We start from the raw sequence: 57,393 nt of genomic DNA on the forward strand, positions 1-57,393 counted from the left end.
ACCGTTAATTTGAATTAGAATTGACACTTGTGAAAATTAATGTATCTAAATATACTTTAAATAATATTAATTGCTATTTTCATTTGTGTAACTTTATTATATCTAAAGAATTTAGATTTTTTTAAAATAAAAATAGATAAAATGATAAAATAAAAAGTTAATTACTATTAATTTTATAATTTTTATAAAATATATATTTTATTATTTTAATTTAAAAATTATTAACTTCTTATTTTATTATTTTATTAATTTTTTTATTCTAAAAAAATCTTAATTCATATCTAAAAAATCAAATAAAAAATTTATAAAAATTAAAAACATAATATTAAATTTATATAAAATCTTGGAAATACCTTCGTATGCAGTCGGGAGACCCAACTAGAATGAATTTTTTTTATACGAAAATATTATTATTATTTTTGTTAGAAATAGAGAAGTATTTAGTGTAATAGCAAATAACTGGACATGTTAAGTAGGGCAGAGACAACACGTGGAGATGTACTGACTCAACATTTGGAGAGCGTGTTTCCAACAAGCGTACACATGTCGCAAAATGATTCATGGGTGTTACAATACGCAACCTGTGTGTTGGGTGTTCGACCTATATAAGGCGAAGTTCATTACTATTTTGTTGCGAAGAAAAAAGTTGTTTGAGTATGTTTATGGTGTGATGGAAGGTACCTCAAATTTGGTGGTGTATTAAAATGGTGGAATTATAAAAAATGCTCATGAGGGAGTGAGATTTGCACGTGAGAATCTGCTATAAAGATGCGTGGAACATGCTGCCCCCAACTGTAAGTGTGGATCCGCTGAAAATTGCGAAGCTGTGATAGATACTATTCGCATGGGTATAGGCTATCGACTTATCCGCAAAGAGGGTTGAACTCAGCAAACAGAAGATGTGATACCTGACGTATCTCTACATAGAGTCCAAAGTGTCCAATGGCTCTCTGTCTCTAATATGACGAACCCATGCCAACTTTATATAAGATTTGGAAGAATTATTCACAACGGATTTACACCGAAAATCGCAATGCTCTGGTTGACCAAGAAGTTATGACTACTATTTGTCGAGCTGCTCACATTCTCTCTATCAACCAGTAAGCCAAATATATGTGCCACGTCTTCCAATATGTCAGTAACCTCATCCAACGACAATACGAAGGTGTGAGTGCTTGGTCTCCACCTATCTTTTCACGAGAGCAGTTAGTAAGAAGGAATGTCCTCTAATCTCTCCAATTCTCGAGACGTGGTAGAATCCCATTGTTCATAAAGCGTCATCTACCTTCGAATTTCACGTCTCCGGTGGAACAAGTTTACAAACCATAAAATTTCTGTTAGGCTGCTACAACAAAAATATATTTATTAATTAAATATATTTATTAGTTTAAATAAATACAAATTAAAATAAAAAATATTATATTATACTATTTATTTACTAGTTTAAATACACAAAAATTAAAATAAAAAATTATTCATTAATATGTATATTATTTATTACTTTTAATAAAGATAAAAAATATAATAATATTATTATCCTCAAATAATTATTATAACAAAACCAAAGAAAATTATTTTTTATATTTATATTATTTATTTATTTTCGTAAAGATCAAATATTTATTAATATTTTTATTATTCAGAGTTAAGTAAATACAAATTAAAATTAAAATATATTATGACAACAAAAAATTAAAATATAAGAACAAAGATTCGAAAAAATATAGTTATTAATATTTAAATTATTTATTAATTTTAAAGGAAATAATAATATTATAACCAAAAATTCAAAAAAAATCATATATTTATATTTATATATATTTTTTATTTTATTAATTAAAAATATAAAATAAAAATAATATTATAATAGAAAAATAAAAATATTATCCAAAATAAATTTATTGTTTAATATTTAAATTATTTATTAAATTTAATAATTATAAATTCAAATAACATAATAATTTTAAATCCAAGTAAAAATAATAATACTAAAATAAATATTATACTAACATTAAAAATAATATTAATTAAAATTAATAAATTTTGAATACAATAAATTAACAAAAATAATCAACTTACATATATAGGATGGTCTAAATAATTGATAATACAAATATTCTCCACGTATAAGTCATTATTCCAAATAAGTCTATACAAATTACCTGTCACTATCTAACCAACTTTTCAATTAGTGCGCAAATATATAATTGCCTTTTTTGAAAGGATTTCGTTTCCGTTTTTGAATTTTTTTTAAACATTTTTTATCTACGTTCTCTTCCATCTCTGCGTTTCTCTTTGTTCGTTCTCTACGTTTTTGAAATCAAGCTCTAAAATTAGTTTTGAACAGTTATCTCGTTGTTAAAGACAATGAATAATTCAAGTTAAGATTGTCAATTGAACTAGAACAAAGTTGATTATTGTTTTAAATTCAATCAAGTGGTTGAGGTGTGGTTCGATTCTAGTTAATGTTTTTGTTAGTAGTTTATGATTCTGTATGCGAATAATGTTGTTTTTGTTTGTGAAAATTGTTATTCATTGTTGATGGTTTGAATTAAATGTAACGTAAGAGTTCTGCATTAAAGAAAATATTTTTCTATATTTACAGCAAATTTCGATGTAACACGAAGATATTTAAGTGTATTGTTTAAAAATTTTCGGTGTATGTGTGCTGATAAGTTCTAAATAATTTAAAATTCTTCTTCTCTCTCCTCCTCATCTTCTGCTGCGTCTTCTTCTTCTTTTTTTTCATTATCATCATCATCTTTTTTTTCTTATTTTATCTTCTCAAGTTTTTTCATGTTTTACTCTCTTAACAAGAATAAAAACAAAAAAATCAAATAAAAAAAGAAGAAATACATAATGCTACAAAATTACTTAGAAAATGATGAACTTATATTCATTCAACTAAAAGAAAGAAAAAAAAAAGAAAAGAAGAAGAAGAAAAAAATGCAGTATTAGAGAAAATATTTTTTTTTATATTTTCAACAAATTTCGGTATAATACAAAGATATTTAAGTGTATTGTTTAAGAATTTTCGGTGTATATGTGCTGATAAGTTCTACATACTTCAAAACTCTTCCTCTTCCTTCTCGTGATCTTCTTCTCCTTCTTCTTCTTATTTCATTTTCTCATAATTCTTTTCGAATTCAACTTCGCAACTTCCTTCACTTTTTGTGACAATTTTGAGAGATTTTTATTCTTGTTTGAATTTTTAGTGTTGCAGTTTTGATTGAGGGAGAAGAACCATTTGCGTTATTCAAGAGTTAGGGAAGCGCATATTTACACGCAATCTAAATTGAAAATTATTTTTGTTGAATTTGGACCAACTTGTATGAATTTGTATACCAAAAAGACTTGTATGTGTAGTAACCCTCACTCATTCTTCACTCTCTACATGCAAGAAAGAAGGGGAGAGGAGAAGGGAAGAGTTGAGCTTAATTTAAAGAGATTGTAATTCTGTATCGTGTATTCCCAAAACAAGGAGTTGTTCTCTGCATGTAAACACTATCAACATGTCTTTCATGTTGCAAAAGTTGCTGAAATTTCTACGATAAATATCTGACTAAAACTCCAAAAATTTTTTACAAAAGCTAAGGTAAAACACGCCTCTGCGTGTTGCTCCGACGATGACACCTGTTCTACGCTATGACAAATTTTTGACGATGCTGCAGTAATACGTCCTCTACATGTTATGTCTGTCTTTTTCTATTCTACAAAATATCCCAATTATTAATATTGGACAAATATACCACTTTTTTTCATATGAAAAATAATTTTCCACCCAACTGGAATTTTTTTATTTAAATTAAAAAAATATAATATTTACCGATTTAAATAAACGTATAAGTATTTACCAAAATACGTTTCTAGTCACATCTCGGATATAGTGGGAGAACTAAAAAACGAACATATCTCGGGTGCACTGATCCCGTTCTGTGATACGAGGTCTGAGAGTCATATCCCAAGTACACCCGAGATATGAATAAGAGCACATCTCGGATACACTGCATCCGAAATATGCTTATATTTTGATATAGACCAGTGCATCCGAGATACGTGTGAGGATACAGGACGGAGGCACTGCATCCGAGATATAGTCAAGATGCGATATACTTATGATATAAATAAAATAGCATAACAAATAAAAAAAAATTACGTAACTAATTAAATTTGTGTTAACGTAACTTTTTAAATTCTTCCAAGAGAATTTATTAAATATTTTAATATAAGAATTCTTTTAAATACCGTTATATATAAAATTTAAGAGCATATCAGTACTTTTATATCCTATTTATTTCTATTAGAAATTTAAAAATAAATTAATAAGCACATATAGATTAATATATTTGTTTCTATTATTATATTATCTTTGTTTTCATTGAAATTTTTGTTAAAAAAATTTTATTTTTAAATTTAACATGAAATAGTATTTATCTTATTATAAGTATAAAAAATAAAAATAAATAAATAAAAAAATTTAACATTAATAAATATTAATATATAATATATTTTTTAAAACTAACCAAGCTTAATTAATTAGCTAAAATTTAATTGTCTAAACATAAGTGAAATTATTAGGTTTTTTCAAAAATTGGTTAAGATAAAAAAAATATTATCTACCTATTAATATTCTTTAAATGGATAATATATCAAATTAATTTTAAAAACATATATAAAATATAATATTTAATTATTTTTAAAATAAAGAAAAGAAACTTTTTCAATTAATTTTTATTATTTTAAATTCATATACTTTTCAATTTTTATATATCTCGGATGCAGTACTCCCATCCTGCATCTTTGCAGGTATTTCGGATGCATTGATCCAATCAGAATATAAACATATTTCGAATGCAGTGTATCCGAAATGCGCTTATGTTCATATCTTGGATGCACCGAAATATGACTTTCAGATTCCGTATCACAAAATGGGATCCGTGCACTCAAGATGTGACTATTTTTTAGTTTCCTCAACTATATTCGAGATGTGACTAAAAACATATTTTAGTAAATATTTACATATTTATTTAAATTAATAAATATTATATTTTTTAATTTAAATAAAAAAAATCCACCCAACTGTGTCGTTTTTTTTTTTTTTTTTTTTCTGGCAGGGTATATTAATTAATTATTCTGATATCAAATGGATCCACCTTTTTCATGTGGACGCCATTCACCGATGAGTAATAACAACGTATTCTCCAATCACCAGACCATAAATTCTCATGAATCACACCCCATTGTATAATCCTACACCCCTTCAATCCCAACCAATCACACACTTCAGCTCAAACCACGAAACATAGCAATAACCAATAGTGACACAACACTCTCAAATCCGCACCAAACCTCCTAAACACGCGACACACAGGATCACCAAAAACACTATTAAACGCACGCGTTTCACAGTACCCCGAACTCGGAGAAGAAAGTTGCCGGCGAAACTTGGAGCTGAGCTCGGTTGACTCGGCCTCCCAACTCAGCCATGGCTTCGGTTCACAGCGCCATCCCAACCCGCAGTTTCCTCTCACCGGTTTCCAAATCGAAATCGAAATCATTGGCCGCCACCAAGCTGCAGAGCTTCCCGGCGTCGAGATTCTCCGGGAATCCAATTTTCTCGGGAAACGAAAGGAGGATTTTGGCGGCGGTGAATTCGTCGGTGGAGGAAGTAGACGTGATATCGGTGCAGAGCGGCGACATTACGGACCAGCAGGAGGGCGGAGCAGCTGCGGCGAGCAGGGCGGAGGTGGAAGGCGGAGGCAGCGACGGCGAGTTGGCGACTCAGGTGAGTGGATTCGGAACGGGGGAGGGTTTGTTATCGTTGGAAGGGTTTTCTTCTGCTTCGACTTCTTCTTCAATTGGGAATGAGACTGAAGAGAGCATGGAGAAGCTTATGGATAGAACCATCAATGCAACTATTGTTCTCGCCGCCGGAACCTTCGCTATCACCAAGCTCCTCACCATTGATCATGATTACTGGCATGTAAGTAAACGCTGAAGCTGAAAGTTCAGTGTTTTTTGTTTGTTAATGCTTAGTATAGTATGTGCGTTTTGTTAAGTTGAAAATTTGGAAGAATAATAGAATTAGATTGTCTTTTTTATTTTGTAATGAAAACTTATGAGAATATAACAAGTGTAGTCCAAGTTCATCAAATGATCGAGTTAACTAGTTGATTCAAGTTTACTAAGTCCTACAAGTTTAGGTGAAATAACTTGAAGCAGTTGTTCTCTTTCAATTGAAATCGAAGGTTTTACTTTGGGATGAGTTTGGTTTCTTCTTGTGGAAATTTTGGAATTAAAATGACTTGTTGGATGTGAAGAACAACAAAGAAATGATTTTTTTTCTACCTGGACTCATGTTTTTGGATGCCATTTAGGGATGGACGCTTTTTGAGATACTACGGTATGCACCTCAGCATAATTGGTCTGCTTATGAGGAAGTTCTTAAGACGAATCCAGTTTTTGCAAAGATGGTGATCAGTGGTGTTGTTTATTCCATTGGGGACTGGATTGCACAGGTGAGTCTCTGTATAATTCATGTAAACGTGAGCCTTAATTTGGCCAAAGGGGCAACCCTCTTGGTAATGTTGGTTTAATCATTTGGCAATGATTGTAGTGCTTTGAAGGAAAACCTATTTTTGAGTTTGACCGAGCTAGGATGTTCAGATCAGGGCTTGTTGGGTTTACTCTGCATGGCTCTCTTTCTCATTACTATTATCAGTTTTGTGAGGTAAACCATGATGCCGTATCTTGTAATTTGTGATTTGATGGTTCAATTGCTAACTTTCATGGTAATGATACACTGATAAATGGCTATTCTCATTTTTATCCAAACCAGGAGCTATTTCCTTACAAAGAATGGTGGGTGGTTCCTGCCAAAGTTGCATTTGATCAAACAGCGTGGTCTGCAGTTTGGAACAGCATTTATTATACCGTAGTTGCATTATTGCGTCTTGACTCTCCTATCAGCATTTTTAACGAATTGAAGGCAACCTTTTTCCCCATGCTGACTGTAAGAGAAACTTCTCCTCTTTCCTCTTTCATATGTTGCATTGAAAACATTTCTTATGTTCATTTTGGTGAACTAATTTTTTATTCTAACCGGTTCCTGCTATGATTATTAACTTTAGAATTAGAAATATAAGAAACTTGATTTTTCAATGTTTGTTCTAATTCATTCTTAAATTTATTTTCTTACAAAGGCTGGGTGGAAGCTGTGGCCATTTGCTCATCTCATCACTTATGGTGTAATTCCAGTTGAGCAAAGACTTCTTTGGGTGGATTGTGTAGAGCTCATTTGGGTGACCATACTTTCAACGTATGTCGACATCTATTTAATTTGAATAGCTGATTATTATTTATTAAAATTTGAACATCAATTTTTCCTGCCATGCATTTTTGAATTTTCATTCATGAATGTTGTTAGGACAAAATTTGATGAAACTAAGATGGATGATGTCGTTCCTTTTTTGGTTTTGCTAAGTGCTAACTAGTTGGGGGCACTCCTTTAGGATGCAAAAGTGGAAGATTTTTAAAGTTTTCATAAATTTAATGCTATTGGAAACTTGTTTTTTTTTCCATAAAAATCTTCCACTTGTGCATCCTCAAAGAGAGCTCTAGAGTGCTCTTTAAAAAGACGACTTCTTTCCCATTTTATTTTAGGGGAATATTTTTTATATAGAAGTTTCCGTATGCTACAATTGATATAATAAAAAGCATTATGGTGGAAGTGAACTAGTGGTACCTGCCACATCATTTTCCCAAATATTCATACCTCTGGCCTTGTTTTAAAGTTCGCTTCACTGGTCCAACAGTTAGGTCTGAAAGTTTAATCCCAGAAAATTCACCTTTATTCTGTCACTGCTTGTTCATGAGAAACTGTGTTGGTAGTTTATCTGAGGCTGATTAACCATAGCTATCCAAAATGGAAAAGTCTAGGGGACCAGCAACTTTATTAAATTCTAGCTAGTATGTAACCAGCAAAGAAAAGTGAACCATTGGATGAAATCTGTCACCAATCTCATACCATTAAAATCATCATTGATGGCTATTTGATGGCTACAAATGCCCCCTAGCACTCCTTAAAACATTTTCAGCTTCTCCTGCATTCTTATTCATGTAAAAGTCTTTGCAATTGTTCTAACATTAATGTTTGCGTTCAATAGTTATTCAAATGAAAAATCAGAAGCAAGGAACTCAGAGTCCGAGGTACCTGCAGAAGTGAAATCAATCGAGGTACGTGATAAATTGATACTTCTTATGTGCCCATAATTAATTAAATTTGCTAAAATATAAGAGATATGGTTTTATTGGTACATAGTCTACCTTCATCCGATTATCTGGAATTTCTTTTTATTAACCTTTTTCTTATATTTACCAGGACTAATTTAGAATGCATGTGATCTGAAAACATTGGGAGAAAATGACTTTGCTCAATCAGATTTGAGAGTTGAGTAGAGTTCAGGGCCTGGGACCTTGTAATATGGAAATGAATTTATAACGCAGAATGTGGGAAATGCTCATTATGTATGTATATATATCTTGTATCTCTTGGAAAATTCGTCTTTGTTAGGCAACACAATAATTCTGTAAGCATTATATTTTCAGTGTAACTGACTAACTGTGGATAAAATTTATGAATAGAGAAGTGAACAGTCTTGTATGTGATAAGTTGACTGAGAAGCATCGAGCAGCCGTACATCTAAAACATAGTGTGTCTGAAAAATAAAATAAAGGAAAATGACAAATAGTTCATTGACTTTTTTTCTTGCGGATATTTTCGTTTTTAAAAATTGAAAAATACATTTACGTTCCTAACTCCTCCAAAACTTGGATAAATTTACCCTTGTTGAAGTGATGAGCTTCTGTTGTGCTGACCTGGCCGTTACAGAAGCACACGTGGCATGGGTTTAATTGTTTGTTTTCTTAGGGTTTCAATATATCTTTGAATGATATGGGGTTATAGGTATTACATAGAAGGATTAGAGTGTGTATGGAGGGCTCTTGGTGAAATTGCGTCGTTTTGGAATGGGAGGATGCATATGTTCTACGTTAGACTTTTCCCTTAGGATTAACGGAAGATTTTGAAAAGCTTAGGGACTAAATGTATTTTCTAATCTTTGAAAAAGAAAATGTCTGCGAAAAAATGTAAGAATTGTTGTAAAACAATTAAATAAATAAGAAAGATGTAAATATAAAATAAAATATGTAAATAGAAGACTCTAGCATTAATATAATTAGTTCAATAATAATTTGTATATATATATATATGTAAAGATAGAAAGAAGTATTAAAAGTAAAGAGAGAGAGAATTGCATTTGTTTTATTACTGTAAAGAGAGAGAGAAATAGAAATAGACTTTATAATATATGAAAGAAGAGAAAGGTAGGAATATTTGTTATTGCTGTGTTCAGATGGATGCAATGCATCCCCTATTTATACACATAAAATATCACCCTTTTTCAACCTTTATTAAGTACATTCTCTCTTGAGAATGTGAGCTTCACATGGAGAAATGGGCATCCACGTCCCATGCTTATTACAACACTCCCCCTTGGATGACAATTTTAGGATTATTGCCTCGTTAAAACCTTACTAAAGAAAAACCCAGTGGAAAAAAACCTTAGTGAAGGAAAAAGAGTACAATATCCTTTAATGATGGAGCTGCCTCATTAAAAACCTTGTCAAGAAAAACCCAATGGGAAAAAAAACTTGATCAAGGAAAAAAGAGTACAATCTCCCCCTCTTGCCGACATCATTTAATGTCTCGAAATCGGCGCATCCCAATCTCATGTACCAATCTTTCAAAGGAGGATTTTGGGAGTGACTTTGTAAATAAATCTGCCAGATTGTCACTTGAGCGGATCTGTTGCACATCAATTGTCCCTTGATTTTGAAGATCATGAATGAAGAAGAATTTGGGAGAAATATGCTTTGTTCTATCGTCTTTGATGTATCCGCTTTTAAGTTGAGCAATACATGCTGCATTATCTTCAACAGGATAGTTGAAGCTATCTTATGATCAATAAGTCCACATGATGACAGAATATATTGGATCAGACTCCTCAGCCAAAAACACTCGCGACTAGCTTCATGAATCGCCAGTATTTTGGCATGATTAGAGGATGTTGCAGCAATCGTCTGTTTCATGGACCTCCATGATATAGCTGTTCCACCATATGTAAACATGTATCCTGTTTGAGATCTTCCTTTATGTGGATCAGACAAGTATCTGGCATCTGCATAGCCAACTAGTTGTGACTTGGATCCATAGAGATAAAACAATCTCATATCAACCGTCCCATGAAAATATCGAAAGATTTATTTGATTCCACTCCAATGTCTTCTGGTTGGAGAGGAACTATATCTTGCTAGTAAATTCACAGCAAATAATATGTCAGGTTGCGTATTATTAGCAAGATACATTAGTGCTCCAATGACACTAAGATATGGTACTTCAGGACCAAGGATATCTTCATTCTCTTCTTTAGGACGGAATTGATCCTTTTCCACATCCAAAGATCTTACGATCATTGGGGTACTTAATGGATGTGACTTATTCATATAAAATCTCTTCAAGATCTTTTCTGTGTATGTTGTTTGATGAATAAAGATCCCACTTTTTATATGCTCGATCTGCAGGCCGAGACAAAATTTAGTTCTTCCAAGATCTTTCATCTCAAACTCTTCTTTTAGAGTTTTTATAATTGTTGGAATCTCTTCAGGAGTCCCAATGATATTTAAATCATCAACGTACACAGCAATTATAATGAATCCAGAAGCAGTTTTCTTTATGAAAACACAGGGGCAGATATCATCATCCATTTTTGGCCAGATACTCAGTAAGACGATTATACCACATTCGTCCAGATTGCTTTAGACCGTATAGAGATCTTTGCAATTTAACTGAGTATAATCCCTGTGAATATTCATTGGATGGTTTAGATATCTTTAGTCCTTCAGGGACTTTCATATAGATATCCCGATCTAATGAGCCGTATAAATAGGCTGTTACCACATCCATTAAATGCATATGCAGTTTATGATATGCAGATAAACTGACCAAATAACGCAATGTTATCGCATCCACTACAGGGGAATACGTTTCTTCAAAATCTATACCGGGCCTTTGTGAAAAACCTTGTGCCACAAGTTGGGCTTTATAGCGCACAACTTCATTTTTCTCATTTCGTTTTCTCACAAATACCCACCGGTATCCTACAGGTTTTACATCTTCTGGTGTACGGACTACAGGTCCGAAGACTTCACGTTTTGCAAGTGAGTCTAATTCAGCCTTCATGGCTTCTTTCTATTTTGGCCAATCATTCCTTTGTCGACATTCTTCGACTGATCTTGGCTCAAGATCCTTACTTTCATGCATGATATTCAATGCCACATTATATGCAAATATTTCATTGACAATTGTCTTATTTCGGTCCCATTTCTCTCCTGTAAAGACATAATTTATCGAGATCTCGTCATTTTCACAATTTTCAGGTACCTGAACGTCTTCTGGCATTATATCAGAATTTTGGACAACTGCAGGTATTTTTACTATGTCTTTTTCCACAGGAATATTTACCTCTTTTCTCTTTCAAAGATTTTTATCTTTGGAACTGACAGGCCTGCCGCGCTTCTGGCGTGTATTTGCTTCAGTGGCAATTTGTCCAACTGGACATCAATTCGAATTGGGGCATTTTTCGCCCTACCACGCTTCTGGCGTGAATTTGCTTCAGTGGCTACTTGTCCTACTGGGACATCAATTCGAATTGGAGCATTTTCCGCTGGTATATACGACTTGGTAATCCTCTTTGTATCGAAAAATGCATCAGGCAATTCATTTGCTATTCTTTGTAAATGTATAATCTTTTGAACTTCTAGTTCACATTGCCCTGATCGAGGATCTAAATGCATCAATGATGATGCATTCCAATTAAGTTCCTTTTCAGGAAGTTTATTCTCTCCCCCTAATGTTGGAAATTTTGATTCATCAAAATGACAATCCGCAAACCGGGCTTTAAACACATCACCAGTTTGTATCTCAAGATACCTCACTATAGAGGGAAAATCATATCCAACATATATCCCCAATTTTCTTTGGGGTCCCATTTTGGTGCGATTAGGTGGTGCAATGGGAACATATATTGCACACCCAAATATTCTTAAATGGGAAACATTTGGCTGCTGGCCAAAAGTTAATTGCATAGGAGAGAATTGATGATAACTCGTTGGCCTCAAACGAATAAGTGCTGCGGCATGTAAAACTGCATGCCCCTAAACCGAGGTTGGGAGATTTGTTCTCATAAGCAAGGGTCTAGCAATTAATTGGAGGCGCTTAATAAGTGATTCTGCTAACCCATTTTGTGTGTAAACATAAGCTACTGGATGTTCAACACTTATTCCATTAGCCATACAATAAGCATCAAAAGCTTGGGAAGTAAATTCACCAGCATTATCAAGACGAATTGCTTTGATTGGATTTTTTGGAAATTGTGCTTTTAATCGAATAATTTGAGCCAGTAATCTCGCAAACGCCAGGTTGCGAGAAGATAATAAGCACACATGTGACCATCTCGAAGATGCGTCTATTAGGACCATAAAATATCTAAAAGATCCACATGGTGGATGAATAGGTCCACATATATCACCTTGAATCCTTTCTAGGAATTCAGGGGACTCAAATCCAATCTTTACTGGTGATGGCCTTAAAATTAACTTTCCCTGAGAACACGCAGCACAACAAAATTCACTAGTTTTAAGAATCTTCTGGTTCTTTAGTGAATGTCCATGAGTTTTCAATAATTTTTCTCATCATGGTTGTTCCCGGATGACCCAATCGGTCGTGCCAAGTTATGAACTCATTTGGGCTAGTAAACTTCTGGTTTACAATGGCATGTGATTCAATTGCACTAATCTTGGTATAATACAACCCAGATGAAAGTGAGGGTAACTTTTCTAATATAACTTTTTATTTAAATCATGAGTTTTAATACATAAATACTCATGATTTTCCTCATTCATTGTTTCAATATGATATCCATTTCGGCGAATATCTTTGAAACTCAACAAGTTTCTCAGAGACTTGGTAGATAATAGTGCATTATTTATTATAAATTTTGTTCCTCCAGGAAACAAAATTATAGCTCTTCCGGAGCCTTCTATCACATTGCCTGAGCCAATAATAGTATTAACATATTCCTCTTTTGGCACAAGATGGGTAAAATATATATCACTTTTGAGAATAGAGTGCGAACTTGCACTATCCGCAAGGCAAATATCTTCAGAATATGTCCTTGCCATTTTTTTTCAAAAACAAATGATAATAATAAAATGAGTAGAAGTACATGCACAGTAAAATTATTCACCTGAATACTTAACAAACACATACATATATCAAACTATTCCATCATTGATCAAATGACCAATATTTCCTTCAGGGTCCTCAAAGAAATCAGATACATCATAATGAGTGGTGGAGTTCTCAGCATCATTTGAGACAAAATTTGTTTCCTTTCCTTTGTCGTCCTTTTTCAAAGATGCCTGGTAAAGATCGACTAGGTGCCTTGGGGTACGACAGGTACGTGACCAATGGCCCTTTCCACCACAACGGAAATACTTATCCTCTGTTGATTTATTCTGCCCGATATTCCTTTCTCTATCCCACTTCTGATGAGATCCTCTCTTTTGAACATAATTCTTTTTCCTTTCATAATTTTTCTTATTATTAAAACCTTGCCATTTACTTCTTTTGGGATAATTTGCCACATTTACTTCAGGAAATGGGGCAGCGCCAGCTGGGCGCGCTTCATGATTTTTCAATAACAACTCATTGTTGTGTTCAGCAACAAGAAGGCAAGAAATTAACTCAGAATATTTTTTAAACCCTTTCTCTCGATACTGCTGCTGCAGGAGCACATTCGAGGCATGGAAGGTTGAGAAAATTTTCTCTAACATATCGGGCTTGAGGAAGTATCACATGATTGTACCTTTCTTCAAGGTCTTTTTACAGATCTGCAGGATCTTTTAATGTGGGATATTAATTTTTCAATCATACGTCAAGATGACGACGAAGGAAAATCATGGCCTTGACTTTTATCCTTCTGGGATGTATTATTTTCAGCCTCAATGGTATCTTCAAGATCCATTGAATCAAGATGGATTTCAACATCTATATCCATGATAAATAATTATTTCCAAATATATCAAGAACATTATATTCAAGATGAAAGAGTTTCGACATAATAAAAATTTGTTACCTGGAGTCTTCCTAAAAATTTGATCAGAGTCTCGTGCTGATAACGTGTTGTAAAACAATTAAATAAATAAGGAAGATGTAAATATAAAATAAAATATGTAAATAGAAGACTCTAGCATTAATATAATTAGCTCAATAATAATTTGTATATATATATTAATATTATATGTTGTAATATGTATATATATGTAAAAATAGAAAGAAGTATTAAAAGTAAAGAGAGAGAATTGCATTTGTTTTATTACTGTAAAGAGAGAGAGAAATGGAAATAGACTTTATAATATATGAAAGAAGAGAAAGGTAGGAATATTTGTTATTGCTGTGTTCATATGGATGCAATGCATCTCCTATTTATACACATAAAATATCACCCTTTTTCAACCTTTATTAAATACATTTTCTCTTGAGAATGTGAGCTTCACATAGAGAAATAGGCATCCACGTCCCATACTTATCACAACAAGAATCTATTTGTTTTTTTTTTTTTAAATAAAATAGAATAATCTACGTATACGAACACAAACAGTCCAACAAAAGAGGCTGATAAGGAGGGAGAAGTTGGGCTGAGTAATCAGGGAAGAGAGAGAGAAGGAGCATTACAGGGGAATATACCCACCACCTTATAACTTCCGTCATTTCGTGTACTGTTTCGTTGAATTCTTTGATTATTCATTTATTGATGCATTTTTATTCTCTTACTTGATTAAATTGTGTTGCCTTGAGCTATTATTATATTAATTTGAATAAACTACCATTTTATCCCCCAAAAGATTTAATTTATATAAAAAATGATCTTTGAAAAAAAGAAATAATATTTTGGTTCTTTAAATAATTGCTTTCTTATTCCTCATTTCAAACTTCTAATGAGATGTGTTAACGGTTAACAAAAATAATCTTATTATAAATTTAAAATTAGTATAGAGGCTAAATTAAAAATTTTTAAAATATAAAAATCTAATTATAAATTTTAAAAAATATTTATAAACACTAATAGAATAATTTAACTTTAACAAAAATTTTAATTACGATCCTTTTTTTTTTTATACCAAAGGTAGGAGATTCGAACCCACAACCTCTTAATTAACTATGGAAAGACTATGTTATTTGAGTTATAATTCATTGGTTTTTTCTTTGGTTTACTTGAGAGGCTCAATAATGAAAAAGACACCAACTCAAAAAAAACTTAGTGTCGTGCTAACTCTTAAAATTATCAATTAAGATCATTTAAATGAACAAAAAGTTAATAGAATAATCAAGTGAGAGATTAATCATTTTAAAATTAAGATAAAAAACTCATATATGATCAAACTTATAAATTCAATTGTAATTAATCTTTTATTTTATCAATTTTCTCACTTTTAGAATATCTAAATTCTCTCTAATAATGTACTAAAATTACAATTAATTAATGTAAGGATCTCACTAGGGAGACAATAGACTATTGAGTTACAAAATAAACATCCCAAAAGTTTCGGCTGATGGGAAAAGATAATACTAATGATTATATATCTAATACTCCCTAAATTTCCATTGTACACATTGTATAAATATTTCATTGGCTACTCATACTTTCCCTTAATATAAATATTTCTCTCAACAACAATTCAAATCTTAAATATGAGAGAGTATAATGAAAAGTGAGAGATCACAATTGACACCATTCAATTTTTTTTTCACTGAAGAAGATCTACTCCCTACAATGTCAACTAAGTCGCACAATATTAGTAATCATAAAAAGAGTAACACTAATCATTGACATCAAAATGGAAGAAGATTATAGCAAGATACCGCATCTAAGAAACCATGATTGCATTAGTATTATTGTAAAGTTGAATAGTTGATAATCTATTGGTTCTCAAATTTTCATGTACACTTTTAATTTGAACGAAGTTGCGGTATTGATGGCGTGTGCATTTGTGATTTGGTGTGCTCTTCTATTAGCCCTTCAAATTGTGTATGTTGGAGGGAATGGGAACCAAGTATTGTATTGTCCACTATTCATGGTTTTGGTTCTCAGAAGGTGCATCCAATGAAAAACCACTATAATAATCGAGTGTTTCTAGTCTAATTAGGAATCAATTATTACTACAACTCAAGCCATATAATATACAAGAAAAACCAATTTTATTGCCTATCACAAGCTTTTGCTTTCAGTTGAGAGAATTTTCTATCTCAAATAAAGACCAAAATAAGCAAGGTTATTTTTTCTTATATCACTATGATTAATTTGATTGCTTTCTAAGAATAGAATATAAAGAATTGAAATTATCTATGGAAATGTGAATAAAAAAAAATGCTATGTGCAAGTACAAACAAAAAATTAGCTATTGTATATTTGTGTATAAATAAATGAAAAATGTTAAAAGACTATTGTTTTTTGCTATCTTATCTTTTTTTTAGAAACAAAATTTATTATACATATCTTTTTTGTAAGTTTGTTATGGTTATCTTTTTCTAACAGATTGATTCTGGTTGTTTTAAATTATTTTAAATTTAAAATTTAAAATCAGTTTAGTATAAATAGATTCTGGTTGTTTTAATTTATTTTAAATTTAAAAGTCAAAAATCAGATTAGTATAAATAAGTAGCATTGTTGTCTGTATCAGAAACAACACGAGCCTAGCTAGAAAAGAAGAAAGACACGTACACATGGGTGGTGCAAACATTACTAGTTCTCTTCTTGTCTTTGTTTTTGTTGTTGTGAATGCAGCAGTGTTTTGCAATGGAGGAAAGACAAGCAGTTTCATCAGAAAGGCAGAGAAAACAGTGGAGATGCCTCTTGATAGTGATGTGTTTGTAGCCCCTGCTGGCTATAATGCTCCTCAGCAGGTACCTTTAAATTTGGCGAGGTTCATATAATTGAATATTTGTGATAACCTGAACTGTGTATTTGATAGGTTCACATAACACAAGGTGATGATGAGGGGAAAGCAGTGATAGTATCATGGGTGACAGTGAATGAACCTGGAAAGAGTGAAGTGCATTATTGGAGGGAGGGATCCCCACGCAGCAAGAAGAGGGTGGCGAAGGGACACCGTGTTACATATAGGTTCTTCAATTACTCTTCTAGTTTCATTCATCACTGCACCCTAAAAGACTTGGAATTTGACTCAAAATACTATTATGAGGTTGGAATTGGACACACAAAGAGGCAGTTTTGGTTCATGACCCCTCCTGAAATTCACCCTGATGTGCCCTACACATTTGGTCTAATAGGGGATTTGGGTCAAACATATGATTCAAACAAGACACTTGCTCACTATGAATCAAACCCGAAGAAAGGGCAAGCTGTTCTGTTTGTTGGAGATTTGTCTTATGCAGATGACCACCCTTATCATGATAACAATAGGTGGGACTCATGGGCCAGATTTGTAGAAAGAAGTGTTGCTTATCAACCTTGGATTTGGACTGCAGGCAACCATGAAATTGACTTTGTCCCTGAAATTGTAAGCTATTTGCACATTTTTGTTTGGGATTTGTTATGGCACTCCAATTGATCATGTTTTCAAATTTCAGGGGGAAAGTGTACCTCACAAGCCTTTCACACGCCGTTACCCTGTCCCTTACAAAGCTTCAGGAAGCAGTGCGCCCTTTTGGTATTCTATCAAGAGAGCTTCAGCACACATCATAGTCTTATCTTCATATTCAGCATGTGGTACGTAACATTCATTCATTTTATTTTCTCCATATAATCCATTCAATGTTTAACTTTTTTATACATATGAATATAGGTAAATACACCCCTCAATATATATGGCTTAAGGCAGAGCTAGCAAAAGTTGATAGGACCAAGACTCCATGGTTGATTGTTCTTCTGCACACACCTTGGTATAACACCTACGACTATCATTATCTGGAAGGAGAAACCATGAGGGTTGTGTTTGAGCCATGGTTTGTCAAGTACAAGGTTGATGTCGTCTTTGCTGGTCATGTCCATGCCTATGAACGATCTGTAAGTGCTAAAGTCCAAATGAGAAAGTTGATGTTAGAGCCTACTTTGTCAGATTTAGAAATTCTATTTTTAACTTGCATAAGTGTTAATGAGTGTATATACTTTATTATTATTATTTAAAATTTCTAAATCACATTTTGTGGAGCACCATATCAGGAACGTATCTCAAATATTGTAAAAGGTCATTGGGGACCTGTGAAGGATCAGTCAGCTCCTGTATACATAACCATTGGTGATGGGGGCAACATTGAAGGCTTAGCAACCAAGTAAGCACTAGAATAATTTATTATTCTATATCTTAACATTTTTTCATTTATAAAATATATATTAACTGAATTAGGTTATATAATACTCAAGATTCTTATATTTAGCATGAGTGTCAACCGACTATTATGTCAAGTGAAAAATATATTCCCTCACTCACCATTTTTTTGAAATGACCCTTTTATCACTTTTTTACCTTTTTTTTCTACCAACATAATAATTTCATCCTCATTGCCATTGTCAGCTAACCACCTAAATCTTAAATGCTAAAAATTCTAAACCATAAATCTTTGAATCTTAAATTCTAAATTTTAAACTTTTCAAAACTTGAGGATTAAAAAAAAACTTTACAATAAAAATAGGCTATTTGGTTAATTAAAATTTGGTTTCTTATATATTCAATAGACATGACAAAAAAAATATTCACTTGCAATATGACATAATTAGGAAAACAAAGTATAATTTGACCTTATTATAAATTTCATAATGTGATGTTTGGTTTGATTACTGAAAATATGTGGATTATTGTTGCACTGAAGGATGATAGAGCCACAGCCAGAGTACTCTGCATTCAGGGAAGCAAGTTTTGGACATGCCATTTTTGAGATAAAGAACAGAACGCATGCTCACTATAGTTGGCACAGAAATGAAGATCAATATTCTGTGGAGGTTGATTCAATGTGGTTTTTCAATAGATATTGGCACCCAATTGATGATTCCACAACTAGTCAAAACCACTAGAATAGTTTTGAGCATTTCAATTAATTTATGTTCTAGATTCTCATGCTCATTGATGAAACAATTTTAAGATTTGATAATGGTATGAACACCAAGATCTAAAATTTTAGTTTAAGTTTGTTTTCAACTACTTTTAAATGATTTAATCCTGATTGACTTCAAACAAATCACACGAACAAAAAATCTTATTCAAATCGAGCTAAGTTAATTAATCTAGTCTAACCCAATTATTTTAGAGAAGGAAAAAAAAAACGACCATTTCTTAAAACATTTATAATCTATTATCTATAGTCTTCTTTTAATTCATTATCATAATTCTTTAATATTTGGTCCAACACATACATAAGCTTTAGCTTTGGTTGGTTCCGCTATGTACACTTTGTCTCTTTCATCGTCATTGACCTTTTGAAATCGTCTCATCTTTGAAAAACTTATGAATAAACACAAAATTAATTAGTGAGCATGAAAAAAATTTGATAGAGTAGTCCATGAATAATTTTTGCTTTTAATAAAAATATTTGGACTAATTACTCAAATCAGTCCCTAAGAATTTTAAAAGCGGATATTTTAGTCCAAAAAAAATAATACAAAAAACATCTCTAAAATTTTATTCCGGAGATTTTAAAATTATATTTTAGTCTCAAAAAAAATTAATACACAAATTAATCCTTAACTTTTTTTCTGTCAGATATAACAGTCTTCCGTTCCCTTCTATTTTCTAACATAAACAAATATTAATTTTTATTTTTATATGGATTTGTTTTTATTTTTAATTTTATACATATTTTCTCAAATTAATAATTTTGTTAATTGTACACAATTATTAAATTTTATTGAATAAATATAAATTTAAAAATAAAAAAATATTTTTATTAATCCTAATATATTTTTCTGTTCATAATTATATCATATTTATTAATTTTTTTAAATAAATATTTAAAAAATAATATATATATATATATATATATATATATATATATATAAACTAATTAATTATTGGGTTATTGAAATATAAAATTAATAATAAATTTAATACAAAATTAAAGTTGCCAATTGAATTGTTTCAGAGTCATTCATAAATGGAAAATGCTACTTGTACAATAAAATTCAGCCTTTAAATTTAATATTTTATTATTTTAATTTTTTAATTAATCATATTTCTTATTTTTAAGGAATCATTCTTATTTTGAATACTTATCACCGTAAAATTTGTAACTACTTGCAATACATTAAAATTTTACAAACTAAACCATAAAACTCGTAACAACTTTTTGTGTACTAATTTTTAAAAAATCAATGAAGTTTTTAAAATCAATTAAACTCACTTCAATTATTTTTTTTATTCAAAACATTCAAAATTCATGTCAAAAACACATCTAAAATTAAATAAACAACATAAACACATTTAAAATTATGTATTAACACATCTAAATTATTCTCATTGTAGTTCTAAATTACATATTGAACACAGAAAAATTAAACTCAAATACACATCCAAAATTATAAGAATGCACTCTAAATATTTTATCAACACATCCAAAACTCATGTAAAAAAACTTATATATGTACATAAGAACATAATGAACAACATAAACACATCCAAAATTAAGTATTGACACATCCAAATTAGGTTAACATTACAACTCCCAAATCAAACATATGAGCGCAAAAAAAAATTATAATCACAAATACATTTAAAAAAAACACAGACACTTCCAATATTATATATAAATTTAAAAAAATAGAATTTTTTATTAAGCGAAAAAAAGGGTAACATATCTTCATGAATGAACTCAACCAAATTTTTTTAGAATTTTGCAAGCAGAAATACCAGAGACAGAAGGAGTGCGACGTGGGGGAAGAGACAAGGGGAGGCGCGGGAGAAGGGAGCGGTTGTGCGTGGCGCGAGGGAGGAGACCAGGGACGGAGAAGACAGTGGCGGATCTACGGGGGGCCTAAGGTGGCCATGGTCCCCCCAAAATTAAAAAAAAATAGTAAATAGTAATAATTAATAATATTAAAAAAATATAAGTTACAAAATTTTATAAATTAAAATAATTAAAAACTGCACTATGTATTAGATATTTGAATTATTATTGCTCTTGTTAACAAATAGCTCATTCTAATAATTAATAAAAATGGTTCTATTATACTAGCCCAAGCCCATACTATTAATTAAAGTAACACTAGTACATTTTTCAAATATTTGTTTCAAACCATCGGAGGCATCAGCGCCACTTTTCTCTCTCTTTTAGTGGTTTCTAAACTTTTGGTCTTCTACTCTTCTCATTCTAATTTTCTTTCCATACCAAAACAAGACATATGAAGAAAAATCATTGAAGAGAAGTGAACAGCAAAATATTAACCATTGAATGCACAACAAAAATTCAAAGAGGTATATTTCAATTTTTTTAAGTTAATAACAATGTCAAGTATTATTTATATTATTTATTTAAAATAATTAATTTATTTTTTTATAATGGACAGTGTTCAAAGATTGAAGTGAGGACAAAACTCAATAGAATTATTTTTGGGTGAGACTTGGAACAAAAAAATAATCAGGTAAATCAATAACTTTATTTTTGATTATTGTATATTTGTGTTTCTAAAATTATTTGTTATTACTCAATAGATTTAATATTTTTTTTAAAGAAAATAATATATATGCAATTATTTTTGTTTTTTTCTATTAGATAGTTCAAGTTAAGTTAAAAATGTCAAAGATGAAAATAATTCACTCATTTTTCAAGAGAAAAGAGAGAATATATGATGAACAAAATTCAGCTTCAGATTCTTTGAGTAATGTTCAAAATATTATTGAACAACCTGTGACACAACTTGTTGAGCAAGATTAAAAAATATCAAAATCTTAAAGTATGTAGTCGAACATTGACTTTTATATAATATAATTACTTTTTTGATATATATGCTACAAATCATATTTTGTTAATTTTTTGTTATATTTTATATTTAATTGGCCCCCTCTTATGAAATTTCTGGTTCCGCCACTGGGAGAGGAGCCCATCGATGGAGGAGGCGCGGAGGTGTACGCAGGGGAAGTGCGCGTCGCGGGGAGGAACGCGTCGCCGAAGGAGGAGATCGTCGCAGAGGAGTGCCCAACGCAGGAGAAGACGAAAACGGCCACAGATGAGGAGGGAGAGGTGATGCAGCTCTGGATCTTTACGGAGCGAAGATTTTACTAGTGATTTAAGATGGTTTAAGATTTATTTTAGAATTTTAAATTCGAAATTTTGAATTCTAACTAATTTGATTTTTGGATGTAAAAGGATACCTAGTTGAATTGTTCATGAAGAATCTTATGTCATCATTTATAATTCACATGTTATCAAAATGATTTTTTTTTATCAAAGATAAGAGACTCGAACCCGCAATCTCTTAATTGAGTATGGGGAGACTATGTCATTTGAGCTATAACTCATTGGCTTATCAAAATGATTTTACATTAACTTTGGTGTCATAAATAATAAATAAGAACTCAAAATATTTCTCTCTTCTTTATTAAAAAGAACTAACTTTAGTTCTTAATATAGTCTCACTTAATTAATCAATTAAAATAATTAAATCTAATATAGTTACTAAAAATATGTAAGTGGTATATATAAAATGGTAAAATATTAATTTATTAATAATAATGATAACATAATAACAGCTAGTTTTACAACGGCTAGTTTTGTAATATGGTTAGCATTTTAATTTTATAAATAAAAATAAGCAACCCAACTAAAAGTTATTTTTTAAGGTGTCAAAATTAAATTTATTTTTTATGTAAATAAATTTAAGTAATTATAATTTAATATAACAATATAAACAATAGTTAATATTAATTTAATATAATTATTTATTTTTTCCAAAAATAAGAGTAAGACTCGAACTCGCAACTTTTAGGTGAGTATAAAAAAACTATGTTATTTGAGTTATAGTTTGTTGACTAATATAATTATTTATATTAATTATAATTTAAATAATTAATATATTTAATTAAGATAAATCATTTGTTAAATAAAGATATAATTATTTAATATAATTACTTATTATAATTATTAATAAATTAATTTTGATTTAATTATTTAATATAATTATTTAATTAATTATAATTTAATTATTTAATAAATTATCATATGTGAAATTACAAAGTTATTTAATATAAATATACATGTAATGTAATATATACAATATTTTTTATTTTTTTAATAATTTATCACATGTCAAAAAATTATTGCCAGTTGAAAGTTTTCCTTTAGAAGGACTCTTTTGGTCCTTGTGAAGAGACTCTTTTCACTCTTCACTCTAATTGACTTTTCTGTCCCCATCCGTCAGAATAGAGCCTTTATTTATTACACGGGTGAATTTTCAACTCACTTTTTTTTACATGAAAGACCTCCAACCATTGAAAAAGAGAGAAGTTGAATTCTTCCACGTAATTCGAGGAGAGCGAATTTCTCCTCAAAGAGACTTGTAATGGCTAATGATAATTTGTCATATGTGATAAGTTATTTTTAAAATAAATAATTATATTAAATATTATAATTATTCATTACTAATTAAATAATTATGTTAAATAATTAAATTATAATTAATTAATTAATAATTATAATATTTAATATAATTATTAATTAATTATGATTTAATTATTTAATTAATTATTATTTATAACTATATTAAATTATAATAAATATTATTTAAATTATTATATTAAATTATTATCGAATGTTATATATATTGTTATATTAAATTATAATTAATTAAATTTGTTTACATAAAAAATAAATTTAATTTTTATACGTTACAAAATAAATTTTGGTTGGTTTATTTATTTTTATTTATAAAATTTAAAAATGCTAATCAAATTATAAAATTAGTCGTTGTAAAATTAGCCGTTGCAAAATAAGTGAAAAACGACAAGCTCTTTATGAGATAGCATGTGAGAAAATAATTAATAAGTGGTTTACTTAATGGTTTCTTGTATTCGTAGAGTTAAGTAGTATGTTTTATTTTTATCGCGTATTACCATATGTGATGTAGTCCGTTCTATTCATTTGTGACGTAATTTTTTAAATTAGTCAATATTATTGTGCCGTTATTGTTTATGAAAGCGACCCTTGCAAAACTAGCCGTTTTAAACTTAGACAAGAAAAAACTAGCCGTTAAGTAGCCATTGCAAAACTAGTCGTTGAGAAGTAGCTACTTGTTGCGGACACACTTATAAATATCAACTATCAATGATTCAGCAACTCTATTTCAAATTTAGTTTCTCACCTCAAAAGAATACCAAAAAATACATCTTAGGATATGGCTAGAAATTTTGATGATATTTTTAATGAGGTTTTGTGTGGTAAAAGAAGATGCCGAGATAACGCACTTATGGATAATTGGATCGATGAGTGTTTATTCGATGATTCAGAAGAAGAAGATATCGATAGAAGCTCTATCTCAACTCTTCGTAGATAGATCAACAGAAATCGAGAAGAAGGACATGATCGCCTTTTCCAAGATTACTTTACAGATGAGCCGATGTATAATCCTGATATTTTTCGACGGAGATTTCGAATGAGAAGACATGTGTTCTTTCGGATAGTAGACACTCTATCAAATGTTTATCCGTATTTTCAACAGAGGGTCGATGCAACTGGGAGAAGAGGCTTGTCACCACTCCAAAAATGCACTGCTGCAATACGGATGTTAGCATACAGCATAGCAGCTAATGCTGTTGATGATTATGTGCGCATAGGCAAGAGCACTACAATTGAATGCTTGAAAAAATTTGTTGAAGGTGTCATTTCGGTGTTCGAGGATAAATACTTGTGAAAACCAAATTCAAATGATGTACGACGCCTACTACAAATGGCGGAGGGTCGTGGCTTTCTTGGCATGTTGGGTAGCATTGACTGGATGCATTGGCAATGGAAAAATTGTCCAAAGGCGTGGAAAGATATGTACATGAGTCATTATCTTGGGGTTGCAATCATAGTACTTGAGGTTGTAACATCTTCAGTTGTAGCATCTTCAAACCTCTGGATATGACATGCATTCTTTGGAGTTTCTAGTTCAAATAACGATATCAACGTGTTAGATTATTCACCAGTATTCGATGATATTCTAAATGACCGTACTCCGAAAGTAAATTATACTATTAATGGTAATAATTATACTATGAGATACTATTTAGCAGATTGTATTTATCTTGAATGGGCCACATTTGTCAAATCAATCTCAAAATCACAAGAAAAAAATGCAAGTTATTTGCACAATACCAAGAAGGACAAAGAAAAGATGTGAAGTGAGTATTCGGAGTGTTGCAAATACGTTTTGCAATTATACGTGGTCCAGCGCACTTTTGGGAAAAAAAGAAGCTTGCAAACATAATAAGAGCTTGTATTATATTGCATAATATGATTGTTGAGGATGAAAGAGACACTTATGCAGAAAACTTTGCTCAAAGTTTAGAGTATGACAATGTCGAAAATGACTTATCATAACCTCAGCTGGGAGAGGAAGATTTTGCACCATACCATCAATTTCTCCAAAGAAATGCCTAACTTTGAAATAGGCAGCAGCATAGACAGTTGAAAGAGGATTTGATTGAACACATATGACAATTTCACAATGATTGTCGTCAACTATAGAGTTTAACTATGTTTTTCTTTATATTAAGTAATTTTACAAATTAGTGTAATCTTAAATTATATATTGTGTATTATTGTTATATATGAATTTTTTAATATTAATATTTTTAATAGTGAATTATTTTTGAATTTATAAATTTAAATAATATTATTGTAAAAAAATAGCAACTATATTAAAAAAAAAAAAAACAACGAAAGAAAATGTGTAAAGTAAAAGGGAAAGGGGGAAGGGGTTACGCGAAGGGAGAAGGGTGGGGGGAGGGGGTTCGAGAAGAAGAGAGGGAAGGGTCCTCGCTGTCGCCGCCGTTCAACAACACGAGAATCAGTTGCAGTTCCGCTTTCAAATGTCAGGGCCGCCGTTGCTCGTCGTCGTTCAGTGGTTGGATCTCGCCGCTGCTCCTCTGGGCTCGACGGAGGTGCTCGATGGCGGTGGATTCTGGTTTGAGGCAAAAACAGGGAAAGGTTTCGGTGGTAAGCTGAGGGAGGAAAAGAGGTCGCGCTGTGACGGTGGCGCTAGGGTAGCACGAAGAGAGAAGAAGAAAAGGGTTGCGGCGCTTTGATGGCGGATTGGCGCTGTGATGGCGGTTTCGGGTGGCTCGTCGGATTCTGCTTCTTCTTCTACTATTATGTTGTTGACTTTTTATTATTGTTGTTTCTGGTTGCTTCTGCTTCTGATTGATTATATTGTTTCATTGTTATTGTTGTTGTGGTTGTTCTGTTTCTGTTTCTGCTCCTGCTTCTTCTGTTTCTACTTGATTCCATTGTTGATTCATTGGTGATTCATTGTTGTTGTTGTTGTTGTTGTTGCTTCTGGTTCTGTTTCTGCTTGTGCTTCTGCTGGTGCTTTTGCATGATTTTGGGGAAGAAGGAGAATGGGCATTTTGGTCCGAATGACGGTTTTAAAATAAACTGAAACCTTTAGGATCATTTTGTAGCGAAAAAAAAGTTGAGAACGAAATAAATTTTTGGCCTCTATGTTATAGACCAAAATCATACTTAATCCTATTTTTTTATGACAGATGCTAGTTGTCATTTAACTTGTAGCTTTTATTCAACCTTTTAAAAATTTATTATTATTTAATTAATTTAAATATCTATTTTTATGTATTAATTATTCAAAAAATTAAGAGAATTACTTATTTTTTATTCTCTCTTTTTTTTAAAGATTGAATAAAAGATAATATTGTTGTAAAATAAATAAAAGATATACTAAATATAAAATAAAGATATATAAATAGAAGACTCTAATATTAATTTAATTAGCTCAATAATAATTCATATATGTATTTACTAATATTATATGTTGTAATATATATATATATAGAGAGAGAGAGAGAAAGAAGTATTCAGTAAATTGGAAAGTAAAGAAATAAAGAGAATTGATTTTGTTTATTGCGTGTGTCTCATGCCTTGTATATGAACCCCTATTTATACATGTATGAGATTCTTATTTTCAACTTTCATTTATTTGATTCTGTCTTGAAAACTGATTCTTTCAATCTTGAGAAAGTTGGCCGCCTAAGTCATGGTCATCTACATCTTTATCACAACATTCCCTATTGGATGACCATTTAGGATTATTGCCTCGTTAAAATCTTACTAAAGAAAAACTCAGTGGGAAAAAAATCTTAGTGAAGGAAAAAGAGTACAATATCCTTTAGTGATGGGGACTGCCTCATTAAAAACCTTGTCAAGAAAAATCCAATGAGAAAAAAACCTGACCAAAGAAAAAAGAGTACAGTGTCCCCCTCTTGTCGACATCAGTTGATGTCTCGAAATCGGCGCATCCCAATCTCATGTACCAATCTTTCAAAGGAGGATTTTGGGAGTGACTTTGTAAATAAATCTGCCAAATTGTCACTTGAGCGGATCTGTTGGACATCAATTGTCCCTTGATTTTGAAGATCATGAGTGAAGAAGAATTTGGGAGAAATATGCTTTGTTCTATCACCTTTGATGTATTCGCCTTTAAGTTGAGCAATGCATGCTGTATTATCTTCAAACAGGACAGTTGAAGCTATCTTATGATCAATCAGTCCACATGATGACAGAATATATTGGATCAGACTCCTGAGCCAAAAACACTCGCGACTAGCTTTATGAATCGCTAGTATTTTGGCATGATTAGAGGAGGTTGCTGCTATCGTCTGTTTTGTGGACCTCCATGATATAGCTGTACCACTATATGTGAACATGTATCCTGTTTGAGATCTCCCTTTGTGTGGATCAGACAAGTATCCAGCATCTGGATAGCCAACTAGTTGTTACTTGGATCCATAAGGATAAAATAATCCCATATCAACCGTTTCATGAAGATATCGAAAGATTTGTTTGATTCCACTCCAATGTCTTCTGGTTGGAGATGAATTATATCTTGCTAGTAAATTCACAGCAAATGATATATCGGGTCGTGTATTATTAGCAAGATACATTAGCGCTCCAATGACACTAAGATATGGTACTTTAGGACCAATGATATCTTCATTCTCTTCTTTAGGACGGAATTGATCCTTTTCCACATCCAAAGATCTTACAGTTATTGGGGTACTCAAAGGATGTGACTTATCCATATAAAATCTTTTCAAGATCTTCTCTGTGTATGTTGTTTTATGAATAAAGATCCCATTTTTTATATGCTCGGTCTGCATGTCGAGACAAAATTTAGTCTTTCCAAAATCTTTCATCTCAAACTCTTCTTTTAGAGTTTTTATAATTGTTGGAATCTCTTCAGGAGTTCCAATGATATTTAAATCATCAACGTACACAGCAATTATAATGAACCCAGATGTAGATTTTCTTATGAAAATACATGGACAGATATCATCATTTTTGAATCCATTTTTGGCCAGATACACATTAAGACGATTATACCACATTCGTCCATATTGCTTTAGACCATATAAAGATCTTTGCAATTTGACTGAGTATAACCATTGCGAATATTCATTGGATGGTTTAGATATCTTTAGTCCTTCAGGGACTTTCATATAGATATTCCGATCTAATGAGCCGTATAAATAGGCTGTTACCACATCCATTAAATGCATATGCAGTTTATGATATACAGATAAACTGACCAAATAACGCAATATTATCGCATCCACTATAGGGGAATACATTTCTTCATAATCTATACCGGGCCTTTGTGAAAAATCTTGTGCCACAAGTCGGGCTTTGTAGCGCACAACTTCATTTTTCTCATTTTGTTTTCTCACAATACCTATCTGTATCCAACAGGTTTTACATCTTCTGGTGTACGGACTACAGGTCCGAAGACTTCACGTTTTGCAAGTGAGTCTAATTCAACCTTCATGGCTTCTTTCCATTTTGGCCAATCATTCCTTTGTCGACATTCTTCGACTGATCTTGGCTCAAGATCTTTACTTTCATGAATGATATTTAATGCCACATTATATGCAAATATTTCATTGACAATTGTCTTATTTCGGTCCCATTTCTCTCCTGTAAAGACATAATTTATCGAGATCTCGTCATTTTCACAATTTTTAGGTACCTGAACGTCTTCTGGCGTTAAAACTATATCAGAATTTTGGACAACTGCAGGTGTCTCTACTATGTCTTTTTCAACAGGAATAGTATTTACCTCTTTTCGCTTTCGAGAATTTTTGTCTTTGGAACGGACAGGCCTGTCACGCTTCTGGCGTGTATTGGCTTCGGTGGCAATTTGTCTAACTGGGACATCAATTCGAATTGGGGAATTTTTCGCTGGTATATAAGACTTAGTTATCCTCTTTGTATTGGAAAATGCATCAAGCAATTCATTTGTTATTCTTTGCAAACGTATAATCTTTTGAACTTCTAGTTCACATTGCCTTGATCGAGGATCTAAATGCATCAAGGATGATGCATTCCAATTAAGTTCATTTTCAGGAAGCTTATTCTCTCCCTCTAATGTTAGAAATTTTGATTCATCAAAATGACAATCTGCAAATCGGGCTTTAAATACATCTCCCGTTTGTATCTCAAGATACCTCACTATAGAGGGAGAATCATATCCAATATATATCTCCAATTTTCTTTGGGGTCGCATTTTGGTGCGATTAGTGGTGCAATGGGAACATATATCGCACACCCAAATATTCTTAAATGGAAAACATTTGGCTGCTGGCCAAAAGCTAATTGCATAGGAGAGAACTGATGGTAACTCGTTGGCCTCAAACGAATAAGTGTTGCGGCATGTAAAATAGCATGCCCCAAACCGAGGTTGGGAGATTTGTTCTCATAAGTAAGGGTCTAGCAATTAATTGGAGGCGTTTAATAAGTGATTCTGCTAACCCATTTTGTGTGTGAACATAAGCTACTGGATGTTCAACACTTTTTCCATTAGCCATATAATAAGCATCAAAGACTTGGGAAGTAAATTCACCAACATTATCAAGACGAATTATTTTGATTGGATTTTCTAGAAATTGTGCTTTTAATCGAATAATTTGAGCCAGTAATCTCGCAAATGCCAGGTTGCGAGAAGACAATAAGCACACATCTGACCATCTTGAAGATGCGTTTATTAGGACCATAAAATATTTAAAAGATCCACATAGTGGATGAATAGGTCCACATATCACCTTGAATCCTTTCTAGGAATTCAGGGGACTCAAATCCAATCTTTACTGGTGATAGCCTTAAAATTAACTTCCCTTGAGAACATGCAGCACAACAAAATTCACTAAATTTAAGAATCTTCTAGTTCTTTAATGAATGTCCATGGGAGTTTTCAATAATTCTCCGTATCATGCTTGTTCCCAGATGACCCAATCGGTCGTGGCAAATTATGAATTCATTTGGGCTAGTAAACTTCTGGTTTACAGTGGCATGTGATTCAATTGCACTAATTTTGGTATAATATAACTCAGATGAAAGCGATGGAAACTTTTCTAATATAACCTTTTTATTTGAATCATGAGTTGTGATACATAAATACTCATGATTTCCCTCATTCATTGTTTCAATATGATATCCATTTCAGCGAATATCGTTAAAGCTCAACAAATTCCTCAGAGACTTGGTAGATAATAGTGCATTATTTATTATAAATTTTGTTCCTCCAGAAAATAAAATTATAGCTCTTCCAGAGCCTTCTATCACATTGCCTGTGCCAATAATAGTATTAACACATTCTTCTTTTGGCACCAGATGGGTAAAATATATATCACTTTTGAGAATAGTGTGCGAACTTGCACTATCCGCAAGGCATACATTTTCATTATATATCCTTGCCATTTTCTTCAAAGACAAATAATAATAAAATGAGTAGTATGCACAGTTAAATTGAATACTTGATCGAAATTTTTTTCTTTTAAGAAATACTGTACATAAAAATAATGTCATATACTAAAATTTTATTTTAAAACATGACACATTTAATGATTTCAAAATTCATAAACATTAATATTTCATTATTTATATACATCATATTTGAAACTTAAATGCATAGAAAATAAAACTTAACAATAAGTTCTTTACATTATTTATTTACAAGAATACTTAACAATCTCACATATTAAACTATTCCATCATTGATCAGATGACCAATATTTTCTTCAGGATCCTCAAAGAAATCAGATACATCATAATGAGTGGTGAAATTTTCAGTATCATTTGAAACAAAATTTATTTCCTTTCCTTTGTCATCCTTTTTCAAAGATGCTTGGTAAAGATCGACTAGGTGCCTTGGGGTACGACGAGTACGTGACCAATGGCCCTTTCCACCACAACGGAAACACTTATCCTCTGTTGATTTATTTTGCCCAATATTTCTTTCTTTATCCCACTTCTGGTGAGATCCTCTCTTTTGAACATAATTCCTTTTTCTTCCATAATTTTTCTTGTTATTAAAAGCTTGTCATTTACCTCTTCTGGGGTAATTTGCCGCATTTACTTCAGGAAATGGGGCGGCGCCAGCCAAGCGCGCTTCATGATTCTTTAAAAGCAACTCATTGTTGCGTTCAACAACAAGAAGGCAAGAAATTAACTCAGAATATTTTTTAAACCCTTTTTCTTGATACTGTTGCTGCAGGAGCACATTCGAGTCATGGAAGGTTGAGAAAGTTTTCTCTAACATATCATTGTCAGTTATCTTTTCCCCACATAATTTCATTCGTGAGATGATTCAAAACATTGCAGAATTATATTCATTTATAGATTTAAAATTCTGCAGACGCAAGTGCGTCCATTCATATCGGGATTGAGGAAGTATCACCGTTTTTTATGATTGCACCTTTCTTCAAGGTCTTTCCAAAGATCTGCAGGATCTTTTAATATGAGATATTCATTTTTCAATCGTTCGTCAAGATGACGACGAAGAAAAATCATGGCTTTGGCTTTATCTTTCTGGGATGCATTATTTTCAGCCTTAATAGTATCTCCAAGATCCATTGAATCAAGATGGATTTCAGCATCTAATATCCATGATAAATAATTGTTTTCAGATATATCAAGAGCATTGAATTCAAGATGAGAGAGTTTCGACATAATGAAAATTTGTTACCTGAGTCTTCAAAAAATTTGATCAGAGTCTCGTGCTGATAACGTGTTGTAAAATAAATAAAAGATATACTAAATATAAAATAAAAATGTATAAATAGAAGACTCTAATATTAATATAATTAGCTCAATAATAATTCATATATATATTTACTAATATTATATGTTGTAATATATATATATATAGGGAGAGAGAGGCTAATATTTTTGGTTATGGAAGAGGGGCAGGTGTTGTGCCGGGTTATGGAATATGGGGGTGCTACACCGAATTGTGGGAAGGAAGAAATCGGACCCTCCGAATTTTTTATTTTGAAAATTTTACAAGCAAATCGGAAGGTCCGTTTTGCTTGTATACAAAATTCACATGGGAGAAATCGGACTGTGCGATATGTCTTCATCAAAACGGAAGATCCGTTGTCTTTGTTGGTTTTTTTTATTTTTATTTCGTTATACTAGTCGTTGGGTTCGATTTCTGCTTGAGAGGAATTTTTTTTTAATTTACAGGAAATCGGAGGGTCTGAGTTTCCATCAGCAACTCACAGGGTCCGATTACTGTGTTCCTGACACCACAGCCTGGTAAAATTCCCCTCCTCTCTATATTTGCGTCCTACACTAACGATGCCTCCATAATAAAATTAATTTGCAGGAGAAAGAAGTATTCAGTAAATTACAAAGTAAAAATGGAAAGAAAATTGTTCAGTAAATTAAAAAATAAAAAAAAGAAAGAAAATTGATTTTTGTTTATTACATGTATCTCATGTCTCGTATATAAACCCCTGTTTATATATGTATAAGATTCTTATTTTTAACTTTCATATATTTGATTTTGTATTAAAAATTGATTCTTTTAATCTTAAAAATGTTGGCCGCCCAAATCATAGTCATCCACATCTTTATCACAATAAATATTTAAAAAATACTTAATGATACCGAATGATAAATAAAAATTAGAATAAGTTTCATTCGAAGAACTGCCATCCCCTCCACGTAACCTAACCTACTTACAGCACTTCACCCTCTACTGCTCCATTTCACCGCTTATAGTCATTGTCATCATCATCGTTATCATAACTAAAGCATAGACAAAGAAATCGAAGGAAAAAAAGATAACTGAAAAAGTGATTATTTAATTATCGAGTTTACACTTCATTTTTATCTATTTTATGAAGGAGAGAGAGTAATGATGATTCTTAGCTATATGTTATCTATATATTTTTGGTAATTAAACTTTGTGGATTAGCTCATCTATCCCACCAATCTCCAAAGTACATAGTATTCCAATATAATTATCTCTCAAAAACATTCATTGCTTTTGAAATTGTATGTACTAGAATGTGACTGATATTATATGTGGAGATAAATTAATTATATTATATAATATATTTTAATATTATTTAGAGATTAATTAGATAATATATATTAATATTAAATTTAAAGTATTTTATATTAAAAATATTTTATAAAATATTTATTTAATAATTTATGTATGATTTCACATAATATATTTTTAAGTATTTATTTAAAAAATATTATTAAATATGATATAATTATAGACAAAAAAAATATATTAGGATTAATAAAAATATTTTTTATTTTTAAATTTATATTTATTCAATAAAATTTAATAATTGTGTACAATTAACAAAATTATTAATTTGAGAAAATATGTATAAAATTAAAAATAAAAACAAATCCATATAAAAATAAAAATTAATATTTGTTTATGTTAGAAAATAGAAGAGAACGGAAGACTGTTATATCTGACAGAAAAAAAGTTAAGGATTAATTTATGTATTAATTTTTTTTGGGACTAAAATATAATTTTAAAATCTCCGGAATAAAATTTTAGAGATGTTTTTTGTATTATTTTTTTTGGACTAAAATATCCGCTTTTAAAATTCTTAGGGACTGATTTGAGTAATTAGTCCAAATATTTTTATTAAAAGCAAAAATTATTCATGGACTACTCTATCAAATTTTTTTCATGCTCACTAATTAATTTTGTGTTTATTCATAAGTTTTTCAAAGATGAGACGATTTCAAAAGGTCAATGACGATGAAAGAGACAAAGTGTACATAGCGGAACCAACCAAAGCTAAAGCTTATGTATGTGTTGGACCAAATATTAAAGAATTATGATAATGAATTAAAAGAAGACTATAGATAATAGATTATAAATGTTTTAAGAAATGGTCGTTTTTTTTTTCCTTCTCTAAAATAATTGGGTTAGACTAGATTAATTAACTTAGCTCGATTTGAATAAGATTTTTTGTTCGTGTGATTTGTTTGAAGTCAATCAGGATTAAATCATTTAAAAGTAGTTGAAAACAAACTTAAACTAAAATTTTAGATCTTGGTGTTCATACCATTATCAAATCTTAAAATTGTTTCATCAATGAGCATGAGAATCTAGAACATAAATTAATTGAAATGCTCAAAACTATTCTAGTGGTTTTGACTAGTTGTGGAATCATCAATTGGGTGCCAATATCTATTGAAAAACCACATTGAATCAACCTCCACAGAATATTGATCTTCATTTCTGTGCCAACTATAGTGAGCATGCGTTCTGTTCTTTATCTCAAAAATGGCATGTCCAAAACTTGCTTCCCTGAATGCAGAGTACTCTGGCTGTGGCTCTATCATCCTTCAGTGCAACAATAATCCACATATTTTCAGTAATCAAACCAAACATCACATTATGAAATTTATAATAAGGTCAAATTATACTTTGTTTTCCTAATTATGTCATATTGCAAGTGAATATTTTTTTTGTCATGTCTATTGAATATATAAGAAACCAAATTTTAATTAACCAAATAGCCTATTTTTATTGTAAAGTTTTTTTTTAATCCTCAAGTTTTGAAAAGTTTAAAATTTAGAATTTAAGATTCAAAGATTTATGGTTTAGAATTTTTAGCATTTAAGATTTAGGTGGTTAGCTGACAATGGCAATGAGGATGAAATTATTATGTTGGTAGAAAAAAAAGGTAAAAAAGTGATAAAAGGGTCATTTCAAAAAAATGGTGAGTGAGGGAATATATTTTTCACTTGACATAATAGTCGGTTGACACTCATGCTAAATATAAGAATCTTGAGTATTATATAACCTAATTCAGTTAATATATATTTTATAAATGAAAAAATGTTAAGATATAGAATAATAAATTATTCTAGTGCTTACTTGGTTGCTAAGCCTTCAATGTTGCCCCCATCACCAATGGTTATGTATACAGGAGCTGACTGATCCTTCACAGGTCCCCAATGACCTTTTACAATATTTGAGATACGTTCCTGATATGGTGCTCCACAAAATGTGATTTAGAAATTTTAAATAATAATAATAAAGTATATACACTCATTAACACTTATGCAAGTTAAAAATAGAATTTCTAAATCTGACAAAGTAGGCTCTAACATCAACTTTCTCATTTGGACTTTAGCACTTACAGATCGTTCATAGGCATGGACATGACCAGCAAAGACGACATCAACCTTGTACTTGACAAACCATGGCTCAAACACAACCCTCATGGTTTCTCCTTCCAGATAATGATAGTCGTAGGTGTTATACCAAGGTGTGTGCAGAAGAACAATCAACCATGGAGTCTTGGTCCTATCAACTTTTGCTAGCTCTGCCTTAAGCCATATATATTGAGGGGTGTATTTACCTATATTCATATGTATAAAAAAGTTAAACATTGAATGGATTATATGGAGAAAATAAAATGAATGAATGTTACGTACCACATGCTGAATATGAAGATAAGACTATGATGTGTGCTGAAGCTCTCTTGATAGAATACCAAAAGGGCGCACTGCTTCCTGAAGCTTTGTAAGGGACAGGGTAACGGCGTGTGAAAGGCTTGTGAGGTACACTTTCCCCCTGAAATTTGAAAACATGATCAATTGGAGTGCCATAACAAATCCCAAACAAAAATGTGCAAATAGCTTACAATTTCAGGGACAAAGTCAATTTCATGGTTGCCTGCAGTCCAAATCCAAGGTTGATAAGCAACACTTCTTTCTACAAATCTGGCCCATGAGTCCCACCTATTGTTATCATGATAAGGGTGGTCATCTGCATAAGACAAATCTCCAACAAACAGAACAGCTTGCCCTTTCTTCGGGTTTGATTCATAGTGAGCAAGTGTCTTGTTTGAATCATATGTTTGACCCAAATCCCCTATTAGACCAAATGTGTAGGGCACATCAGGGTGAATTTCAGGAGGGGTCATGAACCAAAACTGCCTCTTTGTGTGTCCAATTCCAACCTCATAATAGTATTTTGAGTCAAATTCCAAGTCTTTTAGGGTGCAGTGATGAATGAAACTAGAAGAGTAATTGAAGAACCTATATGTAACACGGTGTCCCTTCGCCACCCTCTTCTTGCTGCGTGGGGATCCCTCCCTCCAATAATGCACTTCACTCTTTCCAGGTTCATTCACTGTCACCCATGATACTATCACTGCTTTCCCCTCATCATCACCTTGTGTTATGTGAACCTATCAAATACACAGTTCAGGTTATCACAAATATTCAATTATATGAACCTCGCCAAATTTAAAGGTACCTGCTGAGGAGCATTATAGCCAGCAGGGGCTACAAACACATCACTATCAAGAGGCATCTCCACTGTTTTCTCTGCCTTTCTGATGAAACTGCTTGTCTTTCCTCCATTGCAAAACACTGCTGCATTCACAACAACAAAAACAAAGACAAGAAGAGAACTAGTAATGTTTGCACCACCCATGTGTACGTGTCTTTCTTCTTTTCTAGCTAGGCTCGTGTTGTTTCTGATACAGACAACAATGCTACTTATTTATACTAATCTGATTTTTGACTTTTAAATTTAAAATAAATTAAAACAACCAGAATCTATTTATACTAAACTGATTTTAAATTTTAAATTTAAAATAATTTAAAACAACCAGAATCAATCTGTTAGAAAAAGATAACCATAACAAACTTACAAAAAAGATATGTATAATAAATTTTGTTTCTAAAAAAAAGATAAGATAGCAAAAAACAATAGTCTTTTAACATTTTTCATTTATTTATACACAAATATACAATAGCTAATTTTTTGTTTGTACTTGCACATAGCATTTTTTTTTATTCACATTTCCATAGATAATTTCAATTCTTTATATTCTATTCTTAGAAAGCAATCAAATTAATCATAGTGATATAAGAAAAAATAACCTTGCTTATTTTGGTCTTTATTTGAGATAGAAAATTCTCTCAACTGAAAGCAAAAGCTTGTGATAGGCAATAAAATTGGTTTTTCTTGTATATTATATGGCTTGAGTTGTAGTAATAATTGATTCCTAATTAGACTAGAAACACTTAATTCATCTGAAGACAACCTAACTACATCCTAAGAAATTATCAGCAATAAACGGATGTCTGATGCACATAGAATTCTTGAAAATCTATTTACTAATAAACCCTATACATGTTAACTTGTCATAGGTGGTTGCTAATTGAGTTGTATCAGAGTCATTCATGAAGAATCTTATCTCCTCACTCCTTTTCTCACAACTGAACATTGTTGAAGCTTTCAAAAAAAACTCTCCTCAAAGCTGCCACTACCACAAACTGGGATCAACATTCAACACCATGATGACATATATACAAGCTAATTATGAGTATAGAATTGCAATTACTCTAATCTAGGCCTAAGAAATGAGATATAGACCAAGTAACATACTACAAAATACAAACTATTAATTTCCTCCTCAACTTGAACACCACCAACGGAATTTATGCACATAACAAATAGGAGATCAATTATATATATAAATTTCCAATACAAATACCCAGGGAAATCTGCATATAGCACCCAATTTCATTATCATTATCAAATATAAGAACAAAAAGTAAATTAGGGGGCCTAATTAAACTCCAAAACTAGGTTAAAATTAATCCCCCAAATTAAAACCTTGTAAAGAATACCCCAAGTAAGAAGTAACCACCTAATTGAATTTCATTGGATTGTTATAACTGAAAACTAAAACATTGTACAAAAAAAAAAAAGAGCCAAAGAAAAATCAAATCAGGCCATGGACATGTTAGAGAGCCTGCTAGGGGTAGGCCTGAAATTCAACCATCTAAGTCCTAACCGTCTTGGAGGTGGTGGAGTCAGTGCTCTCCTCAGAATCTCTTTGCTTGCTACACGCTTCTTCATCCTCTCACTTGGCACCACGTACCCATGTCTAGCGCACCGAACCGAACCGGGCCGGTTCGAACACGTGCAGGCCGGTCTGGATCGGGGTGATGGAGCTCCCATGGTAACCAAGTAACCGTTGTTTCCTTTCATGGTTCTGTTGTTGCTGTTGTTGTGACCAACGCTGAACTCACCCACCCCACAAGCTGAAACTTCAAACTTCGGTGAAAGTTGAAAACTTTCTTTGGTTTGATTCAAAAGGGTATTCTGCATTTCTCTGATTGAGCTAAGAATTTGAAGGAGAAAGACCAAATGAAAACTAGGGGGAAGAAAACCTTGTTTTTTTCCTGGTTTTTAGGGTTGGGAGAGATTTTTGGAAATTGAAGACTTGTAAAAGGGAGTTGAAAAATGTGTGAAGTTCTAGTTTATGGGTTGGATTTGAAGAGGGTGGTTTATATCATAAGAGGGTGTTACAATTTACAAAGAGGAAGGTTCATGAAGGTTTAAATTGACCAGCTTTAAGACTTGGTATTTGGTTAGTGACGTGGTTGATGTGTGTTTTGTTTTGTTGGTAGGTTTATATTAATGTGATTAAGAGTGATGACTCAAGATATTTTGACCAATACTTGGTTGGCATGTGTTAAGTTAACTCGGTTGGAGAAATAAGCGTGGTCAATTCACTAGTGCTTGACACACTATTTTGAAATTCGAACGTTTGATGATTGATTGGTTCTTAAGGAATAAAAAAAATATTTTTGATTTTAATTTATTAAAGTTAATTCGGCTAGGGTAAGGCAAGTTCCTTACTTCCTTGTTTGTAACGTTTTGGGAGCTGGAGCTAAGTCAGAAACAACGTTCACAAAATCACAAAGTGAGTTTGATAACTGGCAATGGGCCATCAAAGCCCACTTGGTATTGATGAGGGCCACGTGATCATGAAATAGAATAGAACATATTAAATATTTAACTAATTTTGTCGAATGCTTAATCTATTCGTTGGACTAAGTAAACCTATGTTTGATTGGAAAGAAAAAAATAAAGAAGAAAAGAATAAAAAAAAAATAAAAAATTAAGTGAATTTTTATTTATTTTTAGATATATTTAAATAAAAAAAATAAGAAGAAAAGAAATATTATAAAAAAATAATTTTATTTTTATATTAAAAAAAGTAAAGAAGTAATATTAAAAGTAGAGAGAGAATTAGTTTTTTTTTATTTTCTTTTTATTGTTAGAGAAAAAAAATTTGGTGCATCTCACTAATATTTTTTCATTCATCTTTCTTCTCTTATTTTTCTCCTCAACCAAATAAAGAAAAATAACTATTTTTCTTTTAATTTCTTTTCTTTCTTTTTCTTTTCTCTCATTTTCACCTCAAATAAATACACCTTAAAAATAAAAAATTTTAAAAAATATTTAAAATAATATAGAGATAAAATTTGGCACAATTGATAGATTTGTTGGTTTTCATGTAGCTGCACTCGCGTTAAAAACATGGGTTTAACCCATATAATAGAATACAAGAATTCATATAATTGTGTGTGGGTAGATGGGTGTATAAGTTTGTGATATATGTAATATTTAAGATTGAAAATGGTCTAGTTTATTTGAAAAAAAAATTAGAATAATATAAATATAAAAATCTTATTAACATGCGTTTTAAAGTATTGGATTAAAGTTTTTTAAAAATATAATTTTTATATTTTTAATATGTTAAATATATTAAAAATTTATAAATAAATTATTATTATATATTTAAATATGTGCTCTTAAAATTCATTTTATATAAATAGTATTCTAAATATAAATATATATTATTTAAAAAAATTATATATATATATATATAATTAATTTAATAATTGATTTTTTAATGTACATATAATAAAACTGAGTATTTATACGTGAGAGGATAGAGAAACGGCCTCCACATAGCATATCTGACTTTGCCTTTGCTTTTGGGTTGAGATTTAGATGAGATCAATTTGTGATCACAAAATGCGCCATACAGCTAAATCCCACGAGGCTGCTTAGTTGGCTTATATTTGTTGTACAATTTGGATCTTATTTGGAAAATATTTTAATGATCGCATAAGTCCCTGATCATTCTAGGAAATAAAAGATACAATGACATTTTAGATACTTTTAAGGCCAGTCCACTCAAATAATTATCATCATGTTGTAAAATAAATAAATAAATAATAAATATAAAATAAAAATATAAATAAAAAATTCTAATTTTAATATTCACCAATATAATTATCCTATTATAATAATAGAAATAACTTATATATTTATTATTATTATATATATTAAAACGTATAAAAGAAAAAAAGAAAAATTTTGTATAAAGAGAGATTTTTATTATTCATGTGTGTATTTTCTTTCAGAGCAAAACCCCTTTTTATATACATATAAGGGGATTTGGATCCTCTAAAATTTGAATTTTACTTTAGAGAATAAAGTGTGATATTTCTACCTTTAAATGGTTTCTTTTTTATATTTATTTTTGGTCCCACATATGAAATAAATAGTGAGAGATCACATTTTATTCTCTAAAGTGAAATTCAAACTTTAGAGGATCCAAATCTCATATAAGGGGTCACCTTTCAAACTTAATTCATTATACAATCTCTCTTGATATTCTCAATAACATAGAAAAATAGTCATTCACCTCAAATTCACTTCACACTTATCACAACACTTCCCCTTGGATGACAATTTAGGATTATGCCTCGTTAAAACATTACTAAAGAAAAATTTAATGAAAAAAACTTTAGTAAAGGAAAAAGAGTACAATATCCTTTGACGGAGACTGTCTTATTAAAAACCTTGTCAAGAAAAATCCAATGGAAAAAAACCTGACCAAGAAAAAAAGAGCACAGTCTCCCCCTTTTGTCGATATTATTTATTGTCTCGGAAACGACGCATCCCAATCTGATGTACCAATCTTTCAAAAGAGGATTTTGGGAGTGACTTTGTAATAAATCTGCCAGATTATCACTTGAGCGGATCTGTTGGATATCAATTGTCCCTTGATTTTGAAGATCATGAGTAAAGAAAAATTTGGGACAAATATGTTTTGTTCTATCACTTTTGATGTATCCATCCTTAAGTTGAGCAATACATGCTGTATTATCTTCAAACAGGACAGTTGGAGCTATCTTATGGTTAATCAATCCACATGATGACAGAATATATTGAATCAAACTCCTGAGCCAAAAACATTCACGACTAGCTTCATGTATCGCTAGTATTTCAACATGATTAGAGGATGTTGCTGCAATCGTCTGTTTTGTGGACCTCCATGATATAGCTGTACCACCATATGTGAGCAAGTATCCTATTTGAGATCTCCCTTTATGTGGATCAGACAAGTATCCAGCATCATCATAGCCAACTAATTGTGACTTTGATCCATATGGATAAAACAATCTCATACCAACCGTTCCATGAAGATATCGAAAAATTTGCTTGATTCCATTCCAATGTCTTCTGGTTGGAGAGGAACTATACCTTGCTAGTAAATTTAGAACAAATGATATATCGGGTCATGTATTATTAGCAAGATATATTAGCGCTCCAATGGCACTAAGATATGGTACTTCAGGACCAAGGATATCTTCATTCTCTTCTTTAGGACGGAATTGATCCTTTTCCACATCCAAAGATCTTACGATCATTGGGGTACTTAACGGATGTGACTTATTCATATAAAATCTCTTCAAGATCTTTTCTGTGTATGTTGTTTGATGAATAAAGATATCATTTTTTGTATGTTCGATCTACAAGTTGAGACAAAATTTAGTCTTTCCAAGATCTTTCATCTCAAACTCTTCTTTTAGATTTTTTATAATTGTTGGAATCTCTTCAGGAGTTCCAATGATATTTAAATCATCAACGTACACAACAATTATAATGAATCCAAATGCAGATTTCTTTATGAAAACACATGGACAGATATCATCATTCTTGAATCCGTTTTTGGCCAGAGACTCAATAAGACGATTATACCACATTCGTCCAAATTGCTTTAGACCATATAAAGATCTTTGCAATTTGACTAAGTATAACCCCTGCGAATATTCATTGGATGGTTTAGATATCTTTTGTCCTTCAGGGACTTTCATATTATATATATATATATATATATATATATATATATATATATATATATATATATATATATATATATATATATATATATATCACGATCTAATGATCCGTATAAATAGGCTGTTACCACATCCATTAAATGCATATGTAGTTTATGATATACGGATAAACTGACCAAATAACGCAATGTTATTGCATCCACTACAGGGGAATATGTTTCTTCATAATATATACCGGGTCTTTGTGAAAAACCTTGTGCCACAAGTCGGGCTTTATAGCGCACAACTTCATTTTTCTCATTCTGTTTTCTCACAAATACCCATCTATATCCAACAGGTTTTACATCTTCTAGTGTACGGACTACAGGTCCAAAGACTTCACGTTTTGCTAGTGAATATAACTCAACCTTCATGGCTTCTTCCCATTTTGGCCAATCATTTCTTTGTCGACATTCTTCGACTGATCTTGGCTAAAGATCCTTAATATCATGTATGATATTTAATGCCACATTATATGAAAATATATCATTGACAATTATCTTATTTCGGTCCCATTTCTCTCCTGTAAAGACATAATTTATCGAGATCTCGTCATTTTCATAATTTTCAGGTACCTGAACGTCTTCTGGCGTTAAAACTATATCAGAATTTTGAACAACTACAGGTGTCTTTACTGTGTCTTTTTCAACAAGAATAGTATTTACCTCTTTTCTTTTTCGAGGATTTTTGTCTTTGGAACCGACAGGCCTGCCACGCTTCTAGCGTGAATTTGCTTTGGTGGCAATTTGTTTGACTGGGACATCAACTCGAATCGAAACATATTCAACCGGTATATAGGATTCAGTAATCCTTTTCATATTAGAAAATGCATCAGAAAATTTATTTGCTATTTTTTACAAATGTATAATCTTTTGAACTTCTAGTTTACATTGCCCTGATCGAGGATCTAAATGCATCAAGGATGATGCATTCTAATTAAGTTCCTTTTCAGAAAGCTTATTCTCTCCCTCTAATGTTAGAAATTTTGATTCATCAAAATGACAATCCGTAAACCGGGCTTTAAATACATCTCCAGTTTGTATCTCAAGATACCTCATTATAGAGGGAGAATCATATCTAACATATATCCCTAATTTTCTTTGGGGTCCCATTTTGGTGCGAGAAGGTGGTGCAATAAGAACATATATCGCACACCCAAATATTCTTAAATGGGAAACATTTGGCTGCTGGCCAAAAGCTAATTGTATAAGGAAGAACTAATGGTAACTCGTTGGCCTCAAACGAATAAGTGCTATGGCATGTAAAATAGCATACCCCCAATATGAGGTTGGGAGATTTGTTCTCATAAGTAAGGGTCTAGCAATCAATTGGAGACGTTTAATAAGTGATTCTACTAACCCATTTTGTGTGTGAACAGGAGCTACTAGATGTTCAACACTTATTCCATTAGCCATACAATAAGCATCAAATGCTTGGGAAGTAAATTCACCAGCATTATCAAGACGAATTGCTTTGATTGGATTTTCTGGAAACTATGCTCTTAATCAAATAATTTGAGCAAGTAATCTTGCAAATGTCAGGTTCCGAGAAGATAATAAGCACATATGTGACCATCTCGAAGATGTGTCTATTAGGACCATAAAATATCTAAAAGATCCACATGGTGGATGAATAGGTCCACATATATCACCTTGAATCCTTTTTAGGAATTAAGGGGACTCAAATCCAATCTTTACTGGTGATGGTCTTAAAATTAGCTTCCCTTGAGAACATGCAGCACAACGAAATTCACTAGATTTAAGAATCTTTTGGCTCTTTAGTGAATGTCCATGGGAGTTTTTAATAATTCTCCACATCATGGTTGTTCTTGGATGACCCAATCGGTGGTGCCAAATTATAAATTCATTTGGGATAATAAACTTCTGGTTTACAATAACATGTGATTCAATTGCACTAATTATAGTATAAGACAACCCAGATGAAAGAGAGGGTAACTTTTCTAATATAACATTTTTATTTGAATCATGGGTTGTGATATACAAATACTCATGATTTTCCTCATTCATTGTCTCAATATGATATCCATTTCTGCGAATAGCATTGAAACTCAATAAGTTTCTTAGAGACTTAGTAGACAATAGTGCATTATTTATTATGAATTTTGTTCCTCCAGGAAACAAAATTGTAGCTCTTTCGGAGCCTTCTATCATATTACTTGAGCCAATAATAGTATTAACATATTCTTCTTTTGGCATAAGATGGGTAAAATATATATTACTTTTAAGAATAGTATGCGAACTTGCACTATCCGCAAGGCAAATATCTTCACTATATGTCCTTGTCATTTTCTTCAAAAACAAATAATAATAAAATGAGTAGAAATATTTATGCAGTAAACTTATTTTCTTGATTAAAAATATTTTTCTAAGAAGTATAGTATATACTAAAAATTTTATTATTATTAGCACATTCAGTAATGTTGAAGTTCAAATGCATAAACCTTAACAAGACGTTTCTTATATTCTTTATTCACATGAACACTTAACAAACACATATTAAATTATTCCATCATTGATCAAATGGCCAATATTTCTTTCAAGATCCTCAAAGAAATCAGATATATCGTAATGAGTGGTAGAATTTTTAACATCATTTGAAACAAAAATTCGACTCTTTTCCTTTGTCGTCCATTTTCAAAGATGCTTGATAAAGATCGACTAGGAGCCTTGGGGTACGACAGGTACGTGACCAATGGTCCTTTCCACTACAACAGAAATATTTATCCTCAATTGATTTATTTTGCCCATTGTTTCTTTCTTTATCCCACTTCTGGTGAGATTCTTTCTTGCGAATATAATTCTTCTTCCTTCCATAATTTTTCTTGTTATCAAAACCTTGCCATTTACCTCTTCTAGGGGTCATGATTTGTCGCATTTACTTCAGAAAATAGGGCGGCTCTACCTGGGCGCCCTTCATGATTTCTTAAAAGTAATTCTTTGTTGCGTTCAGCAACAAGAAAGCAAGAAATTAACTCAGAATATTTTTTAAATCATTTTTCTCGATACTACTGCTGCAGGAGCACATTCGAGGCATGGAAGGTCGAGAAATTTTTCTCTAACATATCATTATCAGATATCTTTTCCCCACATAATTTTATTCGTAAGGTAATTCAAAAAATTGCTAAATTATATTCATTTATGGATTTAAAATCCTGTAGACGCAAGTGCGTCCATTCATATCGGGCTTGAGGAAGTATCACCGTCTTTTGATGATTGTACCTTTCTTCAAGGTCTTTCCACAGATCTACATGATCTTTTAATGTAAGATATTCATTTTTCAATTCTTCGTCAAGATGATGACGAAGAAAAATCATGACTTTGGCTTTATCCTTTTGGGATGTATTATTTTCGTCCTTAATGGTATCTCCAAGATCCATTGAATCAAGATGGATTTTAGCACCTAGTATCCATGATAAATAGTTGTTTTCAGATATATCAAAAGTATTGAATTCAAGATGAGAGAGTTTCGACATAATAAAAATTTCTTACCTGGAGTCTTTCTAAAACTTGGTTATAGTTTCGTACTGATAACGTGTTGTAAAATAAATAAAGAAAATATAATAAATATAAAATAAAAATGTAAATAGAAGACTCTAGTTTTGATATTCACCAATATAATTATCCCACTATAATAATATAAGTAACTTATATATTTACTATTATTATGTATATTAGAAACGTATAAAAGAGAGAGGAAAAAAGTTTTGTATACAGAGAGAGATGTTTATTATTCATGTGTATATCTTCCTTCAGAACAAAATCTCTATTTATATACATATAAGGGGTCACCTTTTCAAACTTAATTAATTATACAATCTCTCTTGATATTCTCAATAACATAAAGAAATGGTCATCCACCTCAAATCCATTTCACACTTATCACAACAATCACGATATATTATTCTATAGCGAATAATGTTTTGATGTAAAAAATAATGATGTAATATATTCTAATATCAGTATCCATATTTTTTTAATTTATTTAAATTTTTTTATAATTATATAAAAATTAATATTTAATAAATAATTATACTATTTGTTAAATTATTCTAATTATACTATTTATCAATCATACATAATTAATATTTAAATTATTTATATGATATTTACATTAATAATTATAGATTGCCAGTTATATATAATTAACACGTGTGTATTAATTAATTATATATATATATATATATATATCAATTATTATAATTTTTATAATTAATTTCGACTGACTAAAGACTAGTGATTTTTTTTATCGTTTATGAGTTTAAATTTTAGAAGCAAAATATTCTATTTAATTTTTTTTAATCTGTTATACTTTTTTAACTACTTCATAAAATAAAAATGTATTTTTTTTTATCAAAATTGATCATTTTAAAATAAAATTTACAATTGTTTATGATTTTTTATTGATGTAATCATTCACTTTTTTTTTTTATAATTTCATTATTGTTCTTACATAAATTTAATTTTTCATCTAATCTTACAGTAAAATTATCTTTTTCATACTCACTGTAGATTGACAGAATCACGGTGGAGATAAACTACGATTCAGTAGAAATCGCAAAACTGCCCTGAACAGCGGTTGTACAGTGGAAATCGCTGCAAATTTGGATATATACAGTCAAGATTTGCAGATTATTATATCTTCTTGGTGCGAACAAGAACGGGAGCTGTAACCCTAATATCCATATTCTTATACTCGAGTCATAAGTCAATGATAATAAAGTGGTACGACTCAAGGTAGATTTATAATAATTATATATATTTGAAAGAATTTATTAAATGAGAAGCCTGAAAAGAGTAAAGAAAATTGCGAGCGTATGTACATGTAACGAAGAAAGGATAAAGCGCGATCAGAAGGCTAAATGTGAAATAAAACAGTAAAAGAGGAATAGAATAAAGACAATATATACCTATATATAAACATAGTATAATAGCCACTAGTCACGACCTGCGAAGTTTAGGCCGGCTAGGGTTACATAATTAAAAATCAGTTGACAATAATATTTCCTATCTCTCCCAAAATATACATCAAAGCCTCTATAGACAAATTTTTCAAAATGATAAATTCACATATAAGTTTTCAAGATAAATACAAAGAGATTCTAAGAAAAAATAAAATAGGATTCCAATGATCTTCGCCATCTTTCAGATGAATCACAGCTCACTATAATAGAAACTCAATAAGCATCCTAAGTTTCCTTTCATCAAATATTCATCCTAAGTTCTCACTAATCCATAAATAGGCAACTGTCATAAGAAAATACTAGATCTATTTCATCTTTCTCATCTTTTCTAACTTTCCAACTCTCCAACATAACAGAACCAGAATTATAAACAGAACCAACACTAGCTATTCAACTCAGTAATTCTATATCAATACCTCATATCTTCACCTGGAGCAAGTAAAATCACTTCACTGCGTCTACCCAGGAAATTCAAATCATCTTATTTAATATTTATCATTGTTAATCAATCATCTCATCATTTTATTTCAACAAGGACCGCCCTCAGCGTCAACTAACACCAGCATGAGGAACTTCTCGGTGTTTCAAACACAAGCAATACAGACAAGTAATACACAAGTAGATTCAAGTAAGGCAAATAGCACATAATCACATAGTATGGCATATACAATTAGGCAAACTAATACAAATAAGCAAATCCAAACAAATCAAACATATGCAAATGATGTATGCCTACCCTATGGCTGATAATATCATCTGTCGATTATATAGCCAACCCGACATGTCCTGTTAACTAACCATTGGACAGTCCTTGCGAGCGCGCATCCCCAAACTCAAAATCATAATATATATATATATATATATATATATATATATATATATATATATATATATATATATGGGGGAGAGCTCATCCGGAAAGGTATAAGTGTCCGGCCACACTTACGACACAGGGTCAACAGAATCTCATATCTCAACTTGGAGCAAGTGGAGGCGACCCACTGCATCTACCCAAAGAAATTCGAAACTCAGATAATTTCACAAATCTCAACTCATTCTCGAATGGAAGAAAGTGGGGGCTAACCACTACATCTACCCCAGGAGACTCAAACTAAACCCGGAGCAAGCGGATCAATGCTACTGCATCTATCCAGGCAGGTGTATTAAAATTAGAATCAAGCTTAGATAACAATCTCATAACCATTATCATCCTCATCATCAATCTCATAATTCATCATCATTCTCATTGTCAATTTCATAATCATCATCATTCTCATTAGCAATTTCATAATCAACATCATTTTCACTTAACATCTTGTTCATTTCTCTCAATTTTACTAACTCAACTCATTTGACTTTATCCTTAACTCTTCCATCTTTAATTCCACCAGCTCTAAACTCGTATTGAATTTTATAAAGGTTTAGGAGGCTAAATGAACGGTTAAAAGACTTAAAAATACACTTTTTTTCAAATTCTGAGAGTTGTGCGTACGGTATGCATGGGGCTCGCGTACGCATAGTTGAAATTTTGGGTGTCGCATATGCGAGTACTTGTTCGCGTGCGCGAGTATTGAAGACAGGAGCTTTCCCTCGCGTCGCATACTACGTCCGTGTACACGAATGGGCAATTTTGACACTGCCACATATGCGGGACCACTGGACAACGCTTAGTGTCCGCGCCGCATGGCACCTCCGCATACGCGAATGTTGCAGAATTGCTTAAAAGCTGTTAAGTGTAAAAATCAGTTTTTGAACCTAATTTTCAAACCTTCGTATCTTTTAGTACAAAATTTATTTTTCAACCATTTTTGAACCGTTGGAAAGATCAATAACTGAATTTTCATAAAAATCCAATTTTAAAAGTTTTCCAATTTCAAGGACTGAGTTACGGCTCAGCAAAATTGGCAAAAAATCTATTTTACTAAAAACACATATTTACCAATCCTTCCAATTGTTCACAAGTCAAATTCATTTTTCTCGACAATTTTACCACCAACCAACCTATTTCACATTTTTACACTCAATCAAATCTAAACCTACCCCAATTACACAATTCAACTCAAATTCCATCAATTTCACATCTCAATCCTCAATTTCAAATTTTCTAGCAATCATGCCTACTTTTCACTCATTCATTATCAGATTTCCATTCAATTACATACATCATCACACAATTCAATCATCACTTACCGTACTTACCTTTCTCTGGTATCCGGCCCAAATTCACAAATTCAATACATATTCTACAAACCAAATAATCATTATCTAATTCATTAAATTTCTCAACACACCAATTATGCAAATTTACACAATTCTCAACCAATCATTAATTTTCACAACATATCAACTATACATATCAATACCAACTAATTACACAATTCAAACCTAATTCTAGGGGGTATCTAGCCTAAGAATTCTCATCACACCACACGGTACTTAAATGAAACTTAAACCGTACTTTAGTGACGATAAGACCAAACTCTCAACTTGAAATCCACTAAGACCAATTCCCAACTTCACCTCTGCCAAACTCAAACACCACTAATACTCAATTCAATGCCTCAAGTACTCAATCTACACTCATTTCACATAGCATGCACAATATTCAAACTCTAGGATTTCTTAAAACTTCATAAATAAAGGAAAAAAGTATTTCTTACCTTTACCCACTGAAATTGGTTGATGAAATTCATACTAGAATATTCCTAAACAACCGAAATCACAAGATTTTGTCAAAACACAAACCAAAACACGAATTTAGAGAGAAAAATGAAACTGAGTAGAAGACAACAAGATACTCACTACAATACCTATATAGAATAGAAGAGGGTAAGAAGAGTGGCGCGTGGCCATAAATAGCTCGTCAATCAGAGTTCTGAATCAAAAGTTATGGAAGTTTGAAGGTAGAGCTAGGGTTAGGTTTTCTCCTCTCTTCTCTCTTCTCTCTTCTCTCTTCTCTCAATTTTGGCCCTCACTCATTAAATGGAGAAGAATAATGCTAAAATCTCATTAAATGTAGGTATATATATGGGAGCTTGGGCTCACTTGATCTCAGTTCACTTGGTTTAGCCCATTGGCATAACTTTGACCCAAAACCTTTAAAATTAGCGCTTTAATTTGTATTCTAATTATTTTCACTTTTCAAATTCATAAATTTTAACTTCTTAACTTGTTCACTAATAAATTAATTTCCTCACTCACAGTACCGGGCATATTTAGGCTTGGTTTGGTAAATAAAAAAGATCATGTGCTTGTGCTTGCAGTTTTTAAAAGATCGGGGTACTTTTGAAAGCACCTAAGATAGAGCTTTTCAAAGTTGACTTGTACTTTTCAAAATTTAAAAGCTATTTTACCAAATGTAATTGTTGTTGCTTGTTTTATTGAAAGCTATTTTTAATCTGATTTACTAAACATAAATGCTACAACTTTTAAAAAACTATCTTTTAAAAGTTAGCTTTTATAAGCTTATTTTGAAAAGTAAAAATTTTACCAAACTAAGCCTTAAGCCAATATAGCTGGCTAGAATACCAGTACACATTTTTACGCATATTTCCACAGAAAATTATATTTTTTCACTCGAAAAAATTCGTTGAATCCAATTATCATCATTAAATTTTCAAATTCCTAAGTCTTGATTTTTGACCCCGTCCGAACGCGTTTTAACTATTTCAATTTAATTATTAATTACCTTATTAAATCCTTTTATAATTTTTCCGGATCTCACAGGAGTAGAGGCACGAAACAAATCTCCAATCGCAAATACTTGTCGCCTTGTAGCATCGCCCGTCAGTACTAGTTGCGTTGCGCTTTTCCCTGCTAGTGGGCCCACCGCTGATATGCTCTCTCCTCCCTCTTGTCTCATTTTTAGGTATGCCTATATTCTTGGTTCAGATTATTGGCATCTAAAAAAATTTCTCTTTTAATTTGGTTTTAGATTTCAATTTGATTCACATTATACTTTTTCTTTTTGATTTGGTTTCAATGTACTCTTTTATTTTGATTTTGTTCTTGCCAAGAGCACATGACAAAAAGGGTTAAAGTAAAATCCTGATTTGCAAGATGCACCGATACTTCTGTAAAGTGTTGCCGCCACAATGTTAGGCATATTTTTCTTCTCTTTTAATATACATAAATCAAAATAATGTAAATTAATGTAGCTTGCTAATAATTTTCAAAATAAAAGTAAAGAACTGAATCAAGAAGCTTTTTGTCCTTGAGATGGGTAAATAATCTGTTCACGTATAACAAGTTCATCAGAAATCATATATAAATTAATACATTTAGCTTTTGTAGTTCTGAACGCAAGAATACTACTGTATTGACATTGTATGTAAAAAATTTTGCTGGTAAAATTAAAATAATCAATGTTATTGGCATTAGTTATCAAAATCTGTTTTTTGAAAATTGGACAAGAACAAATAATTTTTATTGATTAATTTAGTCCTAATCCTTTCTTTTTTGTCTTCTTTCTTGATTGTGCCTTGTATATTCTCTTACTTCTCTTAAGTGTTTGGTGTATCGGTGTCATATAAAGAAGTTTCAGCTATTTTACTATTAAATGACATAAGAAATTGTTCTGTTATTCCACTTTTCAGTTTTCTTTTGGTGTAAAACACGTACATTGCTTCACATGTAGGGTAACAAGCACTATGTACTCTTTCGAGGTTTTCTTAAGTCAGATATTGTGATTAAGTTTTTTATGTGCAAGTTGGTTATGTTTGATTTCTATTTGCATTTTTGTTTTAGGGTTTATATGTACTATTTGTCATGTTAACTATTTTTAGATTGGGATTCATTGTTATGTAGCTAAGTTCAGAAAAAAATAATAAAGCAGCCTAGGTGGCCTAGCATGTGAAAGAATGTTTTCACTCGTATTAGTATTGAAGGTAGTAGTATGCTTACAACAACAATAAAGCCTTGTCCTACTAGGTGGAGTCGGTTACATGGATCAAACGACATTGTTGAGTTCTATCATGTATGTATCATATGTCTACAGAGAGACCGTTTATATGTAGATCTTATTTGACCACCTCATGGATGATCTTCTTAGGTCTTCCTCTGCTTTTCACCCCTTATCCATCTTCCATCTCATTCACCCTCCTGACTGGGTACTTTGTCGGTCTTCTATCTTCTCACATGTCCAAACTAGCTGAGACACGATTTTACCATCTTTTCCACAATAGGTGCTACTCCAACTCTTTCTCTTATATATTCGTTCCTTATTCTATCCAACTGCGTATGACCACTCATCCATCTCAACATCTTCATCTCTGCCACACTTAACTTATGTTCATGCTCTTCTTTGGCCGTCTAACACTCTGTACCATAAAGCACAGCCGGTCTGATAGCAGTGCGATAGAATTTACCTTTAAGTTTTGAAAACACTTTTTTGTCACATATAAAATCAGACACACTCCGCTATTTTGACCAACCTACTTAAATCCTATGATTTACATCCTGTTCAATCTCCCCATTATCCTATATGATGCACCTAAGATATTTAAAATTTTTAACATTTCGTAGGATGTTTTCTCCAATATTCACTTCTGTATTAGAATTTTTTCTTCGATGGCCGAACTTACATTTCATATATTATGTCTTGCTACGGCTTATACGCAAATCATACACTTCTATAGTTTCTCTTCATAAATCAAACTTTTTATTTAGGTCTTCTATTGACTCTCCCATAAGGAGGATATCATTGGCAAAAAATATGTACCATGGCACAGACTTTTGGATATGCTCTATGAGTACATCCAAGACTAATGTGAAAATGTATGAATTTAAGAATGATCTCTGATGTAATCCTATAGCAATAGAAAATTCCTCTGTCACACTACCTTGAGTTTCCACACTAGTTGTAGCCCCATTATACATGTCTTTAATTGCATGAATATATGCGATCCTTACCCTCTTTATTTAACTGATCTTCTATCTATTTCTACTGAACCATAGTTTATCTTTATGCTTCTTTTTTCTTTAATTTTTCATGATTCTCTTTCTCCTTTGGTTTGATATATGTATTGATCAATGAAGGGAATTCATGCATGCAATGAATTATAGTCTGGTAATGTATGTCTCTTTCATTTGTTTATGCCACTGTTGATCAGGAGAATTTAGCCTCTTGTTTACATTATTGGCTTGTGCTTATTGATAATAATTTGTTTATATCATCTTTCCTATTTGTTATTTAAAGAATAGCTTCCTCATAGAATTCATATTTCTTGATTTGGATTCTAGACTTTTCTACACGCAAGACCTTGAAGAGGTTATATATCTCAAGGAACCTGGTCTCTTTAATGATGAAGCTTGTTTGCTGATGTGATTTTTCTTATTGTGGTTGTGAAATACGTTTAAATTTTTTATTTTAGTGAATAATATATGCTTATACTGTTCAACTTAACTTACAATTCCCCCGTGCTCTTTCTTCCCCTGTGTAATTGTTCTCTTTTTTAGTCTTTTTCATTAAAAAGAAGTCAAGTTAGTTAGGGTATTTAAACTATAATGTACATTAGAAGCTATAAAAAATAAATTTAAAAGAGAGTTTATATAAATTTTTGGAATAATTTCATTGGGTTTTGATAAAATTTTAGGAGTTAGATCAATGGAACTGAAGGTACAGGCGCAAATTTAAATTTTGGTCTATAACAAATACGGACAAGCGGTTATTGTAGAAAATACTTTATGAAGTGAAGGTAAGTATTCAAGTGTTTAATTTTGTATTTATTTGTGTCTGATATACATAATATTGATAAGTAGAACATCTTTATATTCTCCTTTGCCAAGTTACTACATATCTTTAGAAGCTATACATTTAGTATGACTGGTTCACCTAATGCAAAATATAAAATAAAATAATAATAAAAATATGTAATTTATTATCATTACTCATTCCGACGATTGGTCACCTCTTGCTGAAGTAAGTAGAACCTTTATTAGTTCAGCTGGTTAGATGGAATAAAAAACCCGCTGCTGGGTTTCAATGGTGGCATAAATCAAGAGTAGATGATGGCATAAATCAAGAGTGACAGTCAGTGAAGAGTGCTAGAAAGTCAGTAAATTTTGTAATTTATAATTATCAATTAATTATTATTGATATTTTTAATGGTGTGAAATTTTATTTAATAGTGTGAGATTACTCATTTTTTTTACTGGTTAAGTATTGGTCAAATTTTAATAAAAATGCTGACTTTAGACTTTTTGATATGATATTATATTAGTTGCTTTGTACTTATTTTGATATTGGTCACACATTTCACATTCAATGAGACATTGGCATATGGAAACATACATATAGTTACATCTTAGACTCAGCATATAATCTTATTTTTATTAAAGCTTTTTTGGAAGGTGTATGTTACGATACGATGATAAATTCATACGTACTGATACGTTTAAAATATGGACAACTAATAACAATCTACGTAGAATTTATTTTTCATATCAACATTTAATTTTTATTTTTTTAAATATATATTATATCACCACTTTTATTAATACACCCCTTTAATTAAATAAAAATAAAAAAAATATTTTTTATTTAATTTTATAAAAAGTCTTAAACATCCTTCTTTTATTTGATTAGAAAAAAATATCCTTTTAAATTAACGAAATTTTAGAATTCAATTAATCCTAATTTCATAGTTTCAAATAATTTAAACAACAAAACAAAAACATATTAAAAAAAAATAAAAAATCAAAATTTCTTCATCTTCTCTACTTTCTCTAATCATTTGTGCCCCCTCTAAGCAAAACATATCAAAGAAACAAAAAATCAATCATTCTTCATCTTCTTCAATTACCCCTCTGAAGCAAATAGGGGTGGCAGTGGGGCGGGTAGGGGCGGGTTTTTGCCCTACCCGACTCCGCCCCGCCGTCCTGACATGCATATACTACCCGCCCCATCACTACCCGCGGGTAGTAAATAGCAGAACCCGAACCCGCCCCACCCGACCCGCCACAGTAAAAATTAAATATTTTAATTTTTACCTATTCATATATAAATTAAGACAAAAATTTAAAATTCATAGATAAATTAAAATACAAACATAAAATTCATACAATGTCATTAGCTAAAATAACTTGAAATTAAAAAAAATATTGTTAGATCACTACAAATTTAATACCATAATAAAGAAATTACAATATTAGATATAAAATGATCTTCAACTTTATTCTTGATCACTTTCAACATCTTCATCATCATTAAAAGTTTGCAAATCAAGATTTAAACCTGAAAATTAAAAGAGATAACAATTAACAAATTAATTGGTACTATGAAAAAAATTAACATAAATGAAGATTAATCAATATATCACCTTTACTTCTAAGTGACAAAACTGGTGGATTGGATGAATTTGGATTGCAAACTTTGGATCAAAATGAACCAAGGAGAGACCAGAGTCAATCAATCAAGCTAAATGCAAGAGATAACCACCAGAGTCACAATCACAAGGTTATATCAGTTACAATGCTAGAAAATAATATTGATAGTGATAGAAAAATGGACAAGAAACTGTTTGATCTTAATACCAGGCCACAACGGATAAATGGTTCAACATCAAACAACCTGGTAATTGTTTTTCATTCTCTAGAGTTTTATGATTCAAAAAATATTTTCTAAGTTTCATTTCATGACATATAATTAATTTATTGAGCATGTGATGACTAATGTTTTGATAGTTCAATTGAATTAATACATATTCTGGTTTTTGAGAAGCAGGATAAGGATATATTGGGCAGTAATAATCATGATTCTATTGGTGTTGTACCGGTAGAATTGTTCAAACAAGAAGTTGAGAAGTAATTAAGGTATAACATATGGAGTGAACTTATTGTATGTCTGCTGAAGTAATAAGATTAGCTATTAAGTGTTTGAGTTCTAACCAAATTAATCAAGAAAAAGAGAAATATCATTATAAAAAAATGAGTTGTAATAAACTAGCACATGCATAAGATGTTTTCATTTGTAAAAGAATATCGACCTCTGTTTTTAATACTTATTTCTTCGCATTTTCTTAATTGTAGATATTACTAGAGAATTGACTTCCATACTTATTTCTTTTTTGATATTACTATGATGTGGATTTTACCATTTGCTTTCTTTAAATTTTTCCTCCTTGGGATACTAAACATGTTTTACCTCTCCTGTATAATTAACTTAATCAAAAGTGGCATCATTAGCAATAAAAGAATATCTATGCTTCAAGAATATCTAATTTCAGCAGGCAGCAGCCACTCCCAGAATAAACCATCATTAAAGATAACAGTTATATTATTTTTAAAACAACATAAATTTGTCCAAAATATGTAAGAGTACAATAATGGAAAAGAATAGGCACACAGGTCAAAGAAACTTTGACAACTACTTGCACCATGACACCTCCTTACAACCAAATCAGCAATATATATCGAAAATATATATTAGCTAACAAGATTACCTGAAGTCTCAGAATAAACCATCATTAAAAATAACAGTTACATTATTCTTCAATCTAATTTGGTCGCCTCAATCCACAAAACTTATCAACATAACAAATTCTAAAATTTTAAGTTAGAGTATTTGCTCCTCTTGTAAATTAAAGTTCGTTATTTTACTAGTTAGTTGGATATTATTTCCATGAGAAAAACAAAAGTACTTTTCCTAGAAATTTAAAAAGAAAAAAAAGAAGCAAATTAGTGAAAAGGCAATAAAAAAAAATCTGGAAGCTGTTCACAGAATCACAGACACATTCCTCCA

The 57,393-nt window shown here is 31.3% G+C and overlaps 4 protein-coding genes across 4 annotated transcripts; 2 read left to right on the forward strand and 2 right to left on the reverse strand.

The window, feature by feature from the left end:
• The first annotated feature begins 5,087 nt into the window (after nucleotides 1-5,087).
• Nucleotides 5,088-8,670, forward strand: LOC112771213 (uncharacterized). Its single transcript, XM_025815880.3, has 7 exons — nucleotides 5,088-5,983; nucleotides 6,378-6,518; nucleotides 6,617-6,730; nucleotides 6,839-7,012; nucleotides 7,203-7,318; nucleotides 8,166-8,235; nucleotides 8,381-8,670. Exons 1-7 carry the CDS (start codon nucleotides 5,486-5,488, stop codon nucleotides 8,384-8,386), a joined length of 1,119 nt encoding a protein of 372 aa, XP_025671665.1. The 5' UTR covers nucleotides 5,088-5,485; the 3' UTR covers nucleotides 8,387-8,670.
• Nucleotides 8,671-16,755: 8,085 nt separating this feature from the next.
• LOC112772361 (purple acid phosphatase) lies at nucleotides 16,756-19,323 on the forward strand. The gene is made up of 6 exons (XM_025817294.3): nucleotides 16,756-17,083; nucleotides 17,152-17,700; nucleotides 17,771-17,909; nucleotides 17,986-18,206; nucleotides 18,363-18,472; nucleotides 19,010-19,323. The coding sequence occupies exons 1-6, from the start codon at nucleotides 16,904-16,906 to the stop codon at nucleotides 19,209-19,211; spliced, it is 1,401 nt and encodes a 466-aa protein (XP_025673079.1). The 5' UTR covers nucleotides 16,756-16,903; the 3' UTR covers nucleotides 19,212-19,323.
• Nucleotides 19,324-34,689: 15,366 nt separating this feature from the next.
• LOC112770836 (purple acid phosphatase) lies at nucleotides 34,690-37,109 on the reverse strand. Its single transcript, XM_025815256.3, has 6 exons — nucleotides 36,930-37,109; nucleotides 36,313-36,861; nucleotides 36,104-36,242; nucleotides 35,807-36,027; nucleotides 35,541-35,650; nucleotides 34,690-35,003 (listed from the first exon to the last, which is right to left on the reverse strand). Exons 1-6 carry the CDS (start codon nucleotides 37,107-37,109, stop codon nucleotides 34,802-34,804), a joined length of 1,401 nt encoding a protein of 466 aa, XP_025671041.1. The 3' UTR covers nucleotides 34,690-34,801.
• A 1,012-nt stretch (nucleotides 37,110-38,121) lies between these two features.
• Nucleotides 38,122-38,798, reverse strand: LOC112770837 (uncharacterized). The gene has a single exon (XM_025815257.3). The coding sequence runs from the start codon at nucleotides 38,796-38,798 to the stop codon at nucleotides 38,415-38,417; it is 384 nt and encodes a 127-aa protein (XP_025671042.1). The 3' UTR covers nucleotides 38,122-38,414.
• Nucleotides 38,799-57,393: the final 18,595 nt, after the last annotated feature.

The sequence above is a fragment of the Arachis hypogaea genome, chromosome 18, assembly GCF_003086295.3.
Source record: "Arachis hypogaea cultivar Tifrunner chromosome 18, arahy.Tifrunner.gnm2.J5K5, whole genome shotgun sequence".
NCBI classification, from domain to species: domain Eukaryota; kingdom Viridiplantae; phylum Streptophyta; class Magnoliopsida; order Fabales; family Fabaceae; genus Arachis; species Arachis hypogaea.

Coding starts and splice junctions, on each gene's coding strand:
- LOC112770837 (XM_025815257.3), bottom strand. CDS start 38,798: ATGCAGAATACCCTTTTGAATCAAACCAAAGAAAGTTTTCAACTTTCA.
- LOC112770836 (XM_025815256.3), bottom strand. CDS start 37,109: ATGGGTGGTGCAAACATTACTAGTTCTCTTCTTGTCTTTGTTTTTGTT. Junction 36,243..36,312: donor TTGACTTTGTCCCTGAAATT/GTAAGCTATTTG, acceptor TTCAAATTTCAG/GGGGAAAGTGTACCTCACAA. Junction 36,028..36,103: donor ATCTTCATATTCAGCATGTG/GTACGTAACATT, acceptor ATATGAATATAG/GTAAATACACCCCTCAATAT.
- LOC112772361 (XM_025817294.3), top strand. CDS start 16,904: ATGGGTGGTGCAAACATTACTAGTTCTCTTCTTGTCTTTGTTTTTGTT. Junction 17,084..17,151: donor GCTATAATGCTCCTCAGCAG/GTACCTTTAAAT, acceptor TGTATTTGATAG/GTTCACATAACACAAGGTGA. Junction 18,207..18,362: donor TCCATGCCTATGAACGATCT/GTAAGTGCTAAA, acceptor GCACCATATCAG/GAACGTATCTCAAATATTGT.
- LOC112771213 (XM_025815880.3), top strand. CDS start 5,486: ATGGCTTCGGTTCACAGCGCCATCCCAACCCGCAGTTTCCTCTCACCG. Junction 7,013..7,202: donor CCTTTTTCCCCATGCTGACT/GTAAGAGAAACT, acceptor TTTCTTACAAAG/GCTGGGTGGAAGCTGTGGCC. Junction 7,319..8,165: donor TGGGTGACCATACTTTCAAC/GTATGTCGACAT, acceptor TGCGTTCAATAG/TTATTCAAATGAAAAATCAG.